The sequence below is a fragment of the Euphorbia lathyris genome, chromosome 9, assembly GCF_963576675.1.
Source record: "Euphorbia lathyris chromosome 9, ddEupLath1.1, whole genome shotgun sequence".
NCBI classification, from domain to species: domain Eukaryota; kingdom Viridiplantae; phylum Streptophyta; class Magnoliopsida; order Malpighiales; family Euphorbiaceae; genus Euphorbia; species Euphorbia lathyris.
Genome location: NC_088918.1, coordinates 25,992,516 through 26,063,320, shown reverse-complemented (window position 1 = coordinate 26,063,320; position 70,805 = coordinate 25,992,516). Strand labels below are relative to the sequence as shown.

At 36.1% G+C, this 70,805-nt stretch overlaps 6 protein-coding genes and 1 pseudogene across 7 annotated transcripts; 3 read left to right on the top strand and 4 right to left on the bottom strand.

Annotated features, from left to right (window-relative positions):
• Positions 1-12,074: 12,074 nt before the first annotated feature.
• On the bottom strand, positions 12,075-13,525 carry LOC136207303 (uncharacterized protein At3g28850-like; annotated as a pseudogene).
• Positions 13,526-15,247: 1,722 nt separating this feature from the next.
• LOC136207302 (protein IQ-DOMAIN 19-like) lies at positions 15,248-16,633 on the top strand. Its single transcript, XM_065998585.1, has 3 exons — positions 15,248-15,640; positions 15,752-15,994; positions 16,085-16,633. Exons 1-3 carry the CDS (start codon positions 15,248-15,250, stop codon positions 16,631-16,633), a joined length of 1,185 nt encoding a protein of 394 aa, XP_065854657.1.
• A 689-nt stretch (positions 16,634-17,322) lies between these two features.
• On the bottom strand, positions 17,323-28,929 carry LOC136206025 (multisubstrate pseudouridine synthase 7). Its single transcript, XM_065996921.1, has 19 exons — positions 28,599-28,929; positions 28,308-28,520; positions 28,019-28,233; positions 27,811-27,883; positions 27,267-27,323; positions 25,999-26,078; positions 25,851-25,913; positions 25,667-25,754; positions 25,270-25,372; positions 25,036-25,139; positions 24,621-24,694; positions 23,088-23,152; positions 19,530-19,708; positions 18,996-19,063; positions 18,837-18,897; positions 18,553-18,590; positions 18,345-18,413; positions 17,928-18,252; positions 17,323-17,686 (listed from the first exon to the last, which is right to left on the bottom strand). The coding sequence occupies exons 1-19, from the start codon at positions 28,926-28,928 to the stop codon at positions 17,657-17,659; spliced, it is 2,235 nt and encodes a 744-aa protein (XP_065852993.1). The 5' UTR covers position 28,929; the 3' UTR covers positions 17,323-17,656.
• Positions 28,930-31,282: 2,353 nt separating this feature from the next.
• LOC136206443 (small ribosomal subunit protein eS1y-like) lies at positions 31,283-33,608 on the bottom strand. Its single transcript, XM_065997501.1, has 7 exons — positions 33,474-33,608; positions 33,349-33,396; positions 32,980-33,085; positions 32,258-32,395; positions 31,984-32,169; positions 31,698-31,898; positions 31,283-31,585 (listed from the first exon to the last, which is right to left on the bottom strand). Exons 1-7 carry the CDS (start codon positions 33,482-33,484, stop codon positions 31,484-31,486), a joined length of 792 nt encoding a protein of 263 aa, XP_065853573.1. The 5' UTR covers positions 33,485-33,608; the 3' UTR covers positions 31,283-31,483.
• A 15,250-nt stretch (positions 33,609-48,858) lies between these two features.
• Positions 48,859-53,482, top strand: LOC136206016 (uncharacterized). Its single transcript, XM_065996912.1, has 9 exons — positions 48,859-49,204; positions 49,859-49,923; positions 50,452-50,500; positions 51,511-51,605; positions 51,732-51,817; positions 51,908-51,967; positions 52,090-52,171; positions 52,790-52,903; positions 53,053-53,482. Exons 1-9 carry the CDS (start codon positions 49,018-49,020, stop codon positions 53,221-53,223), a joined length of 909 nt encoding a protein of 302 aa, XP_065852984.1. The 5' UTR covers positions 48,859-49,017; the 3' UTR covers positions 53,224-53,482.
• A 2,670-nt stretch (positions 53,483-56,152) lies between these two features.
• Positions 56,153-58,248, top strand: LOC136206591 (small ribosomal subunit protein eS1y). Its single transcript, XM_065997704.1, has 7 exons — positions 56,153-56,306; positions 56,378-56,425; positions 56,560-56,665; positions 57,139-57,276; positions 57,365-57,550; positions 57,636-57,836; positions 57,949-58,248. The coding sequence occupies exons 1-7, from the start codon at positions 56,296-56,298 to the stop codon at positions 58,048-58,050; spliced, it is 792 nt and encodes a 263-aa protein (XP_065853776.1). The 5' UTR covers positions 56,153-56,295; the 3' UTR covers positions 58,051-58,248.
• A 2,186-nt stretch (positions 58,249-60,434) lies between these two features.
• LOC136207475 (protein tesmin/TSO1-like CXC 2) lies at positions 60,435-66,290 on the bottom strand. 2 transcript variants are annotated; one of them, XM_065998727.1, is made up of 11 exons: positions 66,090-66,290; positions 65,306-65,469; positions 64,497-65,205; positions 63,259-63,514; positions 63,069-63,171; positions 62,912-62,980; positions 61,990-62,170; positions 61,687-61,782; positions 61,545-61,611; positions 61,307-61,445; positions 60,435-61,219 (listed from the first exon to the last, which is right to left on the bottom strand). In XM_065998727.1, the coding sequence occupies exons 1-11, from the start codon at positions 66,150-66,152 to the stop codon at positions 60,877-60,879; spliced, it is 2,190 nt and encodes a 729-aa protein (XP_065854799.1). In that variant the 5' UTR covers positions 66,153-66,290; the 3' UTR covers positions 60,435-60,876. The 2 variants fall into 2 exon arrangements, with proteins under 2 accessions (XP_065854799.1, XP_065854800.1); XM_065998728.1 differs by having other exon boundaries at positions 63,259-63,511.
• Positions 66,291-70,805: the final 4,515 nt, after the last annotated feature.

Here is a 70,805-nt window from a genome sequence, read left to right as displayed (position 1 = left end):
AGCCTAAGTCAGCTGCTGAAAAAGGTCAGGAGAGACCTAAGTCAGCTGAGAAGAGGAGCAGGCAAGATGAGCCTGAAATAGAGGAAAGAATAGATGCTGATGAGCAACCTGAAAAGAAGCAGAAGTCTTCTACGCTGACCCCTATTGATGCTATCCCCACTGACATCATCGTTCCTGGTGATTCTCACTACACTCAGTGTCAAGGAACTGAAGCTGAGCATCAAGAAGATGATGTGGAACTGGATGATCACTTCATCACACAGGTGGAAGAAGAACTAGATAACGATGATCAGGATGATCAGGAAGCAGAAGAAGAAGCAAGCTGTCAGGATGACGCTGAGGACGCTGAGGAGACAGCTAGTGAAGAAGAAGCTGCTGACCCAACTAATACTGAGCTGGGTACAGATAAAGAACAAGAACAAGCTGACCAGCTTACTGCTGATCAAGAAGAAACTTCTCCCTCTCACTCAGGAGAGTCTATCCAAGCTGACACTCCTCCTCGCAAAAGAAGATTAGTTAAGGCAAGTCAGAAGTCTGTCATTGACCTTCCTGTTCAAAAACCAACTGTCCCTGACCTTGTTATCCAGAAGCCGACCAAGGATCCTTCTACAATCAAGCTGAAATTTTTCAGAAAACAAACATCTTCTACTCCACCGGATTCTCTTGAAAAGCAAGCCTCTGTTTCTTCACCAAAGAAACACGCCGACTTGAATGCTTCCGCTAACTCTACAAGCCAAATGGAGCAAATTCCCGTCAATTCTGTTACTCCAAGCATTGTGCTGATTCAGGACATTCCTGCTCCAGTCAGCACAGACAGCATTCGGATTACTTCTTCTCCAATCAACACTTCTGCCGATCAATCAGCTCTACCCGAGACTCAAGTGCATATTGAAAACACACTTCCAGTCACTGACCATGTTATTCCTCTGACTCCTCTTCCAACCGGTCATACTGAGGAAACTAGGCAAGTTAATGAAGGCTCTCTCAGCTACTTGCATGCCACCGAGTCTGGTAAAAGAATCATCGACTCGGTGCAAACATTAATTAAAGACCTTCATCAAACCACTCCACCTGCTGCTGGGTCTTCTACTGTTGAGACAACTCAGCTCTCCCACGTAACTCAGCTTCTCAATGAAGTTAAGGGATTCAAGGATTTGCTAAGTGTCATAGTCTCCATTCAAGCACAACAACCTAAGCAGGATTCCATCACAAAGCTGGCTGAGCTCCAGTTGACAATAGTTCAACATCTCAACACTCTTCAAGGTTAAGTTCAGACCTTGTTAGCTGCGAACACGCGATATGCAACTTCTGATGAAGTCAAAATGCTCTTTGCTCAGCTTCACACTGAGCAAATAAAGACCAACGAGCAAATGGTCTCCTATTCTCAATGCTCAGTGGAGCAAATTGGAGAGGCTGTTCGATTGCTGAACTTGAACAAACAAGAGATGGACACTGGCGCCATGAAGCAAAATGAGATATTGTCTGTCACCAAACAAACCTTCAACCATGTACATCACAACAACATTCAGCGTCAATACTACGACTCAGCCTTGCTGAAGACATTTCATCAAGTAGTTGCTAGTCTGTCAGATACAATTACCTGGATAGGTAAATCTCAAGCTTTCTTAGTAAGCATGCTCAGCGCTGCTGAACTCAATATACCCAAAGAGGTCTCAGATGATGGAGTTGCTGTCTTTGATAGCGTCAATGAAAGCGCCGATAGACTTAAGGTGCTGTCCACGGAACTGACCAGAGCCGTCTTAACTGGCGCCTTTAGGATTCCTCCTCCCGATGCTGACAAAACGGGGGAGAAAGAACAAGCTAGAACACAGCATGAGCCTAAGAAAAAGAAATAGAAATTAGGCTAGCTCAGTTATGCTAACAGTTATGCTAAGTTTGTAGTCTCTATGTTTTTACGTATCTTTTGTTGTATACGCTGACTACTTCTATTATTATCAATACTTACATATTTTTATCCAAAACCTGAGTTATTTTATACGATGCTGAGTATTAAGTTATTATGTATCTTCAATTACATCAACTATGTTTAATGCTTATAAAAACTTATTGATCGTACCCAATGCTGATAATATGTTTGACATTGACTTGTATGTTTATAAAACATTGTCTTATAAGACTCATTGAACAACAAATTACTCATAGCCCTCTGAATGTTAAAACTTCCGCTTAAACACTGAGTAAAATAAAATATGTTTCATGAGCTGACCTATATCTGAAAACTGACCTTAGACTTACTCGATTAAACCTTTAAATGTTTAGAGTAAAACTAAGTCAGTAGCTCAACCCTGACGGGGGAGTTTGCTAAGTTATATTAGGTCAACTATCACGGGGGAGCTCAATACTGAGTTCTTCGCTGAATAGTTTTGCCAACATCAAAATGGGGGAGTTTGTTGAAACACCTTTCCACATAATTTTGATTTGACAAAATTGTTTAAGAGTAATTAAAAAAAAACACAATAAGTTTAAATGCTTTGATTTATTCTACTAATGTGTTTGTTCAATGTTGAGTTAAATTGTTTATAAGACACAAAGATTAAAAGGCCCAAAGCTCAATACGAAAGTCAAAGCCCAAGTCAAACAGTTTAAGGCAACTCGGCCCGCATATGTCAAAACGCTGTCGTTATGTACAAAACGCAGCTCAGCGGAAGAAGGATCTAGAAGACCTTCTTTGAGCAACTTCGGGACGAAGCTGCTGAGTTGATTCGACAAAGAGTACAAGACAGCAGCTGAGCAAGAACAACTTCCAGACAAAGTGTTTCCACTTTGGGTAAAGTTCAGAAGACACAGAATGTTGTCTAGTTGACCTTACCATAAATGGAGAGACATTCTGCCGAGCTGACCAAAAGCTGACCGAGGACAGAAGATACTCAAATCTGATTGGTCGAGAGCTCTGAGCAAGACTGAGTGACAACGACAGGAAGCCGTTTCCCTCCAACGGTTATTTCGAAATTCGAAATGACCGATGCCTCAGACGTCTCTATAAATAGAGCCCTTCAGTTGCTTCATTCAACACAGAACTTGATCAAGCCATTACGCTGACCAAAATTCTACTCAAAGTTCTGCAAGAAAAAGCAAAGCAATCTTACACTAAATTTCATATCTTTTGTGTAAAAGTCTAGAGTGATTATTCAATCATCTAAGGTGTCTTAGCAATCGTTGTTTAGGACAAACACTTATCATTTCTAGAATTAGAAAGGAGAGGCTGAGTACTCGGTTATAGTACTCAGCGAGAGATTAGGATTGAGTAGAGGTATATAGGAAGGTACTCTTGTTATACTCAGTTTCTAAGATTGTAAAAGGTTTGATGCTCTACCGTTAAAGAGCTCAGTAGAGAATTCGAAAGCTCGGAACGTGTTCCGGGGATAGGACATAGGCTTAGAGGCCGAACCTGAATAAATCTGCTGAGTAACACATTTCTAACCTTAAACTCCTTTATATATCTATTGCTTGCTTAAACAAAAACTGACCAAGTAAAGAGGTCAAGCTGAGTTGTGCGCATTGAATATCTGAGCTCAGGAATAGACTCTAAGTGCTATCTCCTGACTCAAGTAAAGAAACTGACCTAGTCACCAGTTGACTAAGCCAGTATCTTGCTATTCACTCAGCGCCGCTGTTAAAACCTTTTTCTCACAAAAAAGAAGTCTGCCCTAACAAAAAATTTTAAATAGTTCCTAACCCCCCCTGGAACTATACTTGTAACGTTATAAGGGACCAACACTTTTTTCTCCATCCTTGCCATCATTTCAGGGTCAGATCCCACTAAATGTTCCTATGACTCTGGCTTATCGCTTTTTTCAACCTCAGTAATGTTCTCCTCAGCTCGGGCCCTTTTTGAGGTCCTCACCATCGGCGTCTCATTTTCTTCCACCTCATCAATCTTGATAACATCATCAGCAAGGTCAACTCGTTACTCGGAATCAGTCCTCGCAGTCGTCCGTTTGCACCTCCTCGACCCCTTTGCTATCTTCCGGCTCTCCTCCTCAACGACCATTTCATCCTAGGCAGCATCTGCCCCAGACTTTGCTTAGACATTTCCCTCTCCCTCACTAATAATGTAACCGATTGGAACATCCAACTCAAGTCCGACATCAGTGCTCGCATCCAAGACGTCCCCCATGCTCCGAACAACCTGATTGGCATCCTCGAACAAGGTGAAGGAAGGAAGCGAGATGGAAGCTGCCTCGTAGGCCTGACTTAGTGGCAAGAACCCCTCCTCAAATTCCATTATGTCGAAATCATGCTAACTCGACCGCTGCCAGGCACTGCGCAAGAAAAACAACACACAGATTAGTCCGAGAAGCACAAGTCGAGTACACCAAACCAAAACAAGTAAAACAATGATACCCAACACCAAACTTACCATGAAGAGCAAAATTTTCCTATAAAAATATCCAAAAAATGCTTTCCGATAAATAAAAAACCTACGTATTCTAATGAATTAATCACTCGATGAAATAGTATGGTTTAATTGTGTGTTAACTTATTTATTGTTCAGTTTGGTGCATTTATCAAATTAATTAAAAGATAAAGACAATAAACGATCATATCCATCATTTTAATCGTTGTTTGTTAAACCAGGTTAACAACAAACCGATTATTCAAGTTACGGATCGATTTTTTATAATAAAATTTAATTGACCATTTTGAGTATTTTATATTCAAAACGAGTTTATTGACATTTATTATAATATTTCGAAGATGTTTTTAATAATTGCTAAATCGTTGATTATTGATAATTGGTTGATTATTGAAATTAGGGATCGATTTTTTATAGTAAATATTAATTAGCTATTTTGAATATTTTATATTCAAAATGACTTAATTGACATTCTTATGACATTCCGAAGTTATTTTAATAATTAATTAGTTATTGAATTAGAATAAATTGCGTTTCACGACATTTTCCGTAGCACTCCCACTCCGTATTATTTCATATCTATCTTTGTTGAGTCTATATTTGAATTTTGTACATGTCGCGCAAAAAGCATCCAAAGATGGGCCCAAAAGCTCGCGACTCTAACTGTTATTATATCCTAGTTTGGTGTTTTGTGTACCTCATTCATCCTTATTATAATTATGTAATTAATTTGTTTGTTTTCTCTTTTCATAGTATTTAACATTCACACCAATTAATCAACCAAAGTATCATTAGAGATAAATCATAAAAGTTTAAATTAAGTGAGTATCCCAAACCTGATAGAGTTTAGTAGTCAAACGCTCTATCAACTATACCAAATTTTGCGGTCTAGTAGATCGGGTGGGGAGTCTGAACAATTCAGTCATATGTTGTTTAATGTTACATTTTACCAAGCATTGATCACGTGTCCACTCGTGATACGATGCACTTCTTTTTCGGGTGCTCGATGAGACTCCCCTCACAAGTAGCGTGCACTCACAACAGTACATGCACCAACCCACTACTATACACTTTTAAACTACTAAACGCCTACTTCGATATCTTGTGGGAAATGTATCTCAAGTTTTTCTTGCATCATTTCACTAAATTTCTTCCTCTTAAATTGCATCTTCACCATATGTGCAAGTTGAGGGTTCCTTTTCTACTCATTTACCAACTTGAGAGGAAGTATTGAGAGATATTATCTTACTGTTATGATACTTTGAGGACATTCTAGTCTTTTTACTCCTATTTTATTGTTGTTCATGGTTCTTATTAGGTGTGTGGTAGTTTTGCTCAGAACAAAAGGAATAATATTCACTCCACCTTTCTATATTTTGCTTCTCTAATTTTTCTATATTGTGTGTGAGTTCTGGGTATTATTGCTCTTCAATGAGAATAAAGACCCTAAAAAATTCTTGCCAATAGAGATGTCTGGACTCATAGTTATTAAAACCAGGACAATAAAAAAAAAAGACAATTAGTTAGAATTTCAAAGGAGATTGAGCATTTATATTAAATACAGATAAAATATATTAATTTATATTTTATTATGTGATTTATTTATTATCATTATCATACTTTATTACTATTATGATATATATATATATATATATATATATATATATATATATATATATATATATATATATATATATATATATATATAATCCTATTAGTTCAAGGTTGTTCAGTATATTTTAAATGACCGCTCTTCCAATTAAAATTATTGGCAAACACTAAAAATCGAACCCTCAATAAAGGCTCTTACCACTCAAGCTGATCTTATTATTATTTTTATTTTTTTAGAAAAGCTAATCTTATTATTATTATTATTGATAGAATAATTTAATATTATCAAACTTATAAATATTTATCGATGAATACTTGTTTAATATATAATACGTATATTTTTTTATACCAAAATAACATTATTCTTTTACAATAAAAAATGGACATATTTTTTTTTTAATTTAACTGTAGCATTGTATTATTTTTTATTTTTTATTTTAAATATCAGCAACTTTGTAGAGGGAGGCTCCTACATCTCTCTACCCTTTTTCTTCCCCTTTGCTCCTTTTCTTTTCAAGCTTCCGCTACCATCACCGCCTCACCTCCTTCTTTTGTTCAGGTTCTCTTAGAGGAGGAAGGAGGAAGCTTGTCTTCCTTCTTCCTCCTCCCATTTATGTTTTAGTTTTTATTTTTTTAGCTTCAGTTTTATCTTTTCTTTCTAGTTTGAAGTCTATATACTTTTTCGAATCTCTTTTCCGTCAGATCTACACCTGTTAGCTATACTTTTATCGTTTATTCCTTTTTCGGTCTTAGCAAGAGCGGAAAAGGTTCATCTTGTCCGCAGATCTATAGATCTGCGTGGTTGCAAAAAAAGAAAGGACTCAAATCCGAATGTCCGGAAGAGGCTAGATGATGAAGAATGGATTACAGCTGTTTTTCAATGGGATTCGACTTCCGAGATGTATAAGATTTCTATTTTGTTGTATTTGTACCCTTTGTGGTTTTTTATTGCTCTTTGTAGTCTTTATCTTGCTCTTTGTAGTCTATTTTCTTCCCTTTGAGGATCTTATACTAACTATAGCATGTATGGGTGGAAAGTTTTATTGTGCTGTATTTGTACTTTATGATTCTATGGAATGGAATATGACACTTTTATAAAAAAAAAATACTGTAGCATTGTATTAGCAAAATTGAGGGGCATAAATCCTTACAAACTAATGGCCAAATTGAGACAGAACAGTCTTCAATAAAGACCATTGAGGTGTTAATGTCATGTGCCCATTCCGCTAGGGAGTGTGCCACACAATTACCCTCTCCATGCACAAAAGAAAAAGAGCAGCTACTAAAAATTGAGCTCCAAGCATAAACATTTTCGTACTAGAAATGCAACTCGGACTGAGGGAAGTTCCGTGTCTGAAGTGTTTTGGACACTATTTGCGCGTTTGTTTCTATTATTACCTCATTAAAACAACAATATCAGACTAATAAAATTCCTTAAAGTACTGGTTGTAGTTCCTCTTCTTCCACTTCCAAACATTCACCAATCGGGACTCCTGCTAAAGCCATGACCTTACTGAACGAATTCCTAGCAATTAGTCTCGCTCTACACGCATGGCCATTAACTCCGAATTTGGTATCGCAATTAAATTTGATGATACCGCTCCGGGGAGGACACCATACTCTTGTAGAGCTTGGATCTGAATTGCTAGTCGGTGGCTATCGGTGCGAACTTATTCGTGTAGCCTCAGGCAGTCCGTCAATATCCCTCAGTGGACTCAGTCGTGTGGCATATGGCAATCCATCAACTTCAGCCAAAAAAACAAATACCTACTCCATTACTGTCGTTGTCGTTGTCCATCTTTGCTCGTGGCGGAAATTGTTTCTACGGAACCACATTAGCCACAAAATCACCAGCACCTTTTGAGTTTCAGTGGGCGATAGCACATCTGTACAAGTCTAAAGCCATTTGCTCTCATCTTGGTCCAGCGTCTTGTCCATTCGCATTGATAATTCTGCAGTTTTCCATATTTCCTTTACTACTGGGCAAAAAACAAAAATGTGAGTAATGGATTCAGGGGCCGAGTGACATAACTTGTAGCGATTATCCGTTTGAATGCCCCGCCTAGCAAGTACGCTCAAGCAAGGGAGAAGTCCCTTCAATAGACGCTAAACAAAATGCAGAATCTTTAGGGGAAGATTGATCTGCCACAAGTCTCGGGACCATTCCTGCCTCGGTTCTGACTGTTTCGGAATATCAGCTTCATCAAGGTAATAAGCAGATCGAACAGTGAACACTCCTCTTTTCTTAGGACCCCAATATCTTTCATCTGTCGGCTTCTGAAAGCTCAGACAAATTCTTTTGATCTCCTACGAATCCAACGACATCAGAACCGACTCCAGAATGTCGTAATCCCACCCTTTGGTTTCTGCACAAATCAATTCACTGACCTTCTTAGGTCTCAGGTTTATCATGGATAATAAAGGCTTCTTAGAATTGAGTGAGGGAATCCAGTTGTCAGCCCATATGTTTACACTCTTCCTATCACTTATTCATCACATCAGTCCCTTCTTTAACAATTCTCGACCTCTCTCATTCCCCTCTAAAAGAAGCTTGGGTTTGTTGTGTCAGGTGCCTTTAAGAAATCGGAGGTGCAAAAGTATTTCGCTTTAAGGACTAGCACATAATGATGTAGGCTGTTGAACAATTCTCTAGCATTGTTTTGCAATTAGTGTTAGGTTGAAAGAGCGGAGCCAACGAAATCCCAGCCCTCCTTTCTCCTTAGCTTGACATACGACCTCCCGGGATAGCTAATGGATCGGCCTTTTTTCTTCTGTTTCGCCCCACCAGTATCTAATGATAAGGCTTTGAATTTCCTGGTAGAAAGAATCAGGTAGTAGAAAGCAGGACATAATATACTGGCCATAGATTGTATGACGATTTTAATAAGTACTTCCTTACCCTCGACTGAAAGGAGTTTCTCTTCCCAGCCCTTCAATCTTCATTTTATTTTCTCTTTTATCCCTGCAAACACCACCTTTTTTATCTACCAATTATCGTCGGCATCCCCAGATATTTTGGGAGAGCACTGATCTCGTTTACCTGTAGCAGTTCACAAATATCAGCTCTCCTATCATTGGGAACCCCTCCACCGTAGAAAAATTTCTGATTTCTCAAAATTAACCACTTGGCCAAAATCCTGTTCATATCCGTTCAATATCCCCTTCATGATCCCCACTTCATGCAAATCAGCTCGGCCAAATAGAATAGAGTCATCAGCAAAAAATAAGTGGGAAATTTCCGAGCTGGAACGACTAATTTTGATCCCGTGTAGGCTCCGATTATCAATTGCTTCCCTGATATTAGTTAAAAGGGCTTCAGCAGAAATCATAAATGGATAATGGGGAGATTGGGTCTCCTTGTCTCAGACCCCGTGTCGGTGTAATTATTTTCTTCGGCTTGCTGTTTACCAGAAAAGACATGGTAACTGTTGATACACACATCATAATCAACCGAACAAAATGCTCTGGGAAATCCATATGTTAAAGAACAAGCCTAAAAAAATTCCACTCAATGCTATTGTATGCCTTACTCATGTCAATTTTCAGTGCAAAATATCCTTTAAAGCCCTTCAGTCTAGTCTTCATACTATGAAAAGCCTCAAAAGCTATAATAGTGTTGTCAGTTATCATTCTTCCTAGTACAAATGTCGACTGAGTATCATGTATAAGGTCATGAAGAACCAGTTTTAACCTATTTTCAATTGTTTTGGAGACAATTTTGTACATGACGTTGCATGAAGCAATTGGGCGTAATTTAGTCATCCTAGACAGGTTTTTAATTTTTTAATCAAGGCAATGGAAGTGTGATTCAAATTAGTAGGCATAGAACCCGATGTCAAAATATTTTATACACATTTTGTTATTTCATCTCCCACCACATCCCAATATGTTTGATAAAATAGAGCCGACATACCATCCGATCACAGGGACTTGGTTGGGTGAATCTGCATAAGTGTTGCATGGACTTTTTCCCTGGTGTACGTCTCGTTGAGCATGGTCCTTTGCTCTTCGATCAGTTTTGAATTGACAGCATGCACAAAAGTTGGACCATTTGTAGGGGCGCTGATGTAAACAGCTCGGAGAAATATTGAATAACCACTTCAGAAGAAAAAAATTATGTTCCTTCGACCAAGCCACCAATCGCGTTGTGAAAGCAGTTCAATTGATTGTTTCGTCTGCGAGCGTTACACTTAGCGTGGAAAAACGATGTGTTTCGATCTCCAGACTTCAGCCACTCTATTATTGCACGCTGCTTCCACTTCTTGTCTTCCAAAAATAGGATTTCCAAAATTTACCGAGAAAGATGTGCCTCCCGCTCCTTCCTTGATTGATCAAGCTTCTCCTGCTGTAATTTTAATTCATGGTTCAAAAACCGCAGCTTCCTCTTAATATCCTCAAATGTCAATCTATTCCATTTAGTCAACTCATCCGCCACTTCCCTTATCCACTGCTATACCAGAGCCTGATCCCTCATTCCATCTTGCCAAGTTCGGTCAATTAACTCTCTGCATCCCGCCTCATTTATCCATACAGCCTCAAAGCGGAATATGCGATGTCTTTTTTCTTCTCCACACATCAGTGGTTTCATATCAAGAATAATTGGGTTGTGATCTAAGGATAACCTTAGTAGCAGTCGGACCGTAGCTCTAGGAAAACTTAGCAGCCAGCTCGAGTTTGCAAGGAACCTGTCAAGACGTTCTCAGATAGCTTCGGCTCCTCTTCTGCGGTTATACCAAGTAAAACCAGATATGTCATCTTCGATATCCTATAACCCGCAATCCTTCAAACATTGCTGAAAAGCCTTCATGTCTCTATCAGCACGAGCACGCCCTGTTTGCTTGTCTGATTCCCACAAAATTTCATTCCAAAGCATAGGAAAGGGTGAGGATCAGCATGGCTTATATATTTCATCAATTCCCATGTCAGATACTTCTTTTGCTTTTCAGGCCACCCATAGGTGTCCATTCCTCTCCATACGTTATTCCCCTCCTGATGGACATGGAAATATATACAGTGGTTTGAATAACAGTTAATTCTGAGATCCCATTCCTTCCTCCACCCTAGAAATAAACCCATGTAAAGAAATTATATTCATTAAAACATTGGCTCAGATTGCTTGAATTCCTTTTCCATATCCGAGTCTCTATTAGGAAAATAATGTCTGGGCTTTGTTCCCTCATCAGTTTTTTTAGGGCACGAAATGTCCAAGGATTGCCCATTCCTTAAACATTCCAACTCAATGTTTTCATTGCTGAGGGCGGGGCCCTTTGCAGGCTGCCACCCTTTGGGAATCATTAGAATCAACACATGCTTTTTTCGAATCAGTAGCTTCTGTCATCTTAACATCTTCCATCATTCTTCTTTTTCTTGACCCTACTAGCATATCTTTGATCCCATTCCGAGCTTCTGAGTTTCTGATTGTTATGGGCCTTCTATCTTTCATTATTTTGACCTTGCGTAATTGTTGCTATGTCCTCATGTCCGCTATCTACTTTAATTTCAACATGTGATTCCCAAGTGTTTCCGTCTCAGTTCGGTCCGTGGGTTTGTTCGTTATTCCTTCCGCGTCCTTTGCAGTGATGTTCAACTCTTTGTTCAAAGATCTGCGGATACACCTGATGCTTGTATTCTTTCATTTTTATTTTATGTGAGAATTAAAGTGCTTGTATTCTTTTATTTTTAGTTTTGTAAAATTGTGAAAATAATTAATTAGGAAAAGTATAAAAATAAACCTTGTGGTTATATCTATTTTCGATTGCAGCTTTATGGTTTAAAAATTTATAAAATGATACCTTGAGGTTCATTCCATTAGCAAACACATACCAAATTGACTAACGGTGCTAAAAGTCAAAGGAAAAAGAGTTAATTTGGTTCTTATATTTATTTATTTTATAAATTAACCCTCTTATTATCTAATTATCACAAACAAACCCCAAAATTAAAAAACAAATACACCTTCTCCATCACTCTCTAATTTCTTATTTTTCTTCTTCTTTCTCTCTCCTTTTTGTTAATTTCTCTCTTTAAAATTACAAAATCAAATACAATCATATATTAGAAGACAAACAGAAACATTGCATTAAAATCAAACCATATCCTCAACCATTTCACAGTTGTGGAAAACCATATCTAATTTTCCTTCTTCATGCATTCGTTTTATCTTATCGACGTCACCAATGTATTTTGTTCCGATAAAAACTCTCGCAAGTCCCAATCCTCCTCCATTCAAACCTTCTCCTAATAGTTTTTTAAGCTCCTCCTTAAACCCTGAATGCATCGATACATCTCTTTCATCTACTCTAAGGCCTAATCCTTTTATAATTACTCTCACATGGCAGCAATCCTCGTAAGTTTTTCGAACTCTTTGCAGACTTGTCGAGTATATGATTGCCTTCTCTTTGCTCCCCTTTGAACTATTTGGTTTTTCGTCTTCGTCGGAGGATGATGGCTTGACGTAAAATGGGTGATTTAGGGAGATTTGATTTAGTGATTTTCTAAATGTGGAAATTACTTACTGATCGAATTCTGAACTAATTGAATTAGGATTTTCTTCTTCCTCAGCCAATTGAAGCCAAATTTGCTTGATATGATTCAGTTGTTTCGGACTATCGGCAATTCGATTTGGATCATTGGTGATATCAAAAGAGAAGCTGTGAAATCTACGAGGAAGCAAATTTAAAGAACCATCATCTTCTTCAAGCCCTTCCATTAATTCCCAAATGTTAATCGTTTCAGGCTCATCCGGCGGCATTCTGATCGGAGTTCTAGTGATTATTTTGGGGATTTTCTCTTATTAGATCATATTAGACCAGGATTTGGCTTCAATTAGTCCGACTGAAAATTCTCTTATCTTCAATTCTTTGTCGGTGCAATGTTTCTGTTTGTCTTCTAATATATGATTGTATTTGATTTTTTATTTTTAAAGAGTGAAATTAATAAAGATGAGAGAGAAGAAAGAGAAAAAATAAGAAATGAGAAAGAGATGGAGAGGAAGGTATATTTGATTTTTATTTTTAATTTTTGAATTTGTTTATGATAATTAGATAATAAATAGGATTAATTTATAAAATAAATAAACATAAAGACCAAATTAACATTTTTCCCTTTGACTTTTAACACCATTAGTCAATTTGGTATATGCTTACTAACGGAATAAACATCAATGTACCATTTTGTAAATTTTTAAACCACAAGACTGCAATCGAAAATAGGTGTAACCACAAGGTTTATTTTTTGTATTTTTTCATAATTAATTTATAAAATAAAACATGAAGAAATTGCTTAGCTAAGAACCTAAGTTATCAATCCTCGTATAAGCACCTACTAAACTTAATTCTAGGACAAGACCATATATGTTCTCCTTAAGATAACTAGGACAAATAGGATAAATAATTTATTAGTCCCACATTTTTACGCCTCTATTTTGAAAAACACATTATAAAGTACATTTTTTTTTCCAATATTAACTCGTCTGATTCTTTTGTTTATTTTTTAAAAACTTTAACCGAGCATACATTTAGCTTTCAGAACAACCATAGTACAATACAAAATGACCATATTACTCTATTATTTTCTGTCAGTCAGTTTATTCCAAATATAACGATTAAAAATCTAAAAAAAAAGACAGAAAAACCAAAAGGTTAACAATGAAATGATAAGAACCTTATAATATATTTTTCAAAATATGAAGACTAAACGGTATGTTAGCTAAAAAGTAGGAGACTAATAAATTATTTACCCAAACAAATATGTTATAGTTTATAGCATGTAAGACCATTGTTGTTAGAATCTTACAATTCACGATTCGAATCATATGATTCGATTCAATTCAACTCTATTTCTAGCCGAATCAATAGGATGGATCTAAATTGTAACAGAATCATGAACCATACAATTCGATTCAGTTCTATTTCGAGTCAGATCTTCATCACTTTTCATCAAAAACTTCAACACTAACTACTAAGTCCACTATCTTCTAGTCCGATTGTTATTTATCAAGTTGTCAACTCAAACTAGTTTCATTCCATTATTATCAAGTTGACAATAAGGCAAAAAAAAAAAAAAAAAAAAAGCTCAAACTCTCCATCTTCACACTAAATTATTAAACATAATCTGATTTGTGAATTAGTTTTATTAAGATTGCATTTGCATTAGATTTGAATTGAAAGTAATTGGTTGATATGATTTCTTTTTTAACATTAAAATTGCATTTCTAGACTAATATTTGATAATATTTTGAGTTTATCATCATAAATATTTTGTTTTTTATAATAAGGGAAATTTACACAGAAATTCATATTTGAAACATTATTTACAACTATGTCAAGTAATGATTTTGAATTATGTCAAACTAGTAAAATCAGCATTTTTAATATATTTTAAGGATTAGAATTTATATATTAGGTGTCTAGGATATATTTTCTAGGATTTGGGATTTATGAATTGGGTCTAAATTTTTTAAATTAGGATGTAAAATCATGCTTTATTTGTAATATATAGAAAATAATGACATATTAAGAATAAAGTTTGATAATATGATTTAGTTGTAATTTTATAGTTATTTATGATATTCATGTAATTGACGAGAAATTTTACAGTACTCCGGGAGTAATACTCCCGGTCAATCAAAATCGTGTTTGAATCTCACTACATGGGTATGATTGGTGCAAAGAGAAATATATATACATGTGTCATGGATTGATTGGCAAGGAGTATTACTCCAGGAGTACCCTAAAATTTCTCGTAATTGACCCTTATAATAATTATGAATTTGAACTGAATCTTACATTTCGATTCGATTCGATTCACAAGTCACGATTTCACAAAATGTGGATTTCGATTCACGAGTCAAATCTCGATTCAACAATGTGTAAGACAAAAATAATATTTTATTTGGCTTTCATGAGTTCTTTTTGTTTTTTCGACCCTTGTCAATCAAGTGAGGTAATTTACATACTATAAACTATATAAATATTGTTTTAAATCATGGCAAACTATACGAGGATTTGTTATTATTTTGTTTTGTGACTCTTGTCAAGGCTGGTTTACTATTTAATTGCTTAATTTGTTAGTAATCTTTAGGGTTGTGGCAAATGGCTTCGTGCGGAACAACTTCTGCAGGCCTTTCTGAATAAAAAATAGGCTACAAACATCAACTACATAAGTCAACACTCAAATATTTTCTCTTATATAGAGGCAATCATCAGAGACATACACGACTTTATTAAAATTTGCTTACCCTGGAATTGGATTTTAGAAATGGGAAAGGCAAGCAGGTGGATGATAAACTTATTCCTAGGCAAAAAGGAGGAGAAAGGCAACAGGAAGAATAACATTTCTTTTTATGATGACAATTTTATAACCCCATCTGCAACTATACCTTCTATTCCCAATTACAAAAGATGGAGCTTTGGAAAATCATCAAGCAAAGAGAGACACCATAAATTTTCAAAATCTCTTGACTCAATCACACCACTTATAACGCAGCATGCAGCAGCAGCAATAGATTGGGGGAATCAACCAAATAAAAAGGCCAAGATTGTTGCAATACCACAAGCAGAATCAGTTAAAAGACTTACCAGAAATGGAATAACCAAATCACTTGAACATGCATCTGCCACCAGGATCCAAGCTGTTTTCCGGTCTTATCTGGTAATACCATATGCAAACTTTCATTTAGAATTTCTTCATCCTATTAGAAAGACCAGCAAGTAGAGGTTTGAATTATAGCATAATACAACTGATTTTCATGTATTTTTGCAGGCCAAGAAAGCCTTATGTGCATTGAGGGCGCTAGTGAAGATACAAGCGCTGGTCAGAGGTCACTTGGTGAGGAAACAAACAACAGCTACAATGAGACAAATGCATGCATTGATGTCAATACAAGTTAGGGCTCGGTTTCAGCGAATTCAAATGGCTGAAGAATCATCACAACTTGCCGTGCGAAGCCAATCATCTAGACATGCAAATTTCTCTCATGAAACTGGACTAAGAGGAGCATATAAAGTAAGTTTTCTAATTACTTGTCAAACTATAGGAGAGATAGTTGATCATATTCTTCAACTAGTAGTTATTGACAGTAGTCTCTTCATGTAGGAAGCAACCAACTGGAATATTTATGAAACAGAAAGAGTTTTGAAGCACAAACATGATTATTTAAGCAGTTCAGCAAAGAGAAGGGAGCACAGACCTAGAAAATATTACTCAGGAGAACTATCCATCTCCAAGCGAGATCAAGAATATGAGTTTTCCTTCTCTACAGCACATAATAGTCCCCAAATCCGTTCTCCAACTGCTACAGCGATCCCAGGACGAGCATCTTTTACATACCACAAGCCAGATTATGAGCACCCTGTTCCTAGTCCAAACTATATGTCCAACACAGAATCTTCAAAGGCTAAAGTCAGATCACAAAGTGAACCGAGACAGAGACCTATACTGAGCATGAGACCAAAAGGCAAGCAAGCAGATTTAATTGATGCTCAAACACAGGGTCTTTCATCTCACAAAATTGAAGACCCTTGGTTTACCAAAGTCTATAGCACAACCAAGGCAAAGAACAGTGATTGTGATGCCAAGAGCACAGGTAGCTCTAGTCATTCTAACTACAGCAAACTACTTGTCACATACGAGGCAAGTTCTTGATGTAATCTATTGTCAATTTTGAAAAATATCTCATAGTGTTTTTCGTCTAAGTTATTTGAATCTTTTGATTGCAGCCCCATCTGAATCTGTATTGACTGCCTCCATCTGTCACTTGAACTTTTGGGAGGATTATCACAGACAAGGTCGGTTTCTATGATGCTACTGAAGAAAGCAACAATTACTACAATTTATGAATCAAGTCAACACAAGGAGGCTTTAAACTCAAGGTCACCATGCTTTAAGGCACTAATTCATCTGGTTACATTTGCCAATTCTGGCCATCAACAAGTTTAGACAAAAAGGATCCAACCGCACAAAAATCACTCACAAATATTCTTTTGTGTGGACGTAGTTTTCCATTCCTTCCAGAGGGGAAAAGGGACCAAGCAATTGATACATAGAATACAATAGTTAGGTGATTGTGTCAAACTTGAATATCTTTTCCCACTAATCATGAATACGATAAAGATTTTGTTATTTGTCCAATTTGTTAATGATGCAACCAATTGCAACAAAAGTTGAAGCTAAAAGACTAGAATCTGTCTTCCCTTTCCAACTGGTATATATCTGTTCGAGGGAAGCAGATTTTAGGTCCAAGCTCGAATAGCTCAGTAATGCTTCACGTTTCCAAATATTATAATGAGAATTTAATGAATGCACAATTGCATAAACAAATGTATACGACCAGGAAAACCAAACTCAGGTGTAAAATTACATTAAAATGTGAAAACGAAGGCTCCACAAAATTCAGGCTTCAACAGTAGGTTTAATTTTACACATGATAAGAAGTTAAGCTAAATATTACGAATCAAGAATCATTATACAAGTCAAATGAATGTACTTATCAGAAAAACAAAAAGTGAGAAACAATATTAAAATATATCATTCGAACAAAATTTATCTACAGGTTGAGATTCTTAATTCATGAAAAAAGGCTAAACCTCGTTTGCTCCAAAAATTAGTACTTTTTGACACCCAAGAAAAAGCAATATTTCTTCCCTGGAAACTGCAAATCTCATGATGTCAATTGTTTAATGTTTTGTGGAAGGCAACCTGCAGTGTTACAAATAATTAGTTTGACACGTATTTCTATCAAACAAATAACATTAATGAAATTCCAGCCGGTAACTGTTTTGGAAAAATGTCCAGTATATGTAGAAAATATATATGGACACTCGCATATGTGCAATTCTGACACATGAATAAACCTTAGAATTTAGAAACACAAATCAAATTCCAAATTTAAGAACTTTTGAGACATGTTCACAAAAGAAAACTTTAGAAGGATACATACAGATGTTGATGTCTTCAGCAATTCTCGTATGGCCATTGTTGCATAACACGAACTTGGAAGAGTGAAGCTTAACTTGAGAGCTGTTTGGGCTTCCTGCATTTTAGAGCCTACATCTCTCTCACCCTCGGCTTCTTTACTATCTGTTGATAGATTTCTGTCACTTTGATAGTTCACCGGTAGATTTGTGCAATCAGATGGGCTTTTGTTCTCACTTCCATCAGCTTGTTCTTCTTCATTAATAGGTCTTAAAGATTTACCCTTGGCAAATTTATCAAAATCTGTCTCCGCCAATGGCGCATTAACATCAGTGTATGAGAGTAGTTCCCTGCAGAAAGAGAAATAACAATGATTGATCAAAGCATTATCCAGACATGAAGACCAATAAATCTAAAGGATGATAAAAGCACGAAGGCATGCCATTCAAAGTCCACCGGCTTCTGAAAAACACGCCTATAACTTCCAGTCATGCTGGTTATGGAAAATTCCCTGCCAACAAGATACATATAGTACTCCAATGAGAAAGTAAGCGTGTGCATTTCCATGTATTTCTGTGTGTATGCATGCGTGAAAGCGGGAGAGAAGGGAATGCAATGAAGAATTCAAGGAGCATTAGTTTGTAAAGTACTTGACACTATGCACACTCTCAGCTAAACTGATTCCATCCTGCTCAAAACCAATAAGATGATAATTAGAAAGTAAAATACAAAATATAAAAATTACTAACTAAACTATTGAAATGCGAAATGCGTAAAACCTCTTAACACTCCTATCGAGCGCATGGTTTGTATTTCATAAGCATGGAAAGGTATAAGCAATGATCGATATTGATTCATAAAAATGTTTAAGGACTTTTTCCTATCAATAATTATTCTTTTATACAGGTAGGTAAGATTATAAGACATTGCAAACCTTCTTTGCCAAATCATGAAAAACTTCGGCAATCTCATTTGTGGGAAAAGACACCCTAGATCTGCCAAAAGAAAAAAAAAACAAGAAGTGTTAGATCATAGATAATTTTAATGATAGGAAAATCAGGTGGGAGTGGGTGGGACCATGTTTGAATTTTACCCGGGCATAGGAAGGATGACATCGTCAATAGTATAATTGCCAATAGAAATATCTTCTGCAGCTAATGCCTGCAAATGATAATAGAAATGTTAAATTTCCAAAACCATATTAATTTTACATCAGACTACCAGTGAAATATGAATTAGATTGACAGCATTCAGCTAGTGCTTTAACAATAGAAATGCTATTTAAAGTTAACTTGACAAATGCGATGAAAAAAAAATAACTTATCAAGTAGCAATGCTCCTAATGACTGCTAAGCATGTAAAAGAAAAAGAAAAAAAAGGGGCGGCCCGGTCGCACTACGCGTCCCCGCTGAGCGAGGGTCCGGGAAGGGGTCCCACCACAAGGGTGTACTGGGGGCAAGCCTTCCCCTGCCAATTTATTTGGCAAGAGGCCGCTCCTAAGACTCGAACCCGTGACCTCTTGGTCACACGACAACAACGTTTACCGTTGCGCCAAGGCTCGCCCTCAAGCATGTAAAAGAAAAAGTGAAAAAAATAGTTATGCAATATTTATGATATAGGACTTGACTTTGACGGGAGTATTTTTCATTTGCTGAAGATCTGGTCCAGGAGCATCATCTAAATTGCCGCAGTCGTACACGTCATCACAGGTATCATCCTCACATTCAGGACTAACATCTTTTGTCTCTTTTTCAGTGTCATCCTCTTTACAGTATACCAAATCCCCCACCACAACTTTGTCACTTCCTGCAAAATGATTAAACAATGTTATGAAATTTTGTGCTCGCATCTGGAGAGCTGTAGGTTTGTAGCGGCCAGCGTAAAACTTAGCCACATCTTATGACATGAACCATACTATAAATACCGTTGGGGCGTTCCCTACTCAGCGACGCTCTGCACTTCCTAGACCCGGGTGTAGTGATAAATGTGCAAGGGTTGCTAGGTCGTCGCCCCGAAGCGGCGCGCCACCCCAGGACCCGGGGGTGGTGTCAAATATGCAAGGGTTGCGGGTAAATAAGTTAGTCCACGGTAATGGTAGGGGTAGGGGTAGGGGTAAGGGTAGTAGGTTACGCTTTGGGACATGGAACATAGGTTCTTTGACAGGAAGATTAGCTGAAATTGTAGATGTTATGAAGAGGAGGAGAATAAATATAATGTGCCTACAAGAAACCAAGTGGGTTGGAGCCAAGGCTAGAGAGATAGCTCCTTGGGGTTATAAGCTTTGGTACTCAGGAAAGGATAAGGGTAGAAATGGAGTAGGTATTCTTATTGATAGGGAATATATTGATGATGTAGTAGCGGTGTCTAGGAAGAGCGATAGAATTATGAGTGTCAAGCTAGTGACAGGGGATAAGGTTGTTAATGTCATTAGTGCATATGCGCCACAAATAGGATTAGATGTCTCTATAAGACAAGCTTTTTGGGAGGACTTAGAGGAAGTGGTGCAACAGGTTCCTAGAGATGAAAAAATGGTACTGGGGTGATCTCAATGGACACGTGGGTTCTAGGCGAGATGGGTTTGAGAGTGTTCATGGAGGGTATGGTTTTGGAGATAAGAATGAAGCAGGAAATGATATTTTGGAATTCGCATCAGCCTATGACTTGAGTATCATGAACACATGGTTTATGAAGAGAACATCCCACTTAGTGACTTATCGGAGTGGCGGTAATGCGAGCCAAATTGACTTCTTCTTAGTAAGGAGTGCTTAGAGAAAGAATTATATTGATTGTAAGGTGATCCCTGGTGAGAGTACGACAACCCAACATAGAGCAGTGGTGCTTGATTTTCGAAGTAGGAAATGTATAAAAAAACAAACACCACAAGTAGAGACTAAGATTAAGTGGTGGAAATTGCAAGGAGAGAATCAACAAAAATTTGTGGATGAGATGACCAAAAAAGATGTTTGGACTTGTAATATGGATTTAGATATAGATTCGATATGGACCAAGATGGAGCATAGTATAAGGGAAGTAGCGAAGGAAGTTCTAGGGGAATCTAAAGGTAGCATGCCACCGGGTAAGGACACATCTTGGTGGACAGAAGAAGTACGACAAACAGTAAAGAGTAAGCGAGAATCCTATAAAATATTGGGGAAATGTAGGAGTGACGAGAACTACGAAAAATACAAAGAGGCTAAAAGGGAAGTAAAGAAGGTCATACGAGATGCTAGAGCAAAGGTGAATCGGGATCTGTATACCAGATTGGATACGAAAGAAGGGGAAAGAGACATATATAGAATTGCTCGGATGAGAGATAGGAAGACGCGAGATCTCGGAAAAGCTAAATGTGTGAAGGATGTGGACCTGAAAGTCCTAGTTGGAGATAAGGATATCAAGGAACGATGGAGGTCCTATTTTGATGACTTATTTAATGGAGATCGCAGGCAAGATGTTGGAGATATAAGCATCCATCACGATATGATAAATCATGAATGCCTGCGGAGAATTCAAAAGGGTGAAGTCAAAATGGCATTAAGTAAGATGAAGTTGAAGAAAGCAGTAGGACCTGATGGCATCCCTATTGAGATTTGGAGATGTTTGGGAGAAAGAGGAATCGAATGGTTGACGACGTTCTTCAACAAAATTTGGAGAAACAATAAGATGCCATCAGAATGGAGGAAAAGTATCTTAATCCCTTTGTATAAGAACAAAGGCGATGTCCAAGATTGTGCCAACTATCGGGGAATCAAATTAATGAGTCACACTATGAAACTTTGGGAGCGAGTGATCGAACAAAGGCTAAGGAGGACGGTGGAGATCTCGGAAAACCAGTTTGGCTTTATGCCGGGAAGATCAACTATGGAAGCCATCCATCTAATGAGACAATTAATGGAGCACTATCGAAATAAGAAGAAAGACTTGCATATGGTTTTCATTGACTTGGAGAAAGCATATGATAAGGTACCAAGGGAAGTACTTTGGTGGGCCTTGATAAGGAAAGGCATTTCGCGGAAATATATTGACATCATAAAGGACATGTATGAGGGAGCATGCACGAGTGTACGTACTAGTGTTGGGAAGACTGAAGAGTTTCCTATTACGATTGGAGTGCATCAAGGTTCCGCACTAAGCCCATTTCTTTTTGCCATCGTTATGGATGAACTAACAAGTTCACTTCAAGATGGTATACCATGGTGCATGCTGTTTGCAGATGATATTGTGTTGGTTGATGAGACGAAAGAAGGAGTGGAGAGGAAGTTGGAACTATGGAGACAAACTCTAGAATCTAGAGGCTTTAAGTTGAGCCGAAGTAAGACAGAATATTTGGAGTGTAAGTTTAGCGGCCATAGGAGTAGGGAGGCAGGGACAATCACCCTAGATGGGAGAGTTGTTCAGGCCTCGGATTGCTTCCGGTATTTAGGATCTATTATCCAAACGGATGGAGAAGCAGATGGAGATGTTGCTCATAGGATTAAAGCTGGTTGGTCGAAGTGGAAGAGTGCTACGGGTTTCCTTTGTGACCCCGACATGCCTAATAGATTGAAGGGGAAATTCTACCGGACGGCAATTAGACCTATATGGTACGGAGTGTTGGGCAGTGAAACACTGCCACATCCATAAGATGTCGGTGGCGGAGATGCGTATGTTGAGATGGATGTGTGGTCATACGAGAAAGGATCGGGTGAGTAATGAAATAATTAGGACAAAAGTAGGGGTCACATCTATTGAGAATAAAATGAGAGAAAACCGACTAAGGTGGTTTGGCCATGTGAGACGTAGAGCGCTTGATGCGCCGGTTAGGAGAACCGAAGAGTGGCAAAGGGATGTAGTGGTGAGGGGTAGGGGAAGACCTAAGCAAACTTGGAGGAGGGTGATCGAGAGTGATATGAGTTTACTAGGAATTGAGGAAAATATGGTAGTGGATAGGATGGAGTGGAGGGAGCGAATTTGGGTCGCTGACACGACTTGATTTCACGGTTTTATATGATGGTTCATGTTAGCCGACCTCGAATCATTTCGGGACTAAGGCTTTGTTGTTGTTGTTGTTGTATCTGGAGAGCTGTAATCAGGATTTGACAAAGTGAAAAGCAATAGCTATGACTGTGACAGCACTAACAGTCAAAACCATTCACTTCATGTACATACTACATGTAACAATAAAAACATTAAAAACATATCAGCTTACCATATTTTTGCACTCTCATACTTGCTGCATGGTTCCACAAATAGCTCTGGTAACTGTGCACATACCTAAACAATTATCACACAACAAATCAGAAGTTAAAAAGGCTGCTATAAATCAATGGTCTCCTACACAAGGAACTGGCTCATTCTTTTATGTTAAACCAGTTCTGCAGAAAAATATTTAGTTTAGTTGTATATCCCAAAGTTAATTTGCCTGATAGAGTATTGATCTTGTAAATTTCATATTCCATAGCATCTCACCATCCCCAAACACAGACACAAGGCACTATTTACCACTTTTCTCCAAATGGTACTACATCAAGGTAAACCATAATTGTGCCTTAGCCTAAGGCTCCAGGCTCACAATGCACTAGGCTTGAGCGCCTTAGCACCCACAAAGGCTCGCGCTGTGGCCAAGGCGACGGCAAAGGCGTGCCTAACCGTGGTTATAAGAGGTGTGCCATGGCACGCCTATATGTCACATGGGTTTTTTTGTAGGTTTGTTTAGGGTTTTAATCTCTACCATTGGATTAGACTAGTGTCCAAAAAAAGAAACAAAGACTTAGAAGAGACAGATACATAACGGGAAACTGGTAGATGAGTATGATGAGGATGAGATCCTTGAAGAAGAATTTGATTTGATGATGTTGAAAATGAGGAGAGTGATGATCGATGGAATTTGAGACATTTGATGAGAAGTATCAACTTAGGATTTACTATTTACTTGAACACTTAACGTTAGATTATGGGGTTTATTGCATGTTAGAATTTATGCTTACAAATATTTATGATTTAGTATTTATTGCATTTTGATTTTAAAATTTACCATTTCTTATATTTTAAATATTACTATTATTATTTATGGTTTTATATAACTTTATTCTTTTAATGCTTGCGCTAAGGCTCCATGACCCCTTGCGTGTTAGTGCACCATTTGCCTTTAATAACTACAGGGTAAACTATATTGAAAATTTGACCCCTAAAAAAAAGGAAAATGTTGGATGTGGATGTCCAAGGAACAATACCTTGTTGTGAAGAATGCATTCATGTGTATAAGCACTAGTATTTCTATACTTAAACTCACATGCTAAAGCAAAAATGATCTGTGTAATAAATGGGGCTAGAGGAACTTACTAGGATGGATAACTAATCTAGATAGGATAACTTAAGATTATCCAAGTTAGAAAGAAGACATAGTTGAGGAAGAAAGTTGATATGCATAAAGCAATTAAATTGTGCCCGCTGTGTAATTGATGATTATTCTTGAATAGTGTTCAAGAAAATAAGCAAAATGTTGAAGGCTGCGCGTTCATATAAACTTTCTTTTCAACCTCGTCTTCTTTCTAGTTCTGGTCATCTTGGGTAGCCTAACTAGATCAACTACTGATCATAGTAAGTTCCCCTAGCCCCTAATGAAGGCATAATATGCTGCAGATGCTTCCAGAGGATCCATACAAAAGAATCAAGGCCATCTTTACTAGTTCTCTTCTGAAAGTAAAACATAGTATCTTCAATTATTTCAGGATAATCTTACATCATTCTCAAAGTTCTAGGTATAGCTTTCAGGGCCTGCAAGTAGTTCCCAGGACATTTCTTCAAACATTGAAGCTGTACACCATAGAAAAGGGGAAGTAAAAATAAAATTTAAACAAGAGGTAATCTCATATAACTATATGAAGTCCGTGAATAAAAAGGGCGGCCCGGTCGCACTACGCGTCCCCGCTGAGCGAGGGTCCGGGGAGGGGTCCCACCACAAGGGTGTACTGGGAGCAAACCTTCCCCTGCCAATTTATTTGGCAAGAGGCCGCTCCTAAGACTCGAACCCGTGACCTCTTGGTCACACGACAACAACGTTTACCGTTCCGTGAATCCACCACATAAATAGCAACATCAATAAAATTCAACATGCCAACATCACTCAAAAAGGGCAGTAATTGTAGACAACATACTATGGACCTTTCGGCAATCAGATAGCGAGGCAATTGCCTTAGGGTCCCATCAATGTCATTGCTTTCTATATAGTATTCCCGTGCTTTCTTCACTGCATCTCTTTGTATGAAAAGATAGGAGTCAAGAAAAAGAACAGCTAATATTTCTACCAATAATGTTTTAGAGTTGAAAGAAACAAGATATTTGAATCAAAATCAGCTATGCAGAAAATGTCCCAGCCAATAAAAGGATATCTCCTTCTCTTGGATCAAGGATCATGCTTACAGCATTTTTCCACTCTCCTCGAAGTAATGCAGCTCCAATAAGGTGTGTTGGAACAGAACCACTACCAAAACGCTGAAAGAGATTGAACAATGTAAACTAAACCACAGAACTACAGAATGTTATAAGAACAAGAATGAAATATAATAACTAATTCAACAAGGATTTGTAAACATCAGCATGGGGGATCAATAACCAGAGCCGGGACAGAATTTCTGCAGGGACAGAATTTCTGCAAGGACGGCTGATTAATTTATCTAACTATAGTAATCACAGTCACAGAATGTAAAGTGGAAACATTGAATGAAACAAGCAAAATATCACATGCCCACACACATGGACACAAACAAGATACAATCAAGGAAGTACCTGTAGACCAAAGTAGTTGATAAACCCATGCTTTCCTAATGACTCCGCAGAACCCTTGATGGTATCTTCAGAATCTGCAACAACTCCTCTAATGGAATGTAAGAGAAGCAAGTCCTTTCCATGAGAATTAGAATTGAACAGAATCAGCCAACACAAAAATGGTTCATGTACAGGAGACTCTTACCGCAATGTGACAGTGAATCGATTGCCTAGGAGCTGGCCAAGAAGAAGTCCTTCCTTGACATAGCTGCAGAATAATGGAAATGCAACTTTTGTGTAATGTAAAGTAATACCCTCACTCAGAAAAATAGAAACTAAGGGGCAACTCTTACCAGAAGTCACCCACTTTGATACCAATCAATCTGTCATTAAGAGCAGCTAGTCTACTTGCATGCTGCTTGAAAACAGTGACCTGGAAGCAGAAAATAACTTCAATGCAACAAGGAAATTACACAATATGCACATGCCCTACAAGATCAATCAACATGCACTCAAATTTCCACATATAAATACTTGAAAAGACCCTTTGTACAGTCAAACTCTTCTACATCAAACAGAGCCTTACAATAGAATCAAAACCTACATAAGATTCCATATAATCAACATTAAAAACTGTAAATAAACAAACTACAAGAAAGATCCTGACAACAAGATTATTAATGGATGAGAAACATAGATAATACAAAGTACTTTTTTATTGCAATTTTATCCAAACAATGAGGTGGTGTTTGGTACAACATAATGAAAAGGAAAGGAATGCAAAATGTAATGGAATTTAATGGAATCAGAACTGATTATCTTTTTTGGATGTGTGAAGAAAAACAATCCAAATGATGAAATGGGCATCACATCATCAAATTTGAATGCACATTTTAAAATAATAAATGATGTAATTGGTATTATAGTATTATTACGTTTACTTAGCCAAGTCAGAGAAAAACTTCAAATTGGAGTTTAAGAAGGGGAAAATATATAAAAGAGCAAGGATTTAAAAATAGAAAAAATTAACTTTGAAGGAAAAGGATTAAAGAGCCTCAGAGCCTTTTGCATTTGCTAGAGTGACAAACAAGAGAAAGGAAAATACAACACTACAAAAATGAAAAGGAAAATGTTTCCAAAATAAATAAAAAGGAGGAAAAAGAAAATGAACTGAATAAACATAATCAGGTGATATCCATTTTTCAAGGTAATGGTCATTACAGGAAAAAATATGGGAAGCTAAATCCTCACTTCATGATTAAGGTCTGAAACAAAATATTTCAGTGAACAAAGTAATGTAATGTATGATCATTCCATCACATAGTTCATCACAATGTACTAAACACCGCCTATAAGTTTAATAAGTTCTTCACTTGTATTTTGTATAATCATTTCTGAGCTTTTTCTTAGGATTTCTTCTTTCTGAAAGTTCATGGTATCTTGGCTGTCAACAAGTAGTATCTACTAAAACTTTAATACTTAAAAATTGAAAAAGTTATAGTATTTAGATGAAATTGAATAATTGTTGCATATAGGAGAAAAACCGCCAAAATTAATTGTAAAAAGAAAAATACAAAAATTGGAAATGATTCTGATATTTGCACTAACCATAAAGGCTTACCCCTTGAGTTGTGATAGCCCGTTTATCCTTCGTACCCGCAAATCCGAAAGATCTTGGCTATGAAGCAAACGTATCAGTTCAAAAGAAAACACAATATATATGATAAGCAACTTGAATTTTGCCACAGATATCAATAATACAGACAGAGAAAGATAAGTGCAGGGTATAGCACCAAAAAAAAAAAAAAAAAAAAAAAAAAAAAAAACTAATCAAACATGTATGAAAAAAATAAGAATTAAGGGTCAAAATGGCCCCTGAAGTTGACAGGCAGGATCAGTTTAGCTAGTTTAGGTATCAACTCGGTCCTGAAACCAACAATATTTGACAAATTAGCCCAAATTTGGCAATTGTTTAGGTGTTGAAACTGATTGTATTTGGGCTAATTTGTCAAATGTAGTCATTTTGACCCTTAATTCAAAAAAAATAATAAATCCACTACTGCTCGAGCACCAAAATTTAACCAATAACCCACCGCCAGCAGAAAACTAGTTTTGCAGTCTCTTACAGCATTAATCAAAAGACCCAAACCATAATACGGACGTACCTGAATGCCGAGCATCTTTCCGATTAGTCCTATGCATTCCTGTGTATCTTTATTCTCCTTGTAAAGATGAAACCTGATAATTGATTATGACAGTCCTCTTAGGATTAAAATTACAAAACTTCAACCGGATAAGTAGAGGGGGGGAATGCATAAAGTTGCAATTTGAGAGGCATGAAAGGCAAAGTTAACCACCCCGTATAAACCGTACCTAAGAAACTTGGCTACATGCTCCGGCCAACTATCTGAACCTCTACAATCAAAGGGCCTATCACCTCTGTCCTTCCGTTTCTTAGAATTCCTACCTCCACTGTTACGTCCTCCAGAATTCAATCTCACGCGAATGCACTTCGATGAAGCATCAGGTCCATCAACAGTATCAGTAACTAGGAACTTGAACTTCTCCTTGAAGAAATTATGCACTGCCTGGAAAATTCATACAGAAAATAAATTTAACGAATAAAATTTATAAGTAGCTATTTTCAAACTCTAATACTAACCGTTCGGTGGGCTTTATCAGAACTTGGAGAAAGAAGGATAGGCGAAATGTCATTGCTATCTTCAGTTGCAGAAGTAACTTGGATGACAAAAGTTTCTAAACTCTCCGCATCAGAATCACCAGCAAGAGACCTAAAAGATTCGATTTCAGACGCATAACTTTTCCCCATTTGAGTTTCTACCTTCTTCTCACGCTCTTCAACAGCTTCTATCATCTGAGACGGCCAAGACAAATCAAATTGAAACTATAAACTAGAACAGAAAAAGACTGTAAATATGAAAAGAGAATTAACCTGTGGAGGAACATCCATAGAGGTCAAATGAACCACATTCCCATCGTTATCAACTTCGTTCACTATAAAATCAGAGTACCTCTGCTTGAGAATGCCGCGAAAGCCAGGGAGTTGAGAAATATAGCAGAAAATGCCAACTTCTGATTCATCCATTGTCGTTTTTACTGTCGCCGTTAGTGCTCTGGAACAACCGAGTATAGTAGCGGAAGTAGTGGTGGCGACGTAGGTGTTACGGTTAGTGGAGTAGCAGGACGAGAAGGTGTAGGGTTTTATTACAGATACGTGCCGGAGCGATACAAGGTTGTGCCACCGCATTCCGGGGCTTGACATGATTTTCTCCAAAACGCGACGTTTTGGATTTATTATATTCTCTTTTCCTTTTCAGATATTTTAGATTTTTATTAAGGGCTAATTACAAATCTAGCCCAATTAAAAGGGGTCATTTACATATCTAACTCACTTTGCTTTTATTTTACCAAATTAGACCATTTCATCCACTTTGGACAAAATTACCCTTAGTTCTATTGATCGATGGATCGATTTCTGATATCAATCGTTAGCGATTTTTGAAGTATTATGTTTAATTTCCCATAGAAATTGTATATTTTTAACTTATATGCCTGCTTTTCTCGCTGGTCTTACCTCTTTCTTCATCTATAATGGTATGTTTCAATTTTCTTAATTTTCCACCATTTTTCTCCATTGTTATCGCATTTGTGACGAAATTTGTCGTATTTCGTCACAAATACGACAACAGTTGTCGTATTCGTCACAAATGCGACAACTCTTCGCATTTCGTCGCAAATGCGACAAGAGTTGTCGCATCTGCGACAAGTATTGTCGCATTTGCGACGATGTGCGACAACTGTTGTTGCATTTGTGACAAAATGCGACAAATTTCGTCACAAATGCGACAATAATGGAGAAAAATGGTGGAAAATATAGAAAATTGAAACAATACCATTACAGATGAAGAAAGAGGCAAGACCAGCGAGAAAGCAGACGTATAAACTAAAATCATACAATTTCTACGGAAAATTGAACATAATACTTCAAAAATCGCTAACGATTGATATCGGAAATCGAAGAAGATGAACCGAAGAAGAAGGAGGAGAACCAGAAGAAGAAGATGAAGCGGAAGAAGAATAAGCAGGAGCAGATCCATCGATCAATAGAACTAAGGGTAATTTTGTCCAAAATACAAAATGGATGAAATGGTCTAATTTGGTAAGATGGAAACAAAGTGGGTTAGATATATAAATGACCCCTCTTAATTGGACTAAATTTGTAATTAGCCCTTTATTAATTGATGCTTCATTTTTTTTTGTTGGTTAGATAAAAAAGGAAAGAAGCCCATACCAACAAATAAAAAAATAAGAGACACGAAACTATATCTTTATAACTTTTACTACGGACAGACCCCGATAATCATTTGAAAGGATTTCTTGGAAGTCTGTAAAAGTCGCATCAAACTCATGGCAACCCAAAAAAACATGAGTAAGTACGCCAACCGGTCAACTTTGGAGTCAAGCTCTATAACCACCTTTTTGAGGTCCTTTTCACATGCTAGCTATAGACCAAAATAAAAACCCCAAATCTCAGCAACAGTAGAAGTACATGAGGCAATATTCAGTCCAAAGACACCACACCAACATCCATTCATCTCTCTTATGAGCCCCCTGCACAGGTCATCCCGGGATTACCCTTGCAAGCCCCGTTTGTATTGAGCTTCCACCAACCCATGTTCGGATGTTCCAATGAATCCAACCCAACTTAGGCATCTAGCACAAAGTAGCAGTTCAAGTTTTCAAAGAGCCAAACATGAAGATCAGCAGTGAAGTTTGACATCTTGTTCGTGAACAATTCACGAACTCGTCAATTCTGTTCATAAATTTTACCAACAAATATAGTTGTTTTTCATTTGAAATTTTTTAACACAAAACCACATAGATTTAAAACCTTCAAAAATTAAAATTCCACACAAAATATGTAGTTTTACATTTCCTTTTTATAAAATATTTTTATTAAAATAATATTTAAATAAGCTTGCACTGCACATTATAATCAAACTTGATTATATAACATATAATCAAGTCTGCTCGTGAACTTTCGAACCAAGTTTTGTCGTGTTCAAACTCGACTCGTTTATAAATCAAACTGAACACGATCATACACGCCAAACACCAAAGTAGAATGGGAAGTAGAAACGTCAAAGGTTAAGCATGGCATTCAGTCAATTGATCGATGTCTTAATACGGATATAGTATCCTTATAAGTCCATGCCTGATACGGAAGTAAAAACACAAATATTATTCGCAACTCATTTTGATTTCCACATATAGAGAGGACGACCTTTCAGTAGTTCTCTGAACTGCTCTATGTCTGCAGTGGCTCATGTTACTTGAAATTTTCAACTATATTCTTTTCAACTAGTTCAAAAAATAATATAAAAGAACTCACTTTTGAGCATTGTGGATTCGTCAACAGATATGATAGCATTTTGTAGAAAACTCATCTGATAGGGAAGAAAGAACACAATGCAGTTGCCACTTATAGAATGCCAACAGCAAATGCAAACTTTCCTGGCTAATTATCCACACAAATTTCAGTAATGCTTAGTGGAAAAAGAACAGTAGAATGCTTCACTGGAAACTGCTAAACTCACCAGCTAAATGAGGCATGGATGGCCAAAAAAAAAAGTTAATTAACTATTAAAATATCTAAGAAAACACACATATAGGTCATACACGTATGAAGACCATTGTAGTTCTGCATCTCAATCTTAATATGAAAGATAATAAGGCAAAATTTCTAAGTACTTGATGCTCAAATCCAATACAAAGGCTGAAAATTGAAAAGATTGTGAAACCTAAAACAAAATATGCTTAGGCTGCACCGACAACCTCAGTCTCTGCCTCTGGCATTGCTTCGTCAGCAGGCCTGTCCAATTTCACGCCAATATCATCTGCCGAGTAGTCACCATGAACCTACACATCAACAACAACAAGCGTGTGTTTATTCAATCACAAGGTTTAGCATTAACTGGTTACGATTAAAAATTCAATCATTAAAACAAGAGAGAATACTATTGAAACATACCTCCATCAGCTTTCCAAGATCAAACTTGGGAGCCTTGAGGATCTTGACTTTTCGGATGTAGACATTTTGCAGAGGGTATATACTAGAAGTTGCCTTCTCAATCTCCCTACCGATCATCTCAGGGATGAACTTTGCTACCAGTTCTTTCAAGTCGCATGATGCAGCTTGATTAATCATAATCTCTCTCATCTTTCTGCGAATCTGAAAGGAAATACAACATGACCCATGAGTTAACATATACAATGGCACAACAGCAAACAGCTAGAAATCAAGGTGAAATATAAACCTGGCGGATCTGACTGGACTGTGCATAGCAAGTCCTCTTGACCTGGTTTGCACGTCTCTTGGTGAAAGCAATACAGAACAACCTCAAAGTATAACTATCTGTAGTCTTCACATCGACATGAGCTTCAATGAGAGTCTGCCATTTTCTCACTAGTGACCTCAGCTTGTCTGTAGTGAAGTCCATGCCCTGAAAGTGGAGAAAGATAAGTTTTATTTGACACATGGAAACATTGCCTGTCCTACTGCAATCAAATTGTTCTCGCAATGCCACCTACCCAGAAGTTTGTCAGCACATTCCTCCCTTGAACATCCTCCGCTCTAAGGCGAATCTTCCTGTAGGCATGATCCTCATCCTTTTGAAGATCAGCCAAAGATATTTCAAAAACTCTATGTTTCAGCCCCTCTGAAGCAATCTGTATAAGCAATAAACAGCATATGTGAATAAACATATTTGAACAAAGATGAAATCAAAATAATTTACTATCTGAAAAGCCATTCTTAAATATACTGAATCATCAGCATTCTGTAAAAGAATAAACATGACACAAGTGCTGGCCTGTAATATTTATGCTACTTTAACACATTCTCTCTTATTATTTACTTGTTTAACAAAATAGGCTGACTGTGGTGGGCAATGTTCCTTTAAAATTTAAGCAATGCTAAGAATCACATAGAATTAGCATCTTACATCACATTATGGGTATTATTAACTGTCACGTGTAACAACAAATACAACACTTGTTCCCTTCATGAGTCGCTCCTCTAAATGAAAACTCTTCCACAGCACGCCTTAATACCCTATATAGGAATGATTACATTGAAAACCAAGAGGACAATTCTATTGCTAGAATACAATTTGACATGTTTAGAATTCAATTTTCCTTACAACCAGCATATTGTTAGGCATGGGCAAACAAAATGAACAAATACAGATAAATCACAGCAAGCACATCTACACAGTAAAGAAAAAGAACAAATGGAGGCAGGAGATAGAAACCTTGGTCCCCTGGGTTCTGGTCACAAGGGTTTTGCCAACACTTCTGACAGTGAATACAGAAGGTGCCTTGATGTCATACCAGTCCTTCTTAGCAAAAGGGTCAGCTCTGTTTCACCATCACAAATAATCAATTCAACAAAACCATAAACAATCAAGTTACAAATATATAAAGCTGATATACACAAAAATCCTTCCTCAATCAGAAATGTATTAGATCCAATCCCTCACATACTTAAAATAACGACTTCACCTTTAAATTAAACAAATTCTGTATCGAACGAAGACGTTTATAACAGCGATATAGATAACGGCGATTGCACAGACAATCTAGCCAAAACAAAAGGATAAGGTCAGTTTGAATCAACTTACGCCTTCTTCTTGCCTCCCTTCTTTCCCTTAGAAATACGCTTGTTCTTCCTGAAAGAACGAAAATACAACAATCATTCGAAGAATACAGAGAAAGATAGAGAAGAGAGAGGTGAGAAAGAGAGTACCCGACGGCCATGTTGTGAGAGCCGCAGCAACTAGGGTTTGGGGGCAAGAACTCACTTATTACAATAAGTAAAAATATTTAATTTATTTAAATTCGGCACTTGTTGTTTTATAACCAGACACGGTCTTTTTTAAACTATTGCTACATTTACCCAGTTCATAGTGAGTTGTGAGCTTTTTTTTTTTTAACTATAAAAAATTACTTTTTTTATTTTATAAATAAAACAATTATCTTTTTTTTAAAACAAAACTAATTGTTTATAATAATAAAAATTTAAAATCGACACTTAATTTTAAATTTTTATCAAACATTGTACAAAAATCAAATTTTCAATTTTTATATGTTTTCTATGATCCATTTATTTAGCATTTGCCGCAGTCAAACTAATCTACCACTACAAACTAGAAAAATACATATTAACTAACAATTTCTCAATAGAATTTTCATTTTATTTTATTTTTTTTGGTAAGAATAGAATTTTCATTTTATATTTCTAAGTTAGTAGGAAAAAAAATATTGCAAATATTATTTAATTTATTTTCCATATATAACAGAACCTCTTAACGTTTTGGCTCCAGTTATAAACAAAGTTTAATTTTTTTTTAAGTAACAAAAATAGAATAACATTACTTTGAAATGAAAAATTGATAAGTAGGCTTGCTCACATGTTCGGATATCCACCCAGCCTGTTCAGACCCATGTCCCTTGAATCGGGCTTGTACAATAAAAATTATCCTCCGATCCAGGCCAGTTAAAATCCGCCTATATTTTGGGTGGGTATGAAATTTATAAAAATAGCACGGACCGGTCCAGCTCGATCCATCTATTAATATTAATTAATAAATTTAAATATTTAAATATTAATATTTATTTTTAAGTACAAATTTAGTTTTTAGGGAAAAGTACAAAAATAAACCTTGTGGTTATATCTGTTTTCGATTGCAGCTTTGTGGTTTAAAAATTTACAAAATGGTACCTTGAGGTTCATTCCGTTAGCAAACACATACTAAATTAACTAACGGTGTTAAAAGTCAAAAGGAAAATTATTAATTTGGTCCTTATATTTATTTATTTTATAAATTAAATCTCATTGTTATCTAATTATCACAAACAAACCCCAAAATTAAAAATAAAAATCAAATACACCTTCTTCTCCATCTCTCTAATTTCTTATTTTTCTTCTTCTTTCTCTCTTTCTCTCCCTAAAAAATACAAAATCAATTCAACAAATAAATTGAATGGACCACAACCCTCCATTTTGATGCGGACATGCCAATTGCTGCACCTAATACGCGGTGAAGCTCCTAGCAACTGCCGCGTTTGACATCACATAGTCCATTATCAGATTTGCTCCGGTTAACAAAGCAGCCAACTCTCCTGTTTTATTTTAACAAAATACATTTTCTTTAAATTCAATATAATAATTAATTAATTATATTTATTGAGAACAGAACAGATCGAAGGTGATACGGAGATAACTAAAAGCGCCACCGGCAACAGGCATGTCGAAGACGAATTCGATGTAGCAAAAGGCGGAGAGGAGAGCACAAAGGCCAGAAATGGCGTAAGAGAGGACAACAGAAGGACCGGCATAAAGACGACTAGCACGGCCGATGGTGACAAAAACGCCGACACCAACCAATGGCGGAGCCAGGAATCGACAATTGGGGGGCTAATTTTAGTCAGACTATTAGGAGTAATTTTTTGAAGTCTAGCCCGTCAGGGCTGGACAAAAATTTTTTAAGCTTCCAGCACACTGAAACTTTATCATTTTGGTATGTTGGCTAAAAATTATAACATTTCACAGTTTTTTTTTATTTTTAGCTATAATTTTTTTATAATTTCATAAAATTTAATTCAAAAATTAAGTTAATTGAGTTTCAAAAGTAAGAAATTGAATTTTTTTTATAGAAAAGAGATAATAAATTCTTAAAAAAATAAATATAATAAAAATAAATTCAAATAAAACAATAAAGAATCCAGTTGAAAAATAAAGTTCAAATAAAACAAAAATGAGATTGGTGTGGTTTGATCCCATGACCTCTCACCTTAAAATAAAGTGTTAACCAACTCAACCACTTTATAATATTGAACTAATACTACATAGATTAAAGGGAAAAGTACAAAAATAAACCTTGTGGTTACACTCATTTTCGAACAACACCCATGTGGTTTAAAAATTTGCAAAGTGGTACCATGTACTTCATTCCGTTAGCAAACACATACCAAATTGACTAACGGTGTTAAAAGTCAAAGGGAAAATAGTTAATTTGGTCCTTATATTTATTTATTTTTATAAATTGACCCCCTTATTATCTAATTATCACAAACAAACCCCAAAATAAAAAATAAAAATGAAATATACCATTTTCTCTATCTTTTTTTAATTTCTTATTTTTTTTTTCTTCTTTCTCTCTTCTCTCTCTTCATTTCTCTCTCTAAAATAAATAAATTCTCAACATCACTTAAATCCTCATCTTTAATTTCCTCACCTCGAATTGGAGGACTCCCTGGTTGTTATGAACAATCAAAATGTATCAGTAAGTAATTAGTTATCCGACCACCGGCAAAGTTGAAATCGGACTACAATACAACGGCGTTGACCAGATTCTGAAGAAAAACAGTTCACAAGAATTCTCCATGACTGTTATCAGACGCTTCTCCGATCTTGATTGGAGATTTCTCTTGTTAATTCTTCCTGCTTTCTTTCTCCTCGTTTATATCTGTGTTTCTTCTATTCCTATTTCTACTTTCCCCACCGCTTTTGCCCCTGTCGCATCGTTTTTCTTCAATTGGACTACCGCCGATTCTTCCACTCCTCCGCCGGTTTACGAATTAGACGGCCGGAAGATCGTTGTGTGTTTAGTTGGTGGAGCTAGGAGATTTGAGCTTACTGGACCGTCGATTGTGGGGAATGTTTTAAAGGTTTATCCAAACGCTGACCTGTTTCTGCATAGTCCTTTGGATAAAAATTCATTCAAGTTCTCACTGTTGGTGGTTGTTCTGATAACTAATTACTTGCTGATACATTTTGATTGTTCATAACAACCAGGGAGTCCTCCAATTCGAGGTGAGGAAATTGAAGATGGGGATTTAAGTGATGTTGAGAATAAGTCAACCAATTTATTTATTTTAGAGAGAGAAATGAAGAGAGAGAAGAGAGAAAGAATAAATTAAAAAAAGATAGAGAAGATGGTATATTTGATTTTTATTTTTTATTTTGGGGTTTGTTTGTGATAATTAGATAATAAGGGGGTCAATTTATAAAAATAAATAAATATGAGGACTAAATTAACTCTTTTCTCTTTGACTTTTAACACCGTTAGTCACTACATGGGTGTTGTTCGAAAATGAGTGTAACCACAAGGTTTATTTTTGTACTTTTCCCTAGATTAAATATATATCAATTTTAGAGGGGGCTAGACGGAACAAAAGTAACACTCAAGGGCGGAGCCGGTGGCCGGGGGGGCTTCGGCCCCCCGGGCTCTGGGCTGGCTCCGCCCTTGGCACCAACCATACCGCCGATGCCGAAGCCAACGAGGTCATACCAGCGGAGAGTTTTCTGCATTTCAGAACCAGAGACGGCGGCTCATTTCTTCGTAAGAAGTAGAGACAGAAAAAGCCCGGTGGGAGAGGCGGAAAGGAGTGTGAGCGAGAGCATGGAGATAAGAGGTGAGAGAGGACAAAGAAGAGACCAAATTGAACAGCATATAATTAAATCAACAAAGTAGCTCAAGAGATGGAATGATCAACTGGAACTAGAATGATTTTGTATTTTTAGAGAGAGAAGGAGGAAAAGAATAAGAAATTAGAGAGAGATAGAGAAAAAGGTGTATTTGATTTTTATTTTTAATTTTGGGGTTTGTTTGTGATAATTAGATAATAAGGGGGTTTAATTTATCAAATAAATAAATATAAAGACCAAATTAATTCTTTTCCTTTTGACTTTTAACACCGTTAGTCAATTTGGTATGTGTTTGCTAACGGAATGAACCTCAAGATACTATTTTATAAATTTTTAAACCGCAAAGCTACAATCGAAAATAGATGTAACCACAAGGTTTATTTTTGTACTTTTTCCTAGTTTTTATTAGTAAAAATTATACATATATATTTAGATGGGCTTATATGGACTGAACTTGGGATTTGATTTTTGAACCCGAACCCTAACAGCGGGCTGGTCTGGACCTGGGCTAATCATTTTTATATAAAAGTCTGATGGGCTCGGGCCAGCCCGGGCTATGAACATGGACAAGTAAGCAACAACCTCATCTCAAATCATGTAATTATTAACCTCGATCCATTACGGTGCTAAAAGTTAATACTATAGACTTTTTCTCTCCATCTGAATTAAATAAGTGACACTCAATAGCTCCACTATTACTAAGAGCATCTATATTGGTAAGAGTATCTCCAACAGCCTCTTACATTGGTTCTTAAGTTAAAATTTGAGGACAAAGAATGAAAAATTAGCTCCAACAGCCTCTTAGTGGCTCCTCAAATCACTAAGAGCCTCTTAATCCTCTCTATTAATAGAGAGTCTCTCTCCACCTCTTAGTGTCTATTAATTCATTTTTTATTAATAATTTATTATTGAGTAGTCTCTCTCCTCACACTACTAGTAAATATAACAACAATTAATAATTTTAATGATAAAATAATAAATAAGGAGTGAATATAAGGATTATTGTTGAAGATGATATGTCTTAGTGTCTCTTAAATCACTAAGAGTCAATTATTTATATTATTTTTAGAGAGTGGATTAAGAGTCTCTTGGAAATGCTCTAAGTAACAAACTTTATTTCTTACCATTTCCACCTAAACAAAAGTAATACCCTTAAATAACACATCATTCGAAAGGTTTGTTACTTCCAATTTTAGTAGGGTCCATTTGTCATAGAACACTATATTTTCATTCAATTAACATACAATTAATAATTTTTACCCAACACAATAATTTATTTAATATTTATTATTAATTCTATAAAAAAATATATCCAACAAAATAGTTTGAAAAAAAAATTGAAATGAAAAAAAAAACGATTGAAGGACTAAAATAAAAAAAATATTAAAATGCAATAAAAAAAATAGATTGAGGGATTAAAATAGACTTTTGAGATGTTAAAATAAACTTTTAAGAGACTAAAAAAGTTTTAAGGGACTAATTCTAAATAATCTGAAGGGGTAAATTACATATGTGGTGTACAACCTTTACCATATTTCACACTTTGGTGTACAACCTTCAATTTTGCACACTAAAGTGTACAAAACTTCTAGTGACTTCACACTAAAGTGTACAGCTGGTAATTGTGACCGGTCAACACGAAGTCAACGCGCCACATCAGCATTTTTTTTTATCATATTCATTTAAAAGAATGAGACCCATTTATCTAATTACTAAAATACCCATATTCTTTGTATAATTACTTAAATAACCTTATCTTCTTCCTTGCCCTCTCTCCATCTTTTCCATTCTCTCTCTAAATACTTTCTCTCTCTAACTCCTCTATTTCTCTCTCTAAGTCCTCTATCCCTCACTCTAAATTAAACGACTTGAAATCCTCCACCCCAAACATTTATAAACCAAAAATGTAATTTATATAGGTAATGATATGTAAATTTATAAACCAAAAATCACAACTCTTCTCCGCAGCCACCGCTATTTTCTCTTTTCTATCTCTGCAAATTTAATCCATCATTCATTCACTCAACCCTTTTTACGTCCCATCACAAATCTCCCTCTCCTCAAAAAATTAAAACCCCCTCTTTCTTCCTCACCAAAAAAAACAAAATCAACACCTGCATTCATTAAGAGAAAAACTATGAATCAAATAAAAAACCAAGCAACTGATGCAAAAATGGAAGTAGCCTCCAAAATTGCCAGCACCAATGACACTGGTTGAGATGATATCATTATCGTGCTGATTGAAATTACTAGTGTCTAAGAGAAAATTAAGACAAACCATTCTCGAACACAGATGCGACTCTCACAGGAATTTTAAACAGAATATAAGATTATTCTAGACTTCAAATCTTGAACTTGAAATTCTTTGCTACCACAAAAAGACAACCACCATGCAGCAGCAGCACAACTGAGGAACAAATAAGAATCAACTGTAGCAACCAACACACTCAATGACCAGAAGGCTTCAATTGCAAATCAAGTTTCGCAAGTACAATATGACTACCCACAGAAGAAACACAGATTTGTATCTCTTTCAGTTTTGAGAGTTTTCTGGAAGTGTAATTCTCTTTTTGTCAATGTGAATTAGAGAGAGAAAGGGAGAATTAGAGAGAGAGAGGAGAGTTAAAGGGAGAAAGTGAAAATGAGAGTTAGAGAGAGAAGTGATATTTGACCAAAAAAAAAAAAAAATGGAGGAGAGAGAAAATAAAGATGAATTCATAAGGTTGAAGAAGATGAGTGGGTCACACTTTCATTAGAAAATTGGTTAAAAATTGATGATTTGGTATGTTGACTGGATTGACCGGTCAGTTTTATCGGCTGTACACTTTAGTGGGAGGTTATCAGAAGGTTGTACACCAAAATGTGAAAATAGGTAAAGGTTGTATACCACATATGTAATTTACCCTAATCTGAAGAGAGAATGGTGCTACCAATTTTAGTTACAAACTAAATTAGGTAACGGCCTCACTACTCGGTTGGTAACAACTCTTTTAAAAAAGTAACAAAAAGATTACCCCCACTAGATATACTCTAATACTAAATCCTTTTTTATTAATTCAACTCCAAATCAATCTAAAACTCTCTTATCTTAGCTTAAAAAGTATAGATAATTAGACTATTTAAACAAAACTGAAATATGAAATACACAACTTTTAGCATTAAAAACGATACAAATATATTAATTAATAACAAAAAAGACAAACTTATATCGCAAATCAAGAAGTGAGTAAGTAGGAAAAATAGTTTAAATTGGACTTAAAATAAAGTTAAAATTCTACTGAATTCTAAATGATATTATCTCTAATGATTTACAAAGCTGAAATGAATTATACATATGGTCACTAAGGTGCTGTTTGATAAAGCTTAAAATTAAGTGTTGAAAAAATAAGTACTGAATTTTAAGTGCTGAATATTATAAGTGCTGAAAATATTGAGTGATATAATTATTATAAAAATATTAGTTGACAATGTTTAACTTAAAATGTTAAGTTAAATATTTTGACTTACCAAAATAAGTGTTTTTTAACTTAATTTATTAATTTAAGTGGTGGAGAAATAATTGTTATCAAATGCACTTAAATTAAATAAGTGTTTAATATTTTAATTTAAGTCATTAAGTGGTTTATCAAATAAGGCCTAAGTTCATAAAGTTCAGCCATATCTTCAGAGAGCAGAACCGGGTTGCGGATCGCTTGGCAGCGGCTGGTCATGAGGGGATGTTGGGCGTCACAACCCTTTCGGATCCTCCTATTTTTCTCACTTCTCTTCTTTTAGAAGATAGGATTGGGGTTAGCTTCCCTAGGCTTATCCCAGGTTAGGTTTCTTTGTTTTGGTTTTTGTCCTTTTCTTTTCCTGTTTCTACCAAAAAAAAAACAAGGCCTAAGTTTCAGATGCGTGCTAGCTAGAGAATTTGTATTTTGATCCAATATGACTATATAAAGATTAGAATTGGGTAAATATTATTTAATACCCTTTTAAAAATTATATTTTTTACTTAATAAAAAATATCCTCAATAAAATTAATTTGTACTTTTAAAATATTTGCGGAATTAAATTAATGTGTAAATTAAATATTTTTTAGTAGAAGATATTAAATATTGTCTTTGAAATGTTGTTAAGCAAATATAATACAAGTTAATCACAATGAAACATTTGTATAAAATATAAAGACAGTAATTAAAAGAGTATGGATAGAAAATGTTAGCCACGCGATTTACACAGGTTCGACAACTACGATTTACGTCTTGTCTCCGAGAAAACCTCTTGAGATTTTCCACTGCGATTCTTTTACATGGCAATAATCAAGCATGTGAAACTTTTACAACTTCAAAACTACCCAAGTAAATATCTCCACGATATTCACTTCTCTCAAATTTCTTGAGTGTTTGAGAAACTTACCCCTCAATTTTTACATGCACAATTGAGAAATTTACAACATTAAGCTTTCGGGTGTTTAAGAACCTACATTTTCCTAAGAAACTAGTGAGAACTTAAATACTCAAGCTACAGATTTGATCTTTCTTACAAAAATGATAGAATGGTAAAAATAATTTTAATTACTCTCTTCTTTTAGCCTCACCGGGAAGGGAATGTAAATGGAAGAACACAAATGAATTTTTTCCAATAATTAAGTATTATGCTCTTTCAAATTTGCAAGCTTTTTCCTTGAATCTAAATGTAAGAAAACCTTCATATTTATAGGCAAATGGAGAGTGGTATTTCAGCATTTCTATTAGGGACTAATTTGTAATTTTCAGAATAAAGACTGATTTCTTTCATTAAAAATCTCAATTAGAATCTTTTTTTTATTACACTAAAGGCTAATCCTTTCGATGCATTCTAAAATAGATACTAAAAGCTTATTTGACATTTATGCAAATACATAATCATTATAAAAGTAAAACACAGAAATATATTTTTTTATAAATTTCAATAAGTCCCGTATAAAGTAATATTCAGTAAAAAGCATGAATAACGAAAAGTTAAAAAAAAGGATCCATGAATTCGCTAGGTAAAAGCACCTCTATAACATCATCCGCCTCTTCAGGCGGTAGTAAATCAACCCAGAAGTGGAAATCAGCATCAGGCTAAGTTATTTTTAGGGTACATAAAAAAAGTACCATAAACTTCAAAGCCCGAATGAGTCCTAAGTTTTGAGCTTATTTAGTAACATATGCAGTTCATTTGCTCTTTCAATTCCTCTATGGACGAATTGAAAACAACTGCGGAAGTTTGCTTTTTCGTCTCTAACAACTCCACTTTTTCCCAAAGAGAGGAGCTTGATTATTGAGCAATAGTCAAACCCTTTTTAAAAATATAAAGTTATCTTTCTCCTTGAAATTTTCAGTTTGTGCCTGACCCAATTCAGCTTCTAGGTCATCAACCTTATTTTTAAGGGCATACATATCAGCCTCAAATTTGTTTCGGGCACTCAAAGGGTTATCTGACTCTTTCTTAGTAGCGTCAAGTTCGGTTTGAACAGTCTAAAGACTTCTTAATTAATTCTTTATGAGTAGGTCCTTGTCTCGAATCAGGTTTTCCAAGTTAGTGATGCCCTGGGATTTTTAAAGAGCAATTTTTTCTTTGCGTTTAGCTTTGACCTCCGCTGACTTGGATTCTTCAGCCAGTTTTTTTTTTTCATCAACTAACTCTTGACACTGTTGATCTACTTGGGTAGGTGCCTTATTGGTAAAACCAGTCTGATTGTTCAACTCTTCTCGTTGATAATGATAACACTCAATCAAATTGGAATATTGATAGCACAATATCCAAGTAGAAGAAATGTCCTATAAAATAACAAATGTCAATAATTGCAAAAATATATCAAAAACAGGGAAAGAGGGCAAAAAGCTTATTGCGACTTTGTGCTCTATGGTAGTTCTAATCGCGGTATACGTAGATACATGCTGGAACAGCTCGGAATCATCCAGCAAGATTGCCAATCGGGTTATGTCTTCGGCAATAATGGTAATTCGAATGCTCAGATTCTCCCCATAGGGTTTACACCATAACGCACAAAAAAAGGCAAGTAAGACTTCTTTTCATTTGTAATCGAAGACTAAAAGGAAATAATTTTAAGGCTGAGAAAAATAAAGTTACCTTTGGTCGATCATACTGGTCGAATGCATCTATCGTTTACTGGCTGACATCAGGAGTAACTTGGTTCATGGTTTCAGTACCGATCTCAACTAGAGCTTTGTTTTTCGTATTCCTTGCCAATTCTTATTTGTACATTCTAAAATGCTTCAGGACAGGCTCTTCTGAAGGGGTAAAATCTATTTCTGCCACCCTTCATTACTTTCTAGTGAGTTTGGAGTTTTCAGTAGTATGAATTTGAATCTGTTAGAAGCGTCGAAGTCGAGATATAAGATCCTCCTTACTCAACTATTCCAGCTTCATCCATTCTACCGTTTCGAAAACATCAGAATCCGAATAGATGGATCCCTCACTAATCGGAGAAAACATGATGCAGTTATTCGCAGCTGCATGGTGAGATTGAGGAAGCTATTAGGAAGAGGTGCCTTGGTTTTTAGCAAAGTTTGCATGGCATTATCAACTGTGGGAGATGAAGGTAGCGAAACCACTAACTGAGTTTCGAGTTGTTGCTCCTCTTCGTGAAGGAAGGGAGTACCGGCAAACTCATTGAATGATAGAAGGGCTTCTTCGTTCACCCCAGCAAGTTCATTCTGGAGGGGCAAAAGTGGACTTGATACGACATTGGCAGGGATAAAGGGATTCTCAGTCCCACCTTCATTTTCTATTATGCCAATAGAAGAAATAAGAGGAACTTCAATTGCATCTTTGTCATGCACTTTGACAGTAAGAGTCTGATCAACTTGAACTTCAGGATAAACATCTATCATGTCCTACCCATTTAATTCAGCCTCAGGTACGACATTCGTCCCTTCAGTAGTGGCAAGAACAACTGAAGCAACGATAGTATTTGAAGGATTTTGAGTAACGGTCAAAGCCTTGATCTGGGCTGTGAATTGTGCACAAATAGACATTGGATCAGAATTACCCACATTAAGCAAAATAAAAAATTAAAACAAGGAAAGAATATTGCCTTTTACTCTTTTGAATTTTCTTAAGCCCAGATATACTATATTTCCTCTTTTGCTCATAAAACCAGTGAAGCCACGATATATCCACTTGAAGTTGTGGGATTCAATCAATTCGGCTTCATCCTTCTCTTTTGAGCTTAATATGTTGGTAGGTTTCCACGAAGCCAAACTCGTGGGAGCTTCATTCCACTTCATGGTGAAGGGAAAGCCTCAAACATATGGGTTATTCAGGAATGCACCATCGGTTGTATCCAAAACCACTTTGGCTTGAAGTTTTTACACTTTGTATCTTCTTTTCTAAAAAAGGATGTCGAGAAGTATGGATAGACCAATAAAACATGTCTTCATCCCCCTTATTCACATGATGCCAGAAGTGCTGAAACAATAGTCTGATCAAATCAACATCTAAATCAATGCAAACTTTGTTGAACATGAGAAGTTGAAGCCATGAGTTGGGTAAAATTTGCCAATGACACAAGTTGAATTCGTTTAAAACAACCATAGCTCCTCTAGGTAGGGGAAATCTCATTTCGCACTATAGGTATTGGGCAAAAATGCCAAGTTTTCCAGATGGTGGTTGATTAGCTCGTTCATTCTCATATGAAAGGGTGATAATCATCTTCTTTAATCACGAAAATTGGTCATCATGTTTTGGTAACAAGTTTTGGGGTTATAGTGGAAGGTTGAGCAGAACCTTCAAGTTCACTTTGTAGACTTACACAATAGTTTTTTTGGGTTTTGAGAAGAATAGGCTTGAGTTTTCTTCAAAATGGGGAGTTTCCTAGAAGAAGCTTTTCGTGATTTTGGAGCCATGGAAGAAAAATTAAAGAAAAGTAAAATAAGAAGAAAATGGAGAAACTTACAAGATTGGTTGTAGAGAAGAAGGTGAAATCAAAAGGTAAATGATGGAATGTATTTTGTTCGTTATATATAGGAGGATAATCTCGACTGGTTTGCCCTTATTACTCTAAGGGCTTTTCGTTTCTCTCAAAGACCAAAGTAATAATGATAAACTAGGGAATGACGGCTCACATTAGAAACTAGTGAAACGTCATCCTTGATCAGCCTTCCAAAAGTGACCTCATCTCTTCAGATGATGAAGCCCTAGAGCTTTTAAAACTTATGGAGGGACATCTGATATGATATAAAATAACTAGGCCTGACCGAAACAACAATATGGGCGTATACCAATGGCCCATATTAAAACAAGCTAAAAGGGTATGGGTTGTACGACAATTTAAAAGCTTCAATAGGAAGTTATCTAGCTTAAAACGTGGACTAATGGGTGCTTTAGGCCTCAAAGGTACACTCCCTTTCCCTAGATCATATCGTACATTACCGAATGACATAAAGGGAAAGGAGTTTGAAGCCAACCAGGAATCTACACATGGAAAGGCGCATTACTGAACCCAATCAAAAGCTAACACGTGTAAAATGCATTACACTTTAGGTATGTAATCATCTAAAAATAGCCTTGGAAACAGAGCTCGATATACTTTACTATTCACATTCTCTCATTAACTACTTTCAAGTTTATACTTTATCCAAAGTATCTTACTAGCTTTAGCATCAGAGAGGCGGCACCGGATTACAACCACTCCTTGATTGTTTGCTGTTGATTTAGCTCATCAGAAGATATATCAGAAAGTGTTATTAATTATTGAAGACATCAGTTGCCAAAAGCAATTTCTCTTCCAATTAATTATCATATTTAAAATCTAGAAAGCATCATTCACCAATCATTTGTCTTCTTCTTCTTTACTTTAGTTGATAACTAAATTCAAACCCATTACATCGCAGGAAATTGTACATTAAATTTTGATGATGAAATTGCCCCAACAGTTTTACTTAAAACTATTGGTGTGTATGTTAGATATAGTAAAAACACCTATATTTAATGCTTCTGCTATAACAATATCAGGAGAAGTCTAAAATCGGTGCTTAAAAGACTGCTTTAAATTCAATAATCTCGGTGATTAAATAATGATTTCATGCGAGGAGTGTCTGGATGGATCAAGTAATACTATCTATGATTGATTTGAGATTGAGATTTGTTTTTTTATGAGAAGAGATTGAGATTTGTTGAATGATAGATACCTTCTGTTTTGTTGACTTGTTCATAGCCAATCCAATAGGAAAGTCATCTCCTATTGCAGAATTTGATGTGATATACATGAAGGTAGCAACTAATTCAAGTTATTAAACTAATTACATTAAAATGTGTTTTGTGTGCTATTCTTGAATGAAGTTTGATGAGCCATATTTATCAAACAAAGCAAGCATATCTTTTGTTGAATCCAGGTATGATATATAACTTGTTAGTTTTGGTTCATCTTGTTCATTTTGAGTTGAAGTCTCTACTTTATGTTGATTTACTTGGCTAAATTACATTCTTCGCTACACTCTGTTTCTTAACATAAAAATATATACACTTTGTATTATTATAACATGAAAGTCCAAGTCGACGATTTTTTTTTAAATTTAACAGATTTTGACTTGAAAAACCATGCATCATTGACCTTTTTTTATCCATTTCACTATAAATTATGGTCATTAGAGTAAGTTCTATCTTCTTTTAAAACATTTAGATTCTCGAAAATTCAAATATCTAAAATAATTAGAAAGTTTCCAATAATGCTCTCTTTGTTTAATTGACTTCATTTTACAGTCTCTTGTTTTTGTTATTTGATCTGTGTAAGTTTACTTGAAGAGTGAAAGGTTACAACTTTTCAAAATGTTTGCCAGAGATTAAATTAAAAAATGGAAAACCATTTCTATAGGATTATTATTTAAATAGAAATTATCCAAACAAGAGGTGCATTGAGAAATTTTACAAACATTGACACAAATTCATGCAACCAAATTCCCCAATATATGTAAACATTGATAGTTAAACGAAACGAAAACAGAGTCAAAAGGAGAGAGAATGATAAAATACCTCAGTTCTCTTGAAGAAAAACAATATCGTGACTGTTGTTGTGTACTTGAGAGTGGATATTTGAGAAGAAAGAAGCAGATTGAACAGCAACAGTTACGATAGATTTGTAAAGACGGACATCAGCAACATTGACAATCGACGGTGAGGAGCAGCGGCAACAGTGATCGACCGACTGGTGGAGGCTAGGTCGTCGGAGCAATGATGAACAAACAATTAGGGATAAATGAATATATGAATTTTTGAATGGAGAAGCGATTAGCGAATTATAAAAGAAAGAGAAATTAAAAGTAACTGGAATAAAAGGTAGCAAGTAAAAACGCACAAAATTCTAAAAGAATGAGATGTGAGGTGCTTTTATATTATTGGTTTAAAAAACAAAATATATATACTTTGTTTGTAACGTAGTGAGGGTATGAGGGTAGCAGACACTTTAACATAGACATATACACCTTTGCTCTCTCTCTCTCTCTCTAAAGCTCTGCCTCTCCTTTCTTTCCCAAAGCTCCGCCATTCACCGCCGCCCTCATTCCTTCATCTGTTCAACTTTTCTCTTTCTTTCTTTAGTAGCCTTTTAACTAGATCTACTTAGATGAGAAAGTAGGAAGCTTCTCTTCCTTCTTCCTCCTCACATCTATGTTTTAGGTCTAATTTTAATTTCAGATTTGCATTTTGTCCTTGTAAGTTTTAGTCGGTTTCAAATCTATATATTTTTTATCGTATTTCCTTTTTCGTCAGATCTACATCTGTTAGCTATTCTTCATTCCTTTATACTTGTTTCGGTTTTAGCAATAGCTGAAAATGTTCATATTGTCCGTAGATTAGATCTATGTGGTTGCAAGAAAAGAAAGGCCTCAGATCCGAATGTCCAGATGAGTTTAAATGAAGAAGAATGGTCTGCAGCAATTTTTTAACGAGATTCGATTGACGAGAAGTATATAATTTGTATTTTCTTTGTGTTAGTTTTATCTTTTATGGTTATTATTGCTTTTTATAGTCATTTTTTACCATTTGTGGATATTGTACTAACGTGTTACTCTGTATAATTGTGAGGTTTTATTTCTTCTGATTTTTATAGTGTACTTTTCTATCTATTGAAATGATATATGATATTTTTATAAAAAAAAACATAGATATAGGCCCTGTTTGGGAATTAGCTGTTAGCTGATAGCTGATTACCTTAGCTGTTAGCTGATTACATTAGCTGATTTGACTAGCTGATTTGATTAGCTGTTTGTGTAGACCTGTTTGGTAAAAATTAGCTGATTGATAATAGCGGTTTGTGCAAAAAGACGAATAAGGGCATTAATTTTGGCGTAGGAGAAGATGAAGTCTATCTATTAGGGTTAAAGAAGTCCATTAATTTTAATATTGCAAAACGTTAATTGAAAAAGCTCCTTTTAAGAGCTTTTTCTAAATTAGCGTTTTCATCCCAAAACTCTCTCCCAAACCTCTCTCCACCAAACACTCCAATTAGCGGTTTCAATGGTCAAACCTCTAAAGTTGGTCAAAACCGCTCTTTTTATCCCAAAACGCTCTTTACCAAACAGTGCCATAGATATTTTTATTAAGGTCCACGTGATCAAAACGGATAGATGATAGCTGATTATGCAGTAAATTATTATTATTAAAAAACTTTTTTATTTAAAGAAAAATAAAGAATTTTTTTCTCGTATTAAATCGGGTTTTAGAAAATAAATACGATGTGATGATTGGCCAGTTGAACTCTCTCCTCCTCTTCAGCTCTTTCGATTAACTGGTCTAAAAGAGATCCAAAAACCGGCCAAAGCCAGAGAGGAAGGAGAGCATATACGGAGACTCGATCAAATATTCTTCAGAGGAAGAGAAAGAGAGGAGACTAATGGTGACTAAAGCAGAGGACACGCAATTGAATAGGCTGGAGAGTCAGGTGGAGCATGGAGGCGGTGGGACATGGGAATATCTCTGCTTGGTTAGGAAGCTCAAGGTTAGGCGTTCAGATAAGGTCTTGAAGCACGGTTTATCGATCTTGAATAACCCCAAGAAGCGATCTAGTCTCGGCCCTGAAGGTGATTTTTTTTTTCTTCGATTAACTATACTGGATTTTGCTTTATTGTGATGAATTTTTGTTTCTTTACTAGTTTGAGGAACTTGAGTTTGCCTTTTAAATTTTGGAGCCTGATTGGGATCGGTCGAAGAATTATTGTTGATAGTACAATTTGGTGAAGTTTTGACCTTGTTTATTTGATAGTGAGACTTCGATCTTGGTTTTAACTGATTACGGATGCCAAGTTGTTACTAGACAGTCCAATACTTCAGCAAGTGAATTGTAGTATGTTTGAGAGAATGAATTTGATTACCTTTATCTATTATAAATCGAGAAGGGGAGATGTATAAAAGCTTGGGGATTTATTCTATTCATGTTTGGAATTGATTATTCTGAAGTTTGCATTTAGAAGTTGTTTGTGAGTGGTTGTCTATTTTGAGCTTGAGTTAGTCTTGGAGCGTTGGATAGATGTGGTTCAAATGGATTGTCTTCTGTCTGCTTTCTTTGTAGATAGAAAATTTGATGTCCTGCCAGAAATATTTCTGAAGTTTCAATATCCTGTTTTTCTCCATAATATACAACATTTCGTCTTTATTGCCTTCTCCACTGTATGTGCACTTTATAGAACTTTAGTTTTTGAATCTACTGCTAACTAGCCACTCCTTTCTTGATGTAGAATGGACTCTGTATGAACAGGTGGCAGTTGCGGCTATGGACTGCCAAAGTCTAGGTGTTGCAAAGGTACAATTGTCATGCCAATATCCTGGTGAAAAATTTCTCTAATAGATCATAGCCTCAGGAGCAAGTTGTTTCACTAAGCATGATATTAGTAAAGTGCAATGTGCTTGTTTCAGAGTGGCCTGTTAAGGCTTGTTGTTTGTTTATTTATTTTTTCGTTTTTTTCTTTTGCTGTGTGTTAAAGAAGTGCAGTGCTTGATTTGTGGATTTTGCAATCTTATTGTGTTACTATTCCCTTTAATTTTTGCTTGCCTCTCTCGTAAGCACTCACTCAAGAGCCCTTATACAGATACTTATTGCCATGTAATGTGGTGAGTACTCACGACAATAAGTCGAACATCCAAATTCAAAATTGTGCCTGCCAATCCAACCCTTTCCCCAAATGGCGCTTCCAATTTTTTCATTGCAGCTGTATTAACATGTTATTTACTCGTCGGATAGTTATTTGCATAAGCTGCACCTGCACTATCTTGATGTAGATATGGTTTCATTATGAAGTTGATGCAGTTTGGTATCTGGAACCTTTTGTAGGATTGCATTAATGTGTTGCAGAAGCGATTTCCAGAGAGCAAAAGAGTTGGTAAGTAAATTAACCTGTAACCAACTGTATGTTGTGTACTTCACTGATGATTTTGTCTAGTCAGTTGGCTCCTTGACCGTATTTCCTGGTCATGGATCTGTCGCACAAATCAGAGAACTTCTTTGCAAACACTTGAACTGTTGCATCATTTGACTGCAATCTGATTCAAGTCAATCATCTATGGTGCTAATATGAAGGCTCTATAAAGCCATTTTTAATCAATTGCTGATACCTTGTCAATATTTTTCTTTTGACATGAATGTTGTCAGATTTTCTGATAGGAACACTAAGAAAATTGATGAACCAGAGCAATATCAAACAATTAAGGAAGAAATAGCCAAGTATAAGGCAGAGGGATTGTGTATTAATCTGAAAAGAAAAACTAGATCAGAACAATGATCCAAAGGCACCTAGATCAGTACCCTCTTGGGAATTCTCCCTCTCTCTCAGTCACACTAAGAGCCAAAATCGAAGAACAATCATCATAGCTACCTCAGCACAACACACACACAGCATATAAAACTAACCAGCCCTTTTCCCAAGATCTGTAACTAACTCTGTCACCTCGCACTAACAGCTGTTATACCCTTCTACCTTCTAGAATACATGCTATAAATCTTTGTCATGATTCAAGTGGGCCAATACAGGTTTAGAAATAGGGTAATAGCAGTTCTCTATAAATTTCTCTTCTCTCTTTGGTGAGCTAATGGTAGGCAGGAATGATGGCATTCTGTACAACTCGTACACAATTGAAATGCATAGATCTACAATATGTAGTACACAGGATATTTTGATTAAAGAGGTTCTGTGAAGTTGCTAGATATACTGAAGATGGTTAGGCATGGTTGTATGTGGCTGTTTTATGTATTGAGAATTTAAACAGTGCAAACTTGTTTGGTTGTAGGCCAAATCCTTTATGGTGCCAAATAATATGCCGACCAAGTTTGGGAATTTATATCTTTAGCTCGGACATGTGATGATTTGATAATGTTAGTTGGTATGATTCACAGGCCGGCTGGAAGGGATGCTACTTGAAGCTAAGGGGTCTTGGGCAGAGGCAGAAAAGGCTTACTCAAGCCTGCTAGAGGATAATGCATTAGATCAGGTAAGTTTTGTAACCTACTTCTTATCAAATCAACTTCTTTCATCCATCGAAACTGAGGAAGATTATAAACTTTTTCCACTGTAAGTGAAAACTAAATGTAAAACTAATGTTGGTTTCATTAATAAGGTAATACATAAGAGGCGGGTAGCTGTGGTGAAGGCACAAGGCAACCTATCAGCGGCAGTAGATTTGATCAATAAATATCTTGAAATGTGAGAAAGATCTCAAACCCTTCTTTCTTTGAGTTTCGATAACAGACAACAACTTACTGTCGTTTTTTCCTTCCCCCTTAACTTTGGTAGATTTATGGCTGATTCTGATGCCTGGAGAGAACTTGCAGAGATATATGTTTCCCTACAGATGTGAGTTTTGTTCTCTAAATTATATGTTAACAGAGCTACTCTCTACCAAATTGCATAAGTTCTTTTGCAACTGTATAGTTCAACATCTCAGATTAACCTATGTTTCTGCATGGGTAAATTAGGTATAAGCAAGCAGCATTCTGCTATGAGGAGTTAATCTTATCTCAACCTACAGTTCCACTATTTCATTTAGCCTATGCTGATGTAAGCAATCTCTGTACTCTGGCTATTATATTCTTGTTTTAACGAATGAATGCCCGTTTTTTCTCTTGGTTTTATGGTTCAAGAAAAATTGATGCAATTTATAGAAGAGTGAGATGGATCTCCTCCATAATGCTACAGGAAGCAATCTGCAACTTTATTTGCCTAACTCCTAACTTGTGAAAATACAAAATATTTTTCCTGTCATATAAATGCTGGGACCCGAGGGCGAGCCTTGGCGCAACGGTAAAACGTTGTTGTCGTGTGACCAGAGGTCACGGGTTCGAGTCTTAGGAGCGGCCTCTTGCCAATTAAATTGGCAAGGGAAGGCTTGCCCCCAATACACCCTTGTGGTGGGACCCCTCCCCGGACCCTCGCTCAGCGGGGACGCGTAATGCGACCGGGCCGCCCTTTTTTTTTTTTATAAATGCTGGGACCCCTCCCCGGACCCTCGCTTAAGCGGGGACACGTAGTGCACTGGGCTGCCCTTTTTCTATAAATGCTGAAACTAAAATAAATCCTATTATAGTGAGTATAAGTGCATCATAGTCTAATTAGGATCTGAGATACAAGACCTACTGATCATAACTTGTAGAAGATTTAACTTCCTTGTTTTAACAGGTTCTTTACACACTTGGGGGACTAGAAAACCTTCAGGCAGCTAAGAAATATTACTCATCCACGATCGATTTGACCGGAGGCAAGAACACAAGAGCGCTGTTCGGTATTTGCTTGGTAAGCTCCACTCTCTAGACTGGCGAATTCAATTGTATCTTTCTCAATATCCTCTATAGCTTAATGATCTTTAGGAGTTTAGAGCTCACTTTTAGGGGCATTTAAACGGTATGACTAAAAGAATGCTGTAATTGGTGGTATCTATGCAGTGTACGTCTGCCATAACACAGATTACAAAGGGGCGAAACAAGGAAGACAAGGATAGCCCTGACCTGCAATCTCTGGCAACAGCAGCTTTGGAGAAAGACTACAAGCAAAGAGCTTCTAGCAAGCTTCCATTGCTCACTTCAGCATTAAAAAGCTTGAAAGTTTCATCATAACTTCTTTGTATCCTTCTGAAGTTTTCCATTGTTGCCGTAAGGGCTACAATATCACGTAGAGCAAAAATTTAGAAATTCACAGATACTCCAGATTTCTTATATAGCTTAAATGACTTGATTTTTTCTCATCTCTCTCACTCTCATTGAAGCCCTTGGTAATGGGGACTAGATGTGTTTCTTTGGGTGGTTTGTTAGCAGACTAAGAATGTGAGACAATTTTGTGTAACTCGCATGCACAATTTAGACTCGTTTTGCTTCACGTTTGCTGCTTTCTTCTTTTTTTTTTTTTTTAGTATTTTTATTTTATAATGCAAGAGTTTCAGATTTTTGAAAATGTCACCCAAATGTGAACCCTGACTTTGATCCCACTGGGTAAATTTATTCACCAGATGGTAAAATTTTGTGTCTTAATAGCATTGTTCAAGTGCAAAATTAGAATCATTATAATTCCAAGTCAGTATATCAGTTGAACTTCTGACCCTTAATTTTCTGCTTTCACTAAAAGATATAGTGTCTGGAAACTAGGGTCAAAGTACTCATTAATTGCTTATTTCTATTCTTTATGGGAATCGACTGAGTAGGCTTGTAGATAGGGCTGAGGGGTAGGTTTTAGTGATGCGAAGTTGGCCTTTGGAAGTCCTTTTGAGTCCACTTGTTGTACCTACGGTGAGAATGTACCTACGTACATTCTGATGGTCAAATTAGTATTTAGTGGTGGCAAGAAAATGTTATAGAAAGAGAGTAAGTAGAGAGAGAAATTATGGATACTTTACCATGAGATAGGATCTCCTTATTTATAGTCTTGGCGTTTGGGTGGTGCAATGTCCTTATTGCTCTTGACTTGAGTCAGGTTGCTATCATCAGCCCTAGCTGTGTGACAATGGCGGGTGGTTAGACTTTGCTGATGGACCTAATTTCCTGTTGGGGTGCTGGTTTGTGGGTCTTCGAGCCCAGATACTTCATCAGAAGTCCCACCTTTGATATAGTCGCAACAAGGCATTAGGTGCGAGTTGGTTTGGGGGGTGATGGGTTCTTGTGGCGATGGGTGTCTTCACATGTGTTGAGGTTATTGTGTGCGAGGTGTTCTAATTTTAGATTTAAGCACGCACATGGTGGAAAAGGCGGATGTTCTTAATGTGCTTTTTGGACACGTGCATGCATGTGTGTGGTGTAACAATGACTTTTCCTCTAATGTCTGCGCAGTAAAGTCCAGTTACGGTTGGACCTCTGCAGTCACTTATAAATAAGGCCTTTTTTATGTAAATTTTCCTAATTTGTTCCTTCGTATTTTTTACATCTTCGTTCTTCTCCTTCTTTTAGGTTTCCATTTTATGTTTTCCATCTTTTGGGGTTGTTGTAGTTTCAGCTTTTTCGGCGAGAAAAAGAGGATTGCTTTTTTGGTTCTTTCTAGGAATGGAGTTTTTTGGTGGTGTTGAGGTTAGTCCATTTTCCTCGCTCCTCCGTTTTATTTGCTACCTGTCAAGCTTTATCTTCCTTTTTTGCATAGTTGAGTGTTTGCCCCTTTTGCCATCTGGGAAACTTTTGGGTGTTTGAGTGTTGACTTAGTTTGGCTCTGAAGACTTGTCTGTTTCATTGAGTCCTCGAGCTGAGGTGAAGGTAGAGTCACAAATGTCGTCGATTGGCTACCCGACGCAGAAAGCAGGATTCTGCTTCGGAAGCATCAACAATGGCAGCAAACTCAAAATTAAAATACAGGAAACAACAAATTGCAACTTTAAAAGGAGTAAGCTTTTAAAACCCTTCAAAAATTACCTTTTGGACTGTTATCCAATTTGTAGCATGATAGAATTTCGTACGCAGACGAATAGGAACCCGAATTCAGCAGTAAGAATATAACTAGAAACCAAAGTAAACGATCCCAAGCGTGTTTGGAATGAATTTGTAACTAATGTTATATAATTTAAACCTGAAAACTGTATTTTGGTGTTGTTTCTGAGAATCTCAGAAACAGACAATAATCAACTTTTCAGAGTATAATTCACTACATAAACTCACTTTCAGTGTTTTATTTATAGCAAAATCACTCAAAAAAACAATCAAGACTCTTCTTCCTCTCTTAATCTTTTCCTTTCTTTTGTTTTGTAACTAAAAAATGACCCCTCCTCCATATCAATGGCAGTTTTCTTCCTTTTATTTTGGATTAGGTAGAAAACTGCCTAAATTCGAATTAACAACGTCGATCGGCTACTGACGTGGCAAAAGGTTATTTCAATCGTTTGTTAATAAAAACGATAGGGTTTGGAAAATTGAAGACCAATCGTCGTTCGGCTACCCTTAAAGAAAAAAATGATTTTGTTTTAATTTAGAAGTTGGGGTTCGGATCCTGACTCGTGCTCCCATACGACGTAACGTGAAGTCCACCTACAATAACCGTGCGCATATAGTCTTGTTATTGGATTCGAAAAAAGTCCATACTCACAACAATCTTATAAATAATAAATAGTTTTTTAATTGATGATTTGGATGTATGGTAAGAGGTTTTTCTTTTTTTTTTTTGAGTAAATATAGTGAGAGGTTTTAAAAGTTCAACCTAAATTAAAATGTGAACTTCCATTAATATTCATTTAATCTTATTAATAACCTTAAGGTTAATTTAAAATTTCTATTTCATTACTTTCATTAACCAAACCTCATTAACTTCACAGGCTTAATATTATTATATTTTGATTATAAATGAAAGTTGTTTTTTTGAAAAAAAAAACTTGTTAAGCACTTTTTCCCCTCCCAATTAATTTAAAAAGAATAAAAAGAATTCATAAAAAAATAATAATTTAAAAAGAATAAAAAGTAATTTTCCTATAATTTATTTTTTCGAAAAAAAATAATTGGCATCGTAAAATAGGTAAAAATACGATTTTTGATTGACGGGTCGAAGTTGAGTCCGGACTAGACAGCTATTATAGAGAGAAGAAGGAGCATTTTCGTAAAATAGGAGGCAAAATCGCTGTATATAAGAAGTAACCCTATTTTAGGGTTTAGTCTTTTAGCTGCTTGGGTATCACTGACTCTTATCAAAGGCAACCAAACCCTAGTTGCAGTTCCTCTCAAAACATGGCCGTCGGGTACTCTTTCTCATCTCCCTTTTCTCTTTCTCTGTATTCTTCGAATAATTGTTGTATTTTCATTCTTCCAGGAAGAACAAACGTATTTCTAAGGGAAAGAAGGGAGGCAAGAAGAAGGCGTAAGTTGATTCGAACTGACCACTGGATCTAATATATTTCTGATTGAGGATGGATTTGTGTATATCGGCTGCATATATTTGTAACTGGATTGCTTATGTTTTTGCTGAATTGATTATTTGTAATGGTTAAACAGAGCTGATCCTTTTGCTAAGAAGGACTGGTATGACATCAAGGCACCTTCTGTATTCACTGTCAGAAGTGTTGGCAAAACCCTTGTGACCAGAACCCAGGGGACCAAGGTTTCTACCTCCTGCCTCCATTTGTTCTCTTTTTCTTTTTAATGTATACATGCGCTTGCTGTGATCTATCTATATTTGTCCATGCCTAATAATCTGCTGGATGTTAGGAAATTTGAATTTTAAACATGTGAAATTGGATTCTAGCAATCGAATTGTATATCTTGTTACACTTGACTGTAAATAATGCCCCACTATGTGCTGTAATATGCTAATTCTATGTGATTCTTAGCATTGCTTTAATTTTAAAGGAACATTGCCCGTCACAGTCAGCCAATTTTGTTAAACAAGTGAATAATAAGAGAGAATGTGTTGAAGTAGCATATGTTGTGTTGAAGTAGCATATGTTGATTCTTTTACAGAATGCTGATGCATGATTCAGTATATCTAAGAGTGGCTTTTCGGATAGTAAATTATTTTGATTTCAACTTTGTTCAAATATATTTATTCATACACGCTGTTAATTGCTTGTGCAGATTGCTTCAGAGGGGCTGAAACATAGAGTTTTTGAAATATCTCTGGCTGATCTTCAGAAGGATGAGGATCATGCCTACAGGAAGATTCGCCTTAGAGCAGAGGATGTTCAGGGGAGGAATGTGTTGACAAACTTTTGGGTAGGTGGCATTGCGAGATTTTTTTTTTTTTTTTGCAATATGATAGACAATGTTTACATGTCAAATAAAATTTATCTTTCAATTCCAGGGCATGGACTTCACTACAGACAAGCTGAGGTCACTAGTGAGAAAATGGCAGACTCTCATTGAAGCTCACGTCGATGTGAAGACTACAGACAATTATACTTTGAGGTTGTTCTGTATTGCTTTTACCAAGAGACGTGCAAACCAGGTCAAGAGAACTTGCTATGCGCAATCCAGTCAGATCCGCCAGGTTTATATTTCACCTTGATTTCTTGCTTATTGATGTTGTGCCATTGTATATGTTAACTCATGGGTCTTGTTGTATTTCCTTTCAGATTCGCAGAAAGATGAGAGAGATTATGATTAATCAAGCTGCATCATGCGATTTGAAAGAACTGGTAGCAAAGTTCATCCCTGAGATGATCGGTAGGGAGATTGAGAAGGCAACTTCTAGTATATACCCTCTGCAAAATGTCTACATCCGAAAAGTCAAGATCCTTAAGGCTCCCAAGTTTGATCTTGGAAAGCTGATGGAGGTATGTTTCAATAGTATTCTCTCTTGTTTTAATGATTGAATTTTTAATCGTAACCAGTTAATGCTAAACCTTGTGATTGAATAAACACACGCTTGTTGTTGTTGATGTGTAGGTTCATGGTGACTACTCGGCAGATGATATTGGCGTGAAATTGGACAGGCCTGCTGACGAAGCAATGCCAGAGGCAGAGACTGAGGTTGTCGGTGCAGCCTAAGCATATTTTGTTTTAGGTTTCACAATTTTTTCAATTTTCAGCCTTTGTATTGGATTTGAGCATCAAGTACTTAGAAATTTTGCCTTATTATCTTTCGTATTAAGATTGAGATGCAGAACTACAATGGTCTTCATACGTGTATGACCTATATTGTGTTTTCTTAGATATTTTAATAGTTAATTAACTTTTTTTTGGCCATCCGTGCCTCATTTAACTGGTGAGTTTAGCAGTTTCCAGTGGCATGAAATTTTATGCATTTGCTGTTGGCATTCTATAAGTGGCATGAATTCTTATGTTCCATTGTTATTCATTTTCGGGGTTATAAAGGTTTACATAACTGTAATTACAACTGCATTGTGTTCTTTCTTCTCTATCAGTTGAGTTTTCTACAAAATGCTGGGTTGTAGTTACAAAGTTAGAATATCATATCTGTTGATGAATCCAAAATGCTCGAAAGTGAGTTCTTTTTATTATTTTTTGAACTAGTTGAAAAGAATATAGTTAAAAATTTATAGTACTGGAGCCACTGCAGACATGGAGCAGTTCAGAGAACTACTGAAAGGTCGTTCTCTCTATGTTTCTACTTCCCATTCTACATTTATGACATAGGGCTGTAAAGGAATCGAACCATTTGTTAGCAGTTCGGTGTTTGGCTTGATAAATGTATGATTGTCTTCGGCTTGATTTATAAACGAGTCGAGTTTGAACACGGAAAAACTTGGTTTGGAAGTTCATGAGCATATTTGATTATATGTTCATAAACAAGTTTGATTATAATGTGAATAATGCATAAATAGGTTTCGCGAGCAAGCTTGTTTAGTTATTATTTTGATAGTAATATTTTATAAAGAGAATTTGTAAAACTACATATTTTGTGTGGAACTTTAATTTTTGTAGGTTTTAAATTTACGTGGTTTTGTGTTAAAGAAATTTCAAATGAAAAACAACTGATAGCAATTTTTGAGTAAAATTTATGAACAGAATTAACGAGCTTGCTAGTAGTTCACGAACAAGATGTTAAGTTCGAGCTAGAGCTCATCCATTTTCTGGTGAGCCGAGTATGAGAAAGTCAAAGCTCGGTTCGATTACAGCTCTAATAACATTAAAAAGTGTAGTAACCTATTGTTCATTGAACTTGCTTACAAATTACAATGATCTATTATTAGCCCTCAATAGCCCTGTGAATTTACGTTTCAATTTTCTCAAATCCTCTCTCAAATTCTCTCATGCATTGTCGCATGGATTTTGTATCACTTTGGTGGAGTCATAAATGATCTCATTTTTTTTAAGTAAAAATAGGAACAACAAAGGCAAGGAACACATGGATTTAGTATCACTTTGGTGGAGTCATAAATGATCTCATTTTTTTAAAGTAAAAATAGGAACAACAAAGGCAAGGAAAGATGTCGAACATTCCAAACAAATTGGCATCCAAACGAACCAACTACGCCCCTAAACTCAATTTCATTAAAAAGAAAAGGAAAAAAAAAATATAGTAAAAAACAAACAAACTAAGCAAATCTAAATTAATCTACAGAACTGAAATAATCACAATGAGTGAATTACAAAAAGGGATAAAATGTGAAAATGCCCAAAACGCTGACAGTGAGGAGCAAGTTTACTCTTAGCGTTTAAAATGATGTAATTTTACTTCTAACGTTGGTAAGTTTGGTCAATTCCAGATATCATTATAAATACATGTTTTGCTACTCATTCTGCACGGTTACATAACGGTTACTTATAAAAAAAGTTCACATTTTTTTTTGTGATTTAGTAATAGAATTGGAGATTAATATTTTTAAATTCGATGAAATATTTAAATTTTTCTATCCAATTCGTACAAAATACAGTATAACTTTTTGATTTTTTTTTTCATGTCTACTCATGTGTTTGTGATCTGTTACTAATGAGTAATAAAATGATACACATAATTGACCCAATTTACCAATGTTAACTGTAAAATTGCTCTTGGTTTGCCAACGTTAAGGGTAAAATAAATTTGCACCACGTTATAGTTATTTTTTTTACACCTTATCCTCTTACAAAAAAAAAAAAAAAAAAAAAAAAAAAAAAAAAATGGAATAGAGTCCCACCAATGCAATGCCTCAAGAATCATGCTTAGCTAAAACATCAGTCACTTTGTTACCTTCTCTGAAAAAGCGAGATCATGACTCACATATTCCTTATATGGGATAAATAAGCATTCTCACTTAAATATCAGTCCCTTAAGCTATTATTGCCTTTGTGACAATTTTCCTAGACATACATACACTCGAGAATATATTTTTCTAAAATTTTCTTAGATATACACTCAAGACAATATATTTTTCTACATTTTTTAAGAACGCCAAGCAATAGCTTTCAAAATGCTAAACAAACCAAACTCAGAGAAAAGCAGTAGATTTCAAAATGCTAAACAAACACCAAACCCAGAGACACTTTTTTTATTACAGATCAGTTGAACTGCAACCCACAGAACATATTACGGAAACGACTTGCATACTCCAGGTCAAAAGGTTGGTACAAACTACAATCTATATATGTTTACTACAGCTTATGAAATATGCTACAAACACTACTCTTATATGATACAACATAAACATAAGTAGCCATCTCAAATGGCTCTATCATCATACTTACTCATTACTATTTTACACAGGTCGCCAGGGTCTCTAGTGGTCCCGCTCCACATGAATCCGACCAATGAAAATGAACAAATAAGCAATATATGAATACGTGTCCATTATTCATTGGTCAATTCTATATGAACCGTGACTACTATAGAATTTTCGGTACAGAATGACTCAGCTTCCAAGTCTGAGCATCTTAACCCTTTTGATTTGGTGAGTTGAGGGATGGGAAAGGGACAGATCGTAGAATCACCTTTCTGCTACTCCCCCAACTGCTTGATGACCCGAAACCGCGATGAGGAGGTGAAACCCTTTTGCTATTTGGAGACGACGACTTCACACCATTTGACTCAGACCTACTGCTGGATATCTCTGGAGTTTCTTCTTCAGGAATCGCCTGAAGATGTGTTCCAAATTTCGACTGCCGAAATAATTCTGTTCCAAGCTTCTGGCAGCTTGAAATTTTACTTGATGAACCAATAGCAGGAAAAGGTCTTAAGAGTTGTCCTCTGAACGCTATTGGCAATTGCATCGAAGACCTAATAAATGTTAAACCTTCCATCTTTAGACAAAGCCGGGCTTTAAAGTGAAAGTTCTGCAATAAATTATAATGTAAGGAGAAAAACCTGGTAGTTTCAGAAGACATTCTTAGATTTGCATGCTCTTCTTCAACCCTTTCTATTATATCATCCTCAGATGTTTTGCCTGATGTGATCATCTCAACCACCTCACATTCCTCGCCCTCAACGTCATTTTCTTCATGTCCTGGGATAAATCAAATACAAACATTGGTACATCTATCCATGAGAAGGTAATGCTTGTAATACAACTAGGATTGGTAAGGGCCATGTGATCAAGGCTAACCGTTTTTGGTGCCAAATGTGTTTTTACACCCTTCACATCTGCAGTTGGCAGAGCAACCGACACCACCCTATACACCCAACAAACACTGTCTGGCTTAGATAAGTTCAGATTTATACGTATAGAAAGGGGCAATTGTTCAAACCTGGTAGCATTCACAATATTTCTTTAAGCAATTTGATTTTTTACAATTGCATCCTCTCTTATGCCTGGCTGAAGCTGGTGTTTTGTTAGTTTCATCCTGCATTAGGAGAAAAAGGCAATGTTGTTTCTAAGGAAATTAAAGTTGCCAACCGCAGCACCTTTAAACAATTAAAATGGCAACTTGGAACCAATGCCTTCAAAATGACAATTTTCAGGTACTGTAGCACTGTGAGCTCCACCTCACTAATGAGACCATGCTGACATGACTCTTAGACGAACCAAAATAATAGAGAAGATTTCTAACCGCAAATTCAGAAACAAAATCTGTGTTTCTGATCACTTTAGGAGCAAATGCTAGAGGGTTTCGAGATTCAATTTGTTTCCGAGTCTCCAGAACTTTATCTTCGTGAGCAGGTTTATTGAAACAATCTTGACAAGAACAAGGCTCAATACAATAGAGTCCAGCAGCAAAACATTCACAATATCTGTAGTAAATAAGATAACATTCACATAAACTGTATTTAAAGAAATCAATGCATGCTATATTACTTTATAAGAATCATAATACAAATGCATGATAACAGAAAAAACAAAAAAAACAAACAAACACGGATCATTTAACTCATTCACTCACAAGCACAAGGATTTCATTATCAATTTTCATGAATTTTGTTGAAATTTTGTGGAGAGCTTTATGGTTTCTTTATCCATCACATTTATAAGCAAGATAACACCTTTTCTAAAAGTCTATTTCTTGGAAATATCTTTTACATTGGTCAGGCCATCTTGAAGTAGTAGGGTGATTGCAGCATCCTGAATTTCAAATGCACTATGTTTAAGTTTCATAATCATCATTGGGAAGTACAGTTAGGTGTAAGACCTAGAATGGTCAAAACAATACATTTTAAGACCTACGGATCTAAAAGAGGACTTGTGAGTTCTCATTCCATATGGTTTTGATAACGTTGATGATCTCAGAGTAATAAGGGATATAAAACCCAAGACAATACAATTTCAATTCACCACAATTCTGATTCTTAACTGTTCAATCTTGTTTCCATTTTATTCTATTTTATGCTGTAATCCAAGAGATCAAATTGTAGTTTTTAGATCCAACAAGGAATTTCATCTTATTATTGCCATATAAAGAAACAAAAAGAACAAAATATAATTGCAGGGGCTCTTCAAACTTGTATAGATAAATTTGGGAGAAGAAATGAACTCACAGCTTTAAGCATTTTGACCTCTTACAGTTGCAGCGCTTGCACGCTGATCCAACATGTTCCATTTTTTGCCTGAAAGTGATTAGAAACTAAATTAAATCAAGTATACTGGTCCAGACGTAACAAACTTTCAGCATGTATTAAATTAAAAAAAAAAAACCTCTTCATTTTAGGACTACTAGTGCCAAAGTCTTCATTAACATCAACTGATGTTTTAGGAGCATTTTCCTCCAACCTATCTTCACTGTCAGAAGGAACAATTTCTGTTTCCACAGAGGTAAAAGTTAAGGATTTACAAGCAGGATCTTAACCAAATGTTAAATAATCACAAGAAGATGAAATTGGTTTACCTATGTCTTGCCTTATTGAAGAGACAGTCTCAATCTTGATAACTTTACCATCATTTGAAGCGTTTGCCAGAGCATTCAAATGCAATCCTATGCCCTTTCTTGATAACACGGAAAGCCTTGAAGATGGACGATTCTCAGCATGGGAAATTTTACAATCTGATTTTGGCAAGTTGGGAGCACCATCAGTGTCACATACTAACTTCTTTCTATGTGCTCCTGCCACCTCAAAAACAAGCCTCCGTATACTATGCTGCTGCTGAATAACATGTTAAAGATGAGTTAATGATGCATAAAATCAGTTTGGATGCAATTTTCATGCAGTATATCAGAAATAACAATAGCTCGTGAGACAGAAAATCAACTTCACGCATCCACAGAATTGGCCGATAGATGACATAAAATACTAATTCAATTTGAGGTTACTTGATGATGACTTCTGTAAGTTTCCTGCCAGCAACTTGTGAAAAACAAAGTAAAGAGGGGGCAGGTTGACAACCGTTTAGTTTTGAAGCTAAATCTAGTCTTGTGGATATGAATAATTTACTCTCCAATGACGACAGTTTCTTAAAGAGTTCTCCACACTCTAAGCATCAGGCAGCTAACAGTTAATTACATGCGAGACAGAAGGTCAAAGAAAAAGCTCTAACATTAATTGTCCAAAGCACTTGTCTCAGGAATAACTTCCATTTGTTATTAATATGGAACCAGACAATTATTTGGGTCAAGAATAAGCAAGGTCTAAACATTTTGTCCACTTTCTAGTTGTACACCTAAATCATAAAACACCGATAGCACCTTTTAATTTACAGAATATGATATTCAGACAAAATTGCAACCGTAATTGAGCTCACTTAACAATCAGTCTGACCATATCTATTATGTTTAATGCCTTTTTGGTAAATAGTTCAACCAAGCTTTGTGTAACGTCAACCAAGTTTCATTATACTCATTTATAGTAACAAAACCGGTATGAATCTGTTGAGGGTAAAAAAAAAACATATATAGGAATAAGAGAAATAAATATATATATATAAAATATGTGTTGAAAAAGCTATGAACGTTCCTAGCCATATATGTAAAAATACTTAGCAAGATAAAGGACAAGAAGCTGTATTAAAGGTGAAAACTTCAACTTGAACACATTATTTTATGTGGTCAATTTTCAAAGTAAATCAGCTAAAAGATTTTCATTTAGCATCAAGCAAGCTCAAGTGCAAGTCAATAGATCTCGAGCTTACCTTGCAGCTAGACTGACACTTTTGTCCCTTGGCATCCATTTCTGTGGCTGCATTATAATCTACAAGCTTACTCAGTAGACTGCCAGAAAGTACAGATGGTATTCTATCTACTTCTTGTTCTCTTAATTCTGTTGACTCGGTTTCTGGATCTCCCGTTTGTTCTTCTGAAAAACCAACGCAATCAGTAGGTTCCATATTCTCCAAACTATTAGTATTATCTTGTGGGATCTGAAGTACATTTGATATAAAAGATATTGTCCCAGGATCCACCATTTTTTGCTCCTCAAGGTTTTCTCCACTGGTGGATGGATCAAAGTCTAACATATCAGACACATTAGAAACCAATGTGACCCAATCACATCCTGCTTCATCTCCGCTTGACTCAATCCGACAGATTTTACGCAAATGTTTTTCATTTTCATACGAACAATGTCTCTCATTTGAAGCATTTATATTTTCTGAGTCACCATATGATCTAATGGCATCAAGAGGTGCAATGCTATGATCTGCGTTAGCACTATCACATTGCATAACTGTTGGCAGTTCTACTGCTGAGTCTAACTGTTCATTGAGTGGCTGAACAGTACCCTCTCTAGCCAGATTACTGGAGGTCGTGCATTCTACTTGCTCAGCACACCCTCCTTCCCTTGTGTTGTCGTCACCTATACTCTGAGAGGCTTTAGACTTCTGTAGGTCTGAGAAATGCCGCCTTACATAGAAATAACACAGTTAAAATTTGACTCAACAAGAATCAAGAGCCCTCTTCATATTTCATTTAACAAAGGATAATAGATTGGTCACTAATTTACCTCTTAAGAAAAGATTTATTGTCTCTTTGGTAATTGAGCTTAGGTGACGCAAACACTGATGGAGGCGATGAAAAAGATAAAGAGCTAAAACTGTGATCATTATGTGCCGACTTTACTAACTCAATGGGCGACAGATTGTTTATGTAATTAAAGACAGGAGATTCCTGCAAAATCAAGACCATCATCTGTTTCATTATTTGTGCTATCTTAAAGGCAAATTTCAATAACTGCTGAATAATAACAATAATAGTCACCATTAGAAGACATAATAATAATCAGTTCAGTCAAGGAAAAAAATAGACAACAGAAATGTAATGGGTATTGCTATAAAAGTGAAGAAATGTAATCATAAAAACAGTCAGACTCTTGGCAAGGTAAACTTGCCCATAATACCTAGTTCTTCAATTATATAATCCCAAGAGACTACTGTGACTAGTTGTATGTCTATTCAAAAATCAGTATTTTCTTTCAAAAATTCCAAAATCCCATTAGTGTGTGTGTGACAGAGAGAGAGAGAGAGAGAGAGAAAACACCCAACCCGAAATGAGAAAATTCCGAAGCAATTCAGAGGGGAAACAGACACAAATATACCATGAATACAAAGAAGTCACTATCCAATCAACATTAATTAGGCAACAAAAAGAAACCCCGAAAAAGCAGCAATAATTGGAGTTTCAGAACAGGAGCAATAAATGGACAACAAATTATACCTGTAATATACATAAAGCATCTTAACAGAAGTAATTTTTCCCAGATATTTGATTAGGGTTTGAAGATGACAAACCTCGAACTGAGAAAGGGGGGTAGAGATGGTTTGATTCTTCTTATTGGGGGTATTCAACTCCATCGAGAATCCCCGTAGATCTACTGAAGATAACAGTGCTAGCAAAATCTAAATTCAAGGTTAAAGTAGTAGAATACAGAGCACCTCTGTACACTCTCCTTCAGGACCGAGTAAAAGCGAAGAAGAACAGACAAGGAGTAAAAAAATGTAGATAGAGGGAAGAAGTAGAAGCGGGAAAGCGGGAAAAGAAAGATTTTTGATAAAACCTTGGGCTGAACCCTAACATTCACATTACGGACCTTCATTCCTATGTTACCAAAAGCCCAATAAGTTCCTCATTCCTATTAGTTTCATTTCATCCAATGTTTTCTAAATAGTGCACTAAATTTTAATTTAATCTATGAAAATAAATTTTAATTTTAAGTATGTTTTAATAAAATTACTTTTGTTTTTCAAAAAATAAAAAATACTTTTGTACTTTTTCAGTATTTTCGATGCATAAAATTATGAGTTCGCCAAATTCATATCACGTAAATTCTACATATCAAAATAGAATTCATCAACCTTTGAATTCAAATAATTCATAATATTTTATTAATACCAACATTAATGGTACAAAAATTTCAACATGTGGAGCTTAGCCCGAACCAAAGCTCCGTGTGGCACCGAGGTTTTCCCCGAGTCTCGGCAAGCCAACACCATCCGAAGGGGTCTATCCCCTTTTAACGTCAGGCATCCCGTCAATTCATATATTCGTAATCCGTTCCGGAAGGATTTACCGTGGTTAAACCTCGATATAAAAAGCACCCGCACTATGGACCCAACCAAAGTGTCCGTCGGGATTCCGTCCAACGGAGACATCTGACTCTCTTAGTCCCCAATGGACTAGGGTGGATCATTTAAACCAGTCCCGACAACTGGCCCAAAGGTTGGCGGAGATCCGACACTAGAGACCATGTCCCCCATTTTACAAACGCGTCATCCTGTCTATTTCAACCGTTTGAAATGTCGAAAAAAGTGATTTTAGAGAAACAAACTTAAGACTCAATTTATTGATACACATTAAAATTTATTACCCTAATAAAGATCCAAATTCACACATCCAAGATTTTCTCACAATGTGTAACACTTTTTAAACAAATTGAGGGGTGTCTAATGATGTCATACAACTTAAGTTGTTCCATTTTTCTAAAAGATAAAGCAAGATGAAAAAAATTACAACTCAGGTTCATAAAACATGAGACAACATTAACAAAGTATTTTCCCCCTGGAGAGGCCACTAAATTGATAAATATTGTTTCTTATTTCGCTCTGAAATCAGATGAATCCTTGTTTGAAGCTTGGGAAAGAAATAGAGATGTTTTATGAAAAATCTCCAGCCATAAAATCTCAAAATGGATGCAGATCCAAATTTTTTCATCATGGTTTAACAAATGTGCATAATGTTCAACTAGAATTTGTTGCAAATGGAGATCTAGAAGAACTTGAACCTGAGGCACTTTATGAGCTCATCAAACAATTAGTAAACACAAGCTATAAGTGGCACCCGGTGATAGAAGACATTGTGTGTGATTCAGATTCACCTACAGCTGAGGAAGTATCTAGACTAACCGCTCAAGTTAAACAATTGTCTAAACATTTGGTTAAATTAAATACAACTCCCGTAAATAATGTTAATATTTTGAAATGTGATTTTTGTTAATATAAACATAGATCTTTTGATTATCCGAGTCTCTAGGTAAAATTCTCCAACATGGAATAATATGATTACATAAGGAACAACATGAGAAGGGGACCAATCCATACTCCATCACGTACAATGAATGATGAAGGAATCACCCTCATTTTTCTTGGGCTCAACCATGATAAATAAATCCGGAACAACCACCATTTCATCAAAATCAACAGTAGAACAACTAGCAGAGCTGCCAACCACCTGTTCAGAACATGGATGAGAAAAAACCCAAATCTAACTGAACTAATGATGCAATTGATGCAACAACAACATGGCTCATTTAAAAGCCTAGAGACTCAAGTGCATCAGTTGTGAATCTAGTCACTCTCAAGAACATGGGAGTCCTCCTAAGTAAAACTGAGTCAAAATCCAATGGAGAAGGTACAAGCAATTTCACTCTGAAGTGGTAAATAAGTGCCTAAGGTAAGAAAAACAACCATGTTATATTCCTTCCACCTTAAAATCTGAAGGAAAAAAATCTGAAGGTGTTCAAACTGCAAAACAAGACAAACCGGAACATTCTACTCATGTTGTTCAGATTATTCCTCAACACCCCAATGTTCAACCATATCAACCAAAAATCTCATATCCCGATAGGCTAAAACAACAAAACATGGACAAACAATTTGGTAAATTCTTGGAGGTATTTTGTACACTTCACATAAATATCCTTTTTGTAGAAGTTATAGCTCAAATGCCACAATTTGGAGGAGATGTTGGCAGACAAAAAGAAACTCGAAAACATCTCAATGGTTCAACTCAATCACGATTGTTCAACAACTCTGCAGAACAAGCTACCATTACCTCAAAAATTAAAAGATCCAGGGAGTTTTTCTGATAATGCTTTGTGTGATTGAGGAATAAGCATAAATCTAATACCAGAATCGCATCTTATTGAAGTGTCAATTCAATTAGCATACTCTTCTAGCAGGTACCCTAGGGGAATTGTTGAAGACGTGATTGTTAAAAGTTGATGAATTCATTCTGCTAGTAGATTTCACAATTATGGACATAGATGAAGACTTGTATGTTCGAATCATTTTAGGTAGATCATTCTTGGCTATAAAAAAAAGCTTTGGTTGATGTATATAATGGTCAACTAATTTTGAAAGTTCATCATGAGAAAGTTGTTTTCAAAATGAATGAAGCAATGAAAAGTCCTCTTTTAAATGATGATTGATGCTACTTTATGGATACAACTAATGAGTCAACATTTCAACATTAACAGGAACAGTCAGAAGAAACAACTGATGAACAATAAAAGGATGAAGCTTTTCATGGTGACAATTTCAGGGGTGAACACGACTGTTTTGCTACCAGTAAAGGCACATAAATTGAATAAGAGTTAATGAACAAGCAAACAACCTCATCATCAAGGACATCAATTGAAGATTCTCCACAGCTTGAACTCAAGAAATTGCTTGACCACCTTGAATACGCTTACCTTGATCCCTTTGACAAACTATCTATCATTATACCAGCTCGGCTCACCCCTAAACAGAAGGAGCAAGTACTTATTATCCTCCGAAAGAACAAAAAGCACTAACATGGAAGATTTGTGATATTAAGAGCATTACTGATGCGCCTCACGGTGTATGGTACCGCAAGGCTCACTAAGGGATAAGTGTACCCCGTCGTTATCAAGTAATAAAATCTGGAAAGTCCAAGTATCGAATCCACATGATTTATTCCTGCAAGTATCGAGCTACTTGGTCTCAGGTGTTATCTAGGCTGTGTGGGTTTTGAGTTGGTTTTGTTTAAGTTAATCTACTCCTAGTTGAATTACTTTACTCCTAGCTAAGTTATTCTAATTCTGATTACGTTATTCTACTCCTAATTAAGTTAAACTACGCCTAATTAAGTTAAACTACTCCTAGGTGATCTTTCACTAATGCAATTCCCGAAGGAACATGGTATGAACGATAATAATGAAGATAGATTATTAGGTCAATTGATTAAAAACCTAATCTAAGTCACTTTTATTCAAGGCGATTAACCCTACTTACCCTCCTGAAGTCCCTAGTGTGTGATTCCCTTGTAAGGCCGAAACTAAGGCTCAGCAATTTGGGCTTAATCAACTAAGAGGTCGTCAATCTCCTAGGCTCTGACTAGGTCAGATTCAGCTCACAATATGTGCCAACTAGATTTTGGGGCTTTTGAATGAGTTAAACCAATTGAATAAAGCGTAAGACGAAGATTAAATAAATAAATCACTGAACAAAACAAGAGCTAAAATATTATTAAAGATGAAGAACATTGTCATGGGATACAATTAGCCTAGGATTCATAGACTGTATCAAGGGATAAAAACATAATTAGATGAAAGGAGATAAGAAAATCCCTTTCAGGGAACCTGTCTACCCTGCAGCCGGCTTCCTAGGACTTAAGGACGGACCTTGAATAATCCTCAGTGGATGGAGCTTTAGAAGTTCTTCAATGGAGGTTGAAGGAGATGGAGGAGGTGGAGAGGATTCTTCAAGGATGAAAGTTAAAATAATTACAAGAATGAAAGACGTTTTATTTACAATTGCGAAATCCTATTTATAGACGCGGTTCGGGCCCTCTTTCTAGCCTAATTCATATCCTTTTGCAGGTGGGAAGTCGTGGGGTCAATCGTGGCTTCGTGGGACCAGGAATCGAGGCCAGCTCGCCGAGCTGGCCCCTTAAAGGCCTGCTCGATGGGCTGGCAGTGCCAGCTCACCGATCCGGCCCCAAAAAGGTCATTTCGACGAGCGGGAATGCCCAGAACGCCTTGCGCGACTGCTGGATGTCCCGAAACGTAACTTTCACCCGAACTCGTTCCTATTTTAGCCTACACATGCACGAAAACTCCAAATAACATTAGTTCCGAGGCTAAATTGTCCCGCCAATTGCTCATTTTGAGTAAACACTCTGTTTGGTGCGACTTTTGGCGGATCAATTAGCTATAAAAGATAATGGAAATTTAACGTACATGCCAATTTGGCCATATTTGCCTAAAA

Bases quoted from the DNA above. Each gene is read 5' to 3' on its own strand.
- LOC136207302 (XM_065998585.1), top strand. From the start codon at position 15,248: ATGGGAAAGGCAAGCAGGTGGATGATAAACTTATTCCTAGGCAAAAAG. The intron at 15,641-15,751 runs GTAATACCATAT...GTATTTTTGCAG, and splicing joins CTGTTTTCCGGTCTTATCTG to GCCAAGAAAGCCTTATGTGC. The intron at 15,995-16,084 runs GTAAGTTTTCTA...CTCTTCATGTAG, and splicing joins GACTAAGAGGAGCATATAAA to GAAGCAACCAACTGGAATAT.
- LOC136206025 (XM_065996921.1), bottom strand. From the start codon at position 28,928: ATGTCAAGCCCCGGAATGCGGTGGCACAACCTTGTATCGCTCCGGCAC. The intron at 28,234-28,307 runs GTTAGTATTAGA...TGAATTTTCCAG, and splicing joins CTGATAAAGCCCACCGAACG to GCAGTGCATAATTTCTTCAA. The intron at 23,153-24,620 runs GTAAGATTATCC...ATAATTGTTTAG, and splicing joins CCTAGAACTTTGAGAATGAT to GTATGTGCACAGTTACCAGA.
- LOC136206443 (XM_065997501.1), bottom strand. The intron at 33,086-33,348 runs GTAAGTTGATTC...ATGGTGAAACAG, and splicing joins AAGGGAGGCAAGAAGAAGGC to AGCTGACCCTTTTGCTAAGA. The intron at 32,396-32,979 runs GTTTCTATCTCC...TTGCTTATACAG, and splicing joins CCAGAACCCAGGGGACCAAG to ATTGCTTCAGAGGGGCTGAA.
- LOC136206016 (XM_065996912.1), top strand. From the start codon at position 49,018: ATGGTGACTAAAGCAGAGGACACGCAATTGAATAGGCTGGAGAGTCAG. The intron at 49,924-50,451 runs GTACAATTGTCA...AACCTTTTGTAG, and splicing joins AAAGTCTAGGTGTTGCAAAG to GATTGCATTAATGTGTTGCA. The intron at 52,172-52,789 runs GTAAGCAATCTC...TTGTTTTAACAG, and splicing joins TTCATTTAGCCTATGCTGAT to GTTCTTTACACACTTGGGGG.
- LOC136206591 (XM_065997704.1), top strand. The intron at 57,551-57,635 runs GTTTATATTTCA...ATTTCCTTTCAG, and splicing joins AATCCAGTCAGATCCGCCAG to ATTCGCAGAAAGATGAGAGA. The intron at 57,837-57,948 runs GTATGTTTCAAT...GTTGATGTGTAG, and splicing joins ATCTTGGAAAGCTGATGGAG to GTTCATGGTGACTACTCGGC.
- LOC136207475 (XM_065998727.1), bottom strand. From the start codon at position 66,152: ATGGAGTTGAATACCCCCAATAAGAAGAATCAAACCATCTCTACCCCC. The intron at 63,172-63,258 runs GTAAACCAATTT...CTGTGGAAACAG, and splicing joins TTCAATAAGGCAAGACATAG to AAATTGTTCCTTCTGACAGT. The intron at 61,612-61,686 runs GTTTGAACAATT...TTGGGTGTATAG, and splicing joins AATATTGTGAATGCTACCAG to GGTGGTGTCGGTTGCTCTGC.